The sequence below is a fragment of the Desmodus rotundus genome, chromosome 5 (assembly GCF_022682495.2).
Source record: "Desmodus rotundus isolate HL8 chromosome 5, HLdesRot8A.1, whole genome shotgun sequence".
NCBI classification, from domain to species: Eukaryota; Metazoa; Chordata; class Mammalia; order Chiroptera; family Phyllostomidae; genus Desmodus; species Desmodus rotundus.
The window spans coordinates 113,688,214-113,760,302 of record NC_071391.1 but is presented as its reverse complement, the minus strand read 5'-3'; the positions used below and the strand labels follow the sequence as shown (position 1 = coordinate 113,760,302).

General features: G+C 35.7%; 1 pseudogene; it reads left to right on the top strand.

Annotated features, from left to right (window-relative positions):
• The first annotated feature begins 70,262 nt into the window (after nt 1-70,262).
• LOC112302972 (lysosomal-associated transmembrane protein 4A pseudogene) overlaps nt 70,263-72,089 on the top strand; it is a 21,388-nt pseudogene continuing 19,561 nt past the window's right edge.

Here is a 72,089-nt window from a genome sequence, read left to right as displayed (position 1 = left end):
ATATAAGAAATAATATGACCATCTAATGAAAAAATTTTATATTTGCAAACACCCAAATGCCTAATAACTTGCTTCTAATTGATGTGGATCCCGGCTGGCGGGATCCGTGTGCTGTGGCTGCAATGGACAAATTCACAGGGACTCCCGAGTCCTGTGGAGAAAAAGGGATGGCACCGCCACTCTCTCAAGAGGAGAGCACACAGACCCTTGAGTTGGCAGGCTTTTATTGCTTTTCTGGGCGCATTACATTGAGGATGATCCTCATTTACTGTGCACAGGTTCGCTTTAGCCTTAGGCAGTTACAGAAAACAAAGGAGAGGGTGTTGCTAATTACATAAAAGAAGAGGATATTTGCAAATGTAAAGGGAAAAGTAGTTAAGCTGGTTACACTCATCCTTGGAAGGTTTGGCATAGATTTTAGGAAGTTACTTTAAAGATATGCAGTAAACTTTTGCTGCCTCAATTCAGGGTGAGGGAGTTTTAGCAAAAAGCAAGTCTCAAAGTGGCCTAGGTACAATGAGGGCCTGATTCCCCATGGGAGAACCTATCCAGGGGTGTGGGTCTTGTGTGCTGGACATCACTCCCCACTAGCCTTTCTGAGTGGGAGCTGGGCCCACACCACGCAGAATGGTCTCCTATATCTAATGTTTACTGTGCTATGGTCTAAGGAATAAAATGAAAAGCACCATTTATTATACCATATGCATTACAGGTGAATAATGTGGGATAGCATCTTTGAGAAGTCTTCCCCAACTAATTCTAGTTCACCAAAATTGCCACAATTGGGACAGTGTTTCTGAAATTAAGGATGAAAATTATAATATCAACCTGCACTCCTTCATAATTTATACCAGAAAACAGAGAGTGAATATTGAATGTTTTGCTTTCTGTTTCCAGACTTCCCTGGAGGGTCTCTGAGTATTTCTTACCACTAGAAGTATCAACGTTGAAAAGGTTACCTGCTACACCAAAATGATTCATTCTTACTAATTACCAGTGTTTGATCCCTTGAGTGGACACAGATTTCTATAACAATAAGGCTATCATTGTAGAAAACACATATTTAGACAAAGGATCTCCAAAACAATCATAGATACTATTTGTTTTTCTCAGTGTCAAAGTGCTCAACCAAGAGATGTAAATTTATATATGGGTGTCTACCTATCTATACTGATTTATCTATACCTATACCAATACCTATACCTATATTATACCTATGTCTATATCATCTCTATATACCTATATTTATATCTCTACCTATACCTATATCTCTATCATCTATACCTGTGGGTATACCATCTATACCATCTATATCTAGTCTACCTCACATTCCTGCAAAGAGAAAATGTAGTCTGAAAGAGCAAAGATACAGAGCCCATTCCTTAGAGTTTATATTGGAAGTAAATTGTAAGTGGCCTTCGAATGCCATGATCATGTTTTTTTTTTTTTTTAAATTTAGATCATGAAGTAATTGAAACATTCCATATTTCATTCAGAGCAGTAACAATACCATTGAAAAAATGTCAGAATATTTCATGGATCCTAGACCTCACTGTAGTTTGAGAGCTCCTCGAAAGAATATCAGACTGATTTTGGAGGCTCCTGAAGTTTTCTAGCTTGAGGTTGCAGGAATCTCTACTCTACGAGTCAAACCAAATTTGATTGTTCACTGTATTCCTGGAGATAAAAAGAAGACAGACAATTAAGTGAGTGTGCTGCCCCTCAAACTGGGAAACTCACTAAAATTTATATAAACTTAAGATCAAGAAGATGATGATTTATTGCATTCAACAGCATTAAACCATTATAAAAATTAATTTTCAATGAGTATAACATTAGTTCTGTCTGTCTCTCTCTCACACACGCACCATTTTAAAACTAATAAATGCTCATTATAGGGGCTTAAGAAACAGAGCTAAGGATGAAAATAAGAGAGAAAGTAACTGGCCACACAGAGAAACTGCAATTATTATAATATATTTCCTTCCCAGATTTCTTCTGTGCTATGAGTACTGTATCTGAATGCATAATATTTTAGACAAAATGAGTATCATATTTTATACACTACTTTAGAATCATTTTCCCACTTAATATGTGCATGTTGATATCATTTTCTTAACCTTTCCCCTAAAGCATGGTGTTTATACCAGAAAAAAAACTCTATGTTGTGGCTGTTTTCATTTTTTAATAGCATTCATTTCCATATATATATTTTTTACATCTTCAAATATTTTTCAATGAGATGATTACTGGATATTGAATTACTATGCTAAAGAATATAAAGTTTTAATGTACATTGACAAAATTTATTTCTAATATATATACACAGCAGTGAATGAAACTGCCTATTACTTTATGGATTTGGTAATATTTGTTAATAATTTTGTAATTTTTTGCCCATTTTATTTAAAATGTCTTTTATTACCAGTGAGATGCAAATATTTAAAATATACTTTGGCTAATACATAATCTATTTTTGTGTGAATTACTTCTCTTGAAGTTCAACACTTTCTTGTTGATTAATGAAAGCATCTAATATTGTATTTTATGTAACACATTTTATATTTTATGTAATAAATATATCAAAGTTTTTTCTTTATTATTTTGCATTTGGACCTAGTTATAAATCTTTTACAGCTTAAAATCAGATAGATAGTCACCCTGGGTTCTAATTATTTTATATTCCTGTTTCTCAACTTTAATCTTTTAATCTAAATCAAATTCAATTTTGTTGTCTGTTGGGAGTCAGGGCTCTTCCAGTTTCCCCCCTCCTCTAAATCCAATTAAATTATTTAAATGAGATGTTTGATATAATCAATCATCTCCTACTATCATATAAAATGTCATATATAAAATTCTTGCAAATTTTGGGGTCTCTTTCAGTTTTCCAATCGATTTTTCATTAATACCACATTATGCTAACTATTGCAATAAAAAAAAAATCTTACATTCCTATAATTCCTCTTCTCCATTTACTTATTATTCTGAGAATTTTTTTAATTAGAAAAAATGTTAAGGTTTTTACACAATGTATGCTTAGGTCTTATGAAATATATTGTTATAAATTATGTTATCATTAAGAAGGTTTTTCAATTTCTCTGCAAACTAATAATAATGGAATAGTAGGATGCTGAGATTTGAATTACACATCTCTCATAGACCGAGATTTGAATCCTGGGTGTGCCACTGTACACAATTGCATCGTCATACTTTTTTCAAGGTAAGACAATGCCGTTGAAATATATTATAGCCAATGTGAGTTAGTTAAAGAAGACATTACTGATAGTGAAATATTTTATAAATTCTAACTTAGTTGCTATAATACATGAATTCTTCTAATCCGTATCTTTTAAAAAACAACAGGATATATGTTTACATATTTGAGAAGTGAAAATGTAGTGTTATATAAATAAATAAATGTGCTATAAGTCTTTTCAACTTTATTCTTAAACTCCAATGATTCCATTTACCAATTTATTCACCTGATATGAATTGAGTGCCTACCCAAAATAAATAGTGCTGTAATGTGTGGATAAATAAACTAGCCCAGTGAAGTTAAATAACTTCCTTAACATTCCCTCGCTAAAGAATAGCAGAACAGAACTTGGACTTCAAGTTTAGTCTTTCTGATAGTCCAAGGCATTATGATATGATTGAGTAGAATTGAAAGAAATTCAACAAATAAACTGGGACTGTTAGCTTTTAGTAGTCAGTAGTCATTGCTCCCTTCAGGATACTATTAATCTATTACCTATTTTTTAAAATTGTATTGCAGCTTCCCATACTAATCTTCTTCTAATCCATTAATTGTTTTCCCTTAAAATTTTCTGCAGAATCCATCACACCTGCCACCGTTTCCATCGATATCTCACCGTTAGGTTTAACTTTCTTGTTTAGTTACCCATCCTTTGTCCCAGGCTGGGCTAAGTCCAATCATTTAACTTCCCTGTTTCTAGTCTTGGATCACTGACTGCACACATAAGAAAAATATCACACTCATGTTATAGTCTTACAAAATACCCAATTTCATCCAGATTCTAAGCTCCCTGATTCTCCTCAATATGCTTCTAGCTAGTTCTTTATGAACTCCTTCAGGAGCTCTACTAAATATTGTTTTGTTTTGTTTTTCCCCAAAGCCCGTATATCTCAGCCCCTCCCACCTTTGAGCAAAGGATCTTTCTTCCTTTGTGGAAAAAAAAAAAAAAGGTAATCAGGACAAAACTTTCTGAACTTTCATCTCTTGCCACTAGCAAATTAATGAAATTCTGTGCATTCTTCAATCCTTCCTTCCATTTTAGCTGAAGAGGTTTCTGCTCTAAAGTAAAATGTACCAATTTCTCCAGCCCTCTTTTTCTGTTATTCTGAGATACTGTGCTGTTTCAATCATCTTCATTTCCTCTATTCTTGTTCGTTTTCTTTTCTTGACTTATCATCTTAGACCAGCAATTTTCAACTGGTGTGCTACAAGAATTTTTAAAACATGCAATATCTGACTATTTAGTAAGGCCACTGACCTCTTTTTTCTTATATTGTCAATTTAAAAAACAACAGGATAATGACAACAGCCAATGCAACAATAGAGTCCAGTAAGTGAATCAAAATTATACCTATTTTTGTCAGATTGACCAAAAATATGTATCTCTTGTATGCTTCATAATTTTTGTAATTAGTTTATATGTGCTATGAAATGAAAAAAAGTTGGAAATCACTGCTTTATACAAATTATAGTGCTCAATTTTTTCTCATTTTAAAAGAAAATTGTTTCTTCAAATCTACTTGTGGTAACTATGGTTCAATATTTTCTCTTTACAGCTAAAGTACTTGAAAGAATAAAATACATACCATTTTTCTTTTCAGTGGACTAATAACACCTGATATACCTTTAAACTAGCCATTAAACTAGCCATAAAAAATACAAAACAAACAATCAAAACTGGTAACCCTTTGTAAATTTATTATTGGTGACAGAAATCAAAGTCTGAGCTCCATTTAGAATAATTCTATCCCAATGTCAGTATTTCTTAAACACACCTCCCTTTCTTCATTTCTCTCACCATAGCCATTGATATTTTACAGATAAGAAAACTGAGGCCTAGAAAGACTAAGCTGCTGAAAGTCCTATTTCCTGGGTTCATAGCCTGGCTCTAGGGTCCATAGTGTTAACCATCGTGCCTACCTGTCTGGTACGTATGCTCAGCGTTTCCTAGTCAGAAGAAGGATCTAGTATATTAGATTGGTCTCCTTAAGCAACGTAAGCATAAATAGAACTCAGATTCACACCACTCTGACTGGGAAAACACAAACCATCAGAGATCTAACTAACATTTCTAATATAATAACTTTAAGGAAGAAACTAGTTGGCTCAAAAGACAAGAGCTAAGGATAAACTATTAGAGAAAGTTGTGCTTTGATAACAGACTTGTATCATTATGGTCCAAGTTACCTCAATCTGTTCAGATGCTGCCCTAAAACTAGACCAATTCCTTTCTTCCTTATAAACAGTAATAATATGGGGACTGGTCTAATTTAGCTGTCATCCCAAAAGTGAGGAGGATTAAACAGACTGGTTCTGCCTTGCTGTCAGGATCAGAAGAAAAAAGATTATTACTACTCTTTCCTTTTTTTCTTTGAAACTTTTGTCCATACAACCAAATAAGTGAGTCCTATTTTTTAATATATTTTAAAAGATTTTATTTATTTATTTTTAGACAGAGGGGAAGGGAGGGAGAGAGAGAAGCATCAATGTGTGGTTGCCTCTTGCACGCCCCCTACTGGGAACCTGGCCTGCAAACCAGGCATGTGCCCTGATTGGGGATCAAACTGGCAACCCTTTGGTTCACAGGCTGGAGCTGAAACCACTGAGCTACACCAGCCAGAGCAATGGGTCCTATTTTTGAGTGTCTGATCTACAGGTTTCTTAAGACAAAACAGGCCAGTAGTATTAGGAGAGTTGGAACAGTCACTCTATAAATAACTCAAGCTGGCCCAGAGCTAGTATTAGTATCTTTCTTAATTTAAATGGTTAGAAACTTTACTGTATAATTTATGTATTGAACAAAGGATCTTTGTAAAAACCCACATGGCTTCTCTCATTGCCCACCACTTAACAGATGAGAAAATCGAGGCACTGCAGGTTAGGTTACCTATCAAAGGTCCATAAATAGTAAGAGGCAAGAGGGGATGTGAAGCCAGGCCATTTGTTCTCAGACTCCATGCTCTTAACCGAAATGTTACATTGTCCAGTTAAAATGTGTAGTATGCCCATAATAAAAATCTGCAGTAAACTTTACCATGGTTTATAATAAAAAGTTATTCTATGCCCCCAAATATTACATTATGCATTTGTCATGGGCAATCCACATACTTTTTTGGTCCTTGAAACTCAATATTGATTATTAAAAAAATAGAAGGCAAAGAAGAAAAACATAATAAAACTGAATAGTTTAGGAAATCAAAGGAAAATGAAAAATGTGTTCCTGAGAATATAGCATGTCGTCCTGAAGTGATACAGGCTCCATCCACGATCGTCCCTAATGACAGCAGGGAGACAGTCTAACAAAGCAGGCGTTATTATTGTCATCTCACTGAATAGGAGCAGTGGTGGAAATTTCCTTTATGTCCTTTCAGGAATCAAGGCCACATACAATTTTGTGAATTCCATGCCTTGTCATCTTGATCTGGTTTGCTGAGCTTTGCATCCAACCCGAAATTTCATTCTGATTCAGAATTATGACATAAATAGTAAATGACTAATGAATGTGCTCTTCAAAACACTGTCTCATTAACATTGTCCTCAAAAAAGGGGGTGAATTTCCCATAAATAATTGCATGTCTTATATATGGACCACAGTTCTAACTAACATAGAGTACGTATATAAAATTTGTCTCCTCCTTTTCAAGAAAGTATTGGAGGAATGCTTTAGATACCTATTGAACATATTATATAACACTTTGAATTCTCAAATGAAAAGAATCCCTTTAACATAATTGAACTAGAGTGCTTCTTGGTATAATGGAAAGCTTTAATTATCTCATATATCATTCCACATGATTGATGTATTTACCACAGCTACAAAACTACCTAAAGACAAACAAGTTACACGTGTTCCCTCTAAACAAACCTAAATTTGAATCTCAAAAAGAGAGATTTTAGTTGGTAAAGGATCTCTCATAAGCCATACATTCAGAAGCAGAGACTGCCATGAACAACTAGCCAAAAGAAATCTTTACGTCCGTGTTTTCACAAACACTGCACTCAGCATCAGCCCACCTGCCCCATCGAAGCAGGGTGAGTGGCTCCTGAGCACTGGAATGTTTCCTTTCTGCTCCTCAGCACATGTTTATTTAAAATTCCTCTACAAATTGAGTCTTCAAACTAACTGCTATGTGTAGGAGCTGTATTTGGAGAAAGCTACAAAATTGATTCCATTTTAAAGGACTCAGAGAATTATAGAAAATTGTAGATTTAAGTCCAAACAAGAAAGGAGGAGTTATGAGCAGAGGACTAAATGTCCACTTACAGGCAAAACCTCTACCTAGATATATTTTAAAGGGACAACTCTCTAACAACCTAGCGGCCATAATGAAAATCAGAGACACCTCTATCTGAATTTATAGAGCCATCTAAGTTCCTATTGTGCCTCTGTAATTCCCATCATGCCCTTTCACTCCCTCCTTTTGCTACATCTTCCATCTCCTGGCAGTTTGCCTCACCCTCAGTGAATCAATAGCTTCTGATGCAGCATCTACCCCCAGAAGGAAGGTAGCAATTGAACTAAATCCATTCCAATAAATAGCTGTCTTAACAGTAAGGCAGGCATATAAAATGAGCCTAGAGATCATAGAATCACCAGCATAACCAGAATCACATCTATTATTTTTGTTATTATCATTGTTGTAGTCATTTTTGTGTGGGAAAATCACTGCTTTTAGATTCACCAGGGTAGAACAAATCTCCAATAATCACATAATCTTACCTCTTAGCAGATAAACAAACATTTATTTAAATCATACTTTTAAACCAACACTGATCCTTTCAGTGAGAAGGCTTTCACTTTTATGGGTTCTATCAGCTCTTTCAGGAACCAAAACCCTACCTCTATTTTCAGGGTAGAAATTGAACACAAATGAGATGCAAGAACTAATAAACTAATGAACACAAATGAGATGTAAGAACTAATTTTTTTCTTTAATAAAAGAATAGCATCTCTTTTCACAGATAGAATCTACATCTACATTTTGACTATAACACATTAAAAATATCCTTAAGTGGAATCAAATTTACCACAGTCATGTTTTCTGAATATTAATGTTCACAAGGAAATACTACAGAGTCAATTAAAAAAGTCTTTTTATCACATAGTTCTTTTTAAAATACTACAAAGCTCAGGTCTATCTCTGGAATATGATGCTTAATTACATCCCTATAAGCCTGTGTTTTAGTTCTGTGAAACATTTAGAATTTTGTTTTAATTACATGAAAAATATAACCTAAGGAGCTATTAAATAATCAAACAACTGGAGAAGTTCTCATGATTTTTCTCTTGGCACAGTTATTTTTTTAAATAAAGGTAAGTAATTTAAGTTTTGGGAAGTTCTCTTAAAAAACGTGAAAGACCTCCACCTAAATAGAAGGATGGTAAATAATAAAACTTGTTTGACTTATTTATTAACATAAATATCAATATTAATACATGCATGCAAAATATATTAGAATGTTAGGACTGTAGATGTTTTATTAGCATTTTCTTTACATAATATTTTTAAAATGTAAACAATAAATTCCTACTTGCTGATGAAACAATTATGTATGAAGTATAATGTGCCAGACTGATATATCTCTTTGAATGTGAGGTCAAAAATAAAGATGACTTTCCTCCTCACAGACAATTGTGTTAAAAGCATCATTCATAACTGCTAACTCCATTTCTTTATCTCCCCTCATACAGTCACCTGACCCAATCTGGCTTCTTATACCGTCCTCCACCACAACACGAGATCTGACAGTCACCAGACCTGAGGGTCATGTCACAGTACCCAACTTATTTAAATTTCTATCTGGATTCACCTCAGTTGACCAGTCCTTCTTTGAAACCTACTTTTCCATGGATTCCAAGACATATCCTTGCCCTTCTCTTTCTCTAGTTACTCCTTTTCTGTCATTGCAGCTATAATACCTTCTATCCAGTTGTCAACTATTAAAATTTTTCAAGGCGTATTCTTAAGTGTCTTCCTTTATATTTCCACCCTGGTTTGCCTCATTTTTATTCTAAGATTTGTTTTCTCTTATAAGCAGATACCTCACAAATATATATCTCTAGCCTTGACCACTTCTAAAAGCTCCAAGCAATTACATTAATTTTCTATCTGACATCTCTACTTGGGTCTCTCAAAGGCCAATGCCATCAAAAACTAATCTGTACTTCCTCTTACCTTTCTCATACCCTGTCCACTACCAGTGTCCCTTACCTCAGTGAAGAGTACCACCATCCATTCTGCTGTACGGAACCCAGGAAAGGCATCACTGTTGTTAATCTCACACTCATCTATAATATCCAATACTTTCTCCAGTCTGAAGAATTATACTCCCTCTTATCATTTTTATACATCAGTATCTCTCTCTGTCTATCAACATCCTAGGCCAAATTATTATCTCCTACTGCAGATACTTCACTAGCCATTTATTTTGTTTCCCTCTCATTTGTCTTTCTAAACTGTAATCAAAACATCTTTTTAAAAAATTACAAATTGAGTCACATCACTATCGTTCCCTCTTCCCCATTGTTAATTAATTCTATAGCCTTTATCTGAAGATAAAATTCTTTTGCAGCTCTCAGCTAAAGAGGCACTTCCCTGGAGAAGCTTTCCTGTATTCTCAAATTGGGTCAAACCCCCCCCCCCCCCACTGCTGCCACATATGTTTCCATGACACTCAAACGTGTTGGTGTCAGTCTTTGACTTATATTTTGGGTGTCACATCATAGGCTATAAGCTGCATGAACGTAGTAGCTTGTCTGTTTTTGCTCAGGATCACAACTCCAGCTGCCACCATGAGACGGTGCACGTAAGACAATGATTGTGAATAAACATCTCGTTTTCTACTTGACGCAGTAATTCATTTGGAATTATGTAACTCGTCTAAAGGACTTCTAAACCAGGCACATCTCATGTGAAGTTGTGGAGAAGGCAAAGATTACCAACACATCTGCTCTCCCTTATCCAGTTTTGGCAATTCCCGCACCTCAGGAAACTCAGTGACTTCTAGTGCAGGCTCCAGTATCCTGAGTGAAGGGTACTTCTGTTTCTGGGAATCTGAAGAATGGGGACAATTACAGAAAACATGAAACTGCAGGATTAAATAATATGAGGTGATAGATAAGTGTGCTCTGTCACCTTCCAGGTCTAGATGGGACGAGGTTCGTTTACCTGTACATTAAACAATTACAGATCACCTCATACCAACATGCTCCATTTGCTGACTGCAGGAGTCTGTAGCTGCACTGTCCAGTACAGTAATCACTAGCCACGCATGTCTATTTACATCTAAATTGATTAAAATCAAACATTATTTCTTTGTTTGCAGTAGGTACACTTTAGCTAAGCTTTTCTATTATCCATTGAACAACACTGTTCTATTATCTGTGTTTTAATTCATAAACTCTGTGGTTGGAAACGATTGCATCTCTGCCTCAACCTAGACTTGTCTCCTGATACACAGGCTCCCAACGGTGGCATTAGAAAAACCATTTCTATCATATGATCCTGCTAATATTCACTACCCCTTCACCAACAAATAGGTATGGGAATGTGCCCAAGCTAAGACAACATGTCTTTTCCCAAAGAATTTGGAATTTGGACTAAAGAAGATAAAGACTATTTTCTGTCCAGGTGACTTGTTTATTTCTATAATGTGTTCTGGAAGGAAGAAAAACTAGATTCAAAAAAATGAAGCAGACAGCAGGTGTGCTATTAAGCAGGCATGTAAAGGAAAATGAAAGTCATGGCAGTATTCAGAGTCTTCTTCTGAGATTCTTCTCCTTATCCTTGCCTTTAGGGTACTACAGGCTACCCTTGAGTCCTTAAATATAAGCTACCTTTTAAAAATATAAGGTAGCTGAATAGTCTTTATTAATTCTCATAATAAATCATGTGATATATTTTAGTATTTCTATTTACAGATGAGTAGATGTTGGCTTAGTGATTTTTTTAAAATTTGGTCTTTGTTGTATGTTTCCCATTGTCATTTAGTTCCCTTACACCCACCTCCCCACAGCAATCTCCACACCATTGTCCATGATCATGAGTCCCTTTTCCTTTTTGCTCAGTCCCTCCACTCCCTCACCTCCCCTAACTCACTGTCATCTGCTCTCTATCTATGAGTCTGTCTTTGTTTTATTAGTCAGTTTGTTCATTAGATCCCACATATGAGTGGTGAAATCATACAGCATTTGTCTTTCTCTGAAGAGATTATTTCACTTAGTATAATGTTTTCTAGGTCCATCCATGCTGTTGCAAAGGATAAAATTTTATTTTTTTATGGCCGTGTAGAATTCTATTGTATAATTGTGGCTTAGTGATTCTAATAAAAGGATAGAGCCCAGATTCAAATCTATATGGTTTATGTGAACTGAAGATATGCCATATATCTATTACGCTATATTACTTGCAAGCTGCAAGTCTTTGTGCTAGAAGCTGAGGATAAATACATGAATAAGCCTTTGGCCCTGGTCAATTATATTTCAATCCAGTGTGGCTCAAATCATAGGAAAGGAAAGAGATTAAGGATCGAGACACAGCAATATACATCTTATAGAGACATCCCAGGAAAAGAGTGAAACTGAGGTCAGCCCATACCTTGTTTTTAATTAAAAAAACACTTTTTAGTTATGGCTGGCACACAATACTGTATTAGTTTCACAAATATGACATAGTGATTAGACCCGTAACTTATGAAATGGTACGTCTAGTACCCATCTGACACCATATATAGTTATTATAGTATTGTTGACTGTATTTCCTGTGCCGGACTTTATGTCCTCATGACTATTGGCATAAAAAGCAATCTGTGCTTCTCAAATCCCAAACCTTTCTCATCAATGCAAGCAAGTTACAAGGAGCAACTGAGCTGGTTGGGAGTCAGGAGATCCACAGAGACTGTGGGCCAGATATTAGGTCCAATGATAGGTTAATGTACAAGGCATTTCCAGAAAACAAAAAGTTCCCGACTGCGGCTAATCTAAACACAATCCTAGAAAAAAGCAGGGAAGTTGCTGAGTTTGGCCTGAGAAAGCAAGGGGTAGGGATCAGAAAACAGGAACTCATCCTGATGTAAGACTGTAGATTTATAACCCATCAAGTTGCTGAGTCTAAGGTGAATAACTATTGCCCCCAGAAATGCTACTTCCTGCAACATCAACCTTTGCAAAAGGTTGATTTGACAGTCATCTTTATGCTTCTAATTTGGGGGAAACAGCACTTTCTAACTGTAAATGAGAGATTGTTTCTATGGCTGCTGAACAAAAATGAAAAACAAAAAGGGGTTTGATTTGTTTTTGAAATTTAGAAATATGTCTGTGGATGACTAGCCAAAGATGGCAGAATTTAGATATGATGAGATGGATTGATGTAGCTGTCTGCCAAGCAGCATGATTAAAACCATTCAGACTCTGAAAATGGAGCAGAGAACATTGGCTTTATTTCTGTAAAGTAAACTGTCACCATCAGCCTTAAGTGCTCTTGTCTTGTCAGAGGATTTATTATTATTAAGAATTTCTCTGACATGCATTTGCCAAGTGCTTCATTGAAGTTTTCTATCATTCACAGCTTCTTCGTGACATGGTCTGGATAGACTTCAATAACACAAAGAACTGAGGCATTCATGCAAATTAGCTTTTGTTTTGTGTCCAAGACCCCTCATTAATACCTGATTTCATGACAAGGTGGATTTCACCTATAATGTGATTCGTTGGATGGGGGAAGACTGAATCACGCGGTGAAAAGGTATCAGAACATGTATGTCGCTTTCAACTTTTACTGGAAAAATCAAAGGGCGAGTTCCCTGTGAAAGGGATGTTGTTCATCCATCATCTCAGTGGTCAGCTATATCTGTGGCTGTACAATTAGCTAGGATCTGGGAAAGGCATGCTACTTTAGGGCTCATCCCCAGAATATCGGTAACAGATATTATTCTTTGTCCTTACCAGGAAAGTAAAACTTCTGAAATGAGCCTTCACTATCTCAGAGCAACTTGATTCTACCAGAGCCCATTATGTAATAGTATGATTTAAAAACTCTACAGATTTATATTTTTCTGAATCCAGCTGGGCCCTCAGCTCCACCTGTTAATCCTGTTACCTGTCTTTGGTTAGCTACTTCTCCCATCCTTTTACTGATAACTTCAGAACTAACTCTTTTCCTCAAACTTTCTCTGTACTCAATTCCCACCCACTCCCTCACAGCAGACAGCCCGACTACCTACAAAATTGTGGCAACCATGGTTGATCTCCCTCAGCTTTTCACCTCTTTGCTGTCACAGTCATCCTTTCTTCCTTTTCTGCAACCAGGCAGGATGAAGGGACATTCCTCTTGCTGTAGGCCACACTTGCCCCTTTGAAGTCATCCTCACAATTGTGCTTTAGGTCCTGACTGTATCAGCTGTATCTCCTTGGCATATCTTCAGTTTATCCTTTTCCTCTGGCTCCTCCCACAGAACTTCCTCCTCCAAATACTAAAGCCCTTCCCTTGGTCCCTTGGTTTCCCTACCTACTCACAAAGTCATAATGTACTCCATGCAAAAGGGTTGTGTCAAGAACATTAAAGGAAATGAGATTTTACTCTACTTGAAGGCCAGCAAGTTAGTCTGCCACAGTTCATACGTATTGGCAGGACACATAAAACTCATGGGGAGAAAACAAAGGACTTTATAACTCATGGTGCACCAAGAAGCACGTGCTTTATGTTTGCTTTGACTTCCTGTGCCCCAGTTCCACAGTGGTGATGCATATGGCCAAGGGAATGCTGTGCACACAGTGGGTTGATGCTACAGCTAAGGAAGCACCAACATTTAGAAAAAAACCAGCACTATAACAGGCTGCTGGCAGTGTCATTCAACTTTGTGCACAGAGAAGACCTTATATTTGTTATTCTGACCAGGAGAAAATTCTACCCTCTGTCTTGGAGGGAGAATCTATTTTATTTTCCAAGCTTTTGTGTCATACAAACATACTTGAAAATGAGGCAAAAGCTATTTCAAAACATTAAGAAATGCTATAGAGAATTGCCCCACAACAGGAGCCTTTCATTTATTTATATTCTTATTAATTAAGAAAGGACATTGTACTGAATATTCTCTACATGCTAGCCATTTTGCTAGGTGGGGAGTTTCAGAAATGTAGAGCACAATACCCGATTTGAAGAATCCTATTGAATTCTTAATGGACACAATGAACCTCACTGCACATTTCAGGAATAACGATGGTTTTTAAAAGCCCATAATTATAAATCATAAATCAAACATAGTCATTTCATTATAACTGTTGAAAGTTTACTAGGCTTTGAGATCTGCTAAAAAATTTCCACATATATTAGTATTGATCCGATAAAGAAGAATAAATTGCAAATAATATTTCAGCATTAACAGTGCTTTCTGCACTTCCTAAGACACAAATGGGACCTCATGGAAAATACACTGTTGTAGTTGCTCTCAGTCTCCCTTTCATTTTTAGCCAACAGTCAAAATCACATTAGATTAAATAACTGTATGTGGTTGGTCTTTTGGGGTAAGGATGAGAAAACACATTTTGCCAAGTTTAGCCATTGTAAGTTCAGAGTTCAGAAGCAAATTCAATTCTTTCTGGAAATGAGTGCAATTGAACAGCTGGTCAAACACAATTTACTTGCTCATAGAAATAGACATAATGATTTCTGGAGGAAAAAAAGGCTTACTGAAAAGGGTCAAAAGAAATATCAACCAGATTGGGGGCACTTTTGGTTTAAAATGGCATCTGTTTATTGACCCTTATGCAACTTTGCCCAGTCCTGAAAAAGACAATAATAAAACAAAACAAAATAAAACACAAACCAAATCTGAGACGATAGAGAATAAAAAGTGAAGAGTCACTTAAAACATCTAAAATTTAGACTTATGGACAACTTAAAATGAGGATTTTTAAATATGTTTCATTAACTCTAAGGGTAATAAAGAGTCGGAGAAGAAGTAAACAGATAATATATTGAATGTTTGCATTATAGTCAACCAGTCTTAGCTTTCTAAAATAAACTCATTACAAACAAAAAACAAAAAACAATGTTACAAAAGGATTTGTCTCCAATTTCTGTCTGTCTTCAGACTCAGAAATCCAAGATTTATAGTAAATATGAAATGGAATAGGTGCTGTTCTACCACAGTGGTATGTATTTTGAGGAATGTGGATGCTCACTGCCTTGAATCTTCTCCCTAATCTTTCTCTTTAATTTTGAAAAAAAATTAGATTCCTAAGAGATTATAAAAATAGTATAGACAGTTCCTAGGTACCCCACACCAAACATTCAGTGAACACATCTTATTTAAACACATAGTATCAAACCCAGGAATTGGACATCGGTACCGTATCATGAACTAAACCATAGACCTTATTTGAATTTCATCATTTTGCTTGCTCCCTCCTTTAACTTTAAAGCCATATTCAGCTATGAACTCATAGGAGATAATTGGCCAGGAAGTATAGTGGGAATGGAGTGGGAGTGAAGTGGGGGGGGGGTGCCCTTTTCAAGGGGCATTCCTGTTTACATAGAGCCAGACAAGTCTGGGCAGGAGTTAGAGACAGCCCAGGTCACTGCACAATAAAACATCTACTTCTAAAAATATGCTCACTATCTGACAGCACTACAAAACAATGTACCTGCTCAGAGTCAAAGGAGACAAAGGCTTTCTGGAAGCCAGAAAGTGGACAGGGAGCTTCATTCAGCATGTACTCTTCCACTTGGTAAAATCTGAAGCTGGAAGGCAAATCATGTCCACATTCTGCCTACCCACAGTTTCTACTGCTGAATAAAAATAAACACGTTAGGAAGTTTGGCACACTCAAAACACTGCATGAAGATGTGAGCTGGAGAAAATCACTGCAGAAAAGAAAAGACTAAAATTAAAAGTAAACGAGCTGTGATGAAATGTGAGATCGAAGAGCTAAGAAAAACTTCCAAGCAAATGGAAATAAGTATATTGAAAAACAGAAGAGGGTCTTGATATGCAGGGAATTAGTGAACTTTTATCCATAATTTACAAAGATGTTAAATAAAATTAATTCATAAAACCTAGTACCCCCTTTTCCTATGGCTTCCATATGAGACAGCCCTAATTTTTTCAAACAAACAAACATACAAAAAAAAACCCCCACATACTATTTATTCTCTCAAAAGTATTTGTTTAAATGTGATAGCAATATCTTTACATAGATTTTATCATCTTTCCAATATGTCAGTGAAGCTCACTAGAGGGTGATTCTATAGTTCATGCAGACTTTTATTTTGGATGACAGTCAACTCACTCTTTAGGCTAGTATGTTCTAACAGGGGACTGCTCTCAATGGCTCTTTGCTTCTGTTGATGAAACTTTAATGCCAACTAAGATTGGCATTAAAGACCATTTGGTCCCCAAATTTATCTACGTCTAATTTATAAATGTAGTAGCAAACATTCTGTGGTTGTAGCACTACTTGATCTAGTTGCTATAAATTAAATTCCAAAGTCATTTTGGAGAAAAAAAAAATCTTCCTAGTTTCCTTTAGTAAAATGATAGAACATTATTATTTTTCTCTACTGTGAAGTTCTAATTTCTGGGAGAACCTCTTCCAGAGATTATTGGATGATCCTACTAATTTCCCTGTCAGTTTCCTCAATTTCTTCTAATTTTCTTAATTTCCTAGGTTTCCTCTTTCCTAAGTTTCTTCTGAATCTTAATCCAAACTTTTTTTAAAAAAAACAAACATTAGAAGTTTCCTGTGCATTCACTCTTTTCTTCTTTCCACCTTGTCTTTTCTCTCACTGTGTATCTCAATACTCAGTCAGAATATAAATTATAAGCATTTTAGATCTCCACCTTTTCAAACTCAGGAGGAATCTTTTAATTTGATTTTTAAAATGTGTATATTATTAGGGAACAGAGATTTTATGTTTTGCTACAGTTGCCTTAGCTGTCTCTGGAAGAAAGGACACAAACTAAAGAAGGCAAGAAACAAAGAGCACATTATATTCATAATAGTCTTTCCCTGCAAGCCTTCTTTCCACAATCTGAAATATCACCACTCTCCCAGTTGTTTCTTCCAATCAGTGCTTACAAATGAGTGAACACTAGAGGGAGACAGTTTGAATTAAAGTCTATACACTGTTGACTAGCTTTGGGATCTTGGATAAGTATCTTGATCCTACAGGGTGGTTTGTGTCAGTTAAATGCTCTATGGAGTATTTGGAAGAGGAACAAAAATTTGAAACGAGTAAAGTCCTCAGAAAATATCTGACACTTCTTAAGTGCTCTATACCTGTTAGACACTATTATCATCATTATTATAAATTGTTTTCTAAAAGCACCAACTATTAACTATTTTAAACTTTGTGAGACCAGTTGTATACCTTCTCTTCTTTCTCCCTTCCTCCCTTCCTTTCTTCCTGTTTCTCTGCCCTGTCTCCTTTGTTCCCTTTCTCCGATTCTAAGAGTGCAAACTCAGGCAAACAAAGAAAACATCTCTTAGTTCCTGGTACAGTAAGAAACAGACCATGGGCTGGATTTGGCTTGTGGGTCATAGATTTCTGAACTTTCATAGAGATTAATTTGGGGGGTAGTTGAAGTTTACCATGCTAATTTGTTTTTTCCATTAAAATAATAAATATCTTGACTATTTAGGCCTTGTGTCATTCAAAAAAAATTTTGTACAATAATTCTACCTGTTTTGTTACATATCTCGTAAGTGTTTATTTTGTGAGCAATTTGCCCCCTTAACAAATTACAATAACTTCTTTTATATCAGGGTAGCTTTAGATTTACAGGAAAGTTGCAAAGATAGTTCCAACTTGCAGAGAGTTGCAATAAACCCTTTCCCTTGTTTCTGATATCTTTTCCCTTGTTATTGATATCTTTTTAGGTTACTATGTTACTTCTGTCACAAGAAAACAACATGCTCTGTCATACTAAGTAAACTCCACAGCTTGTTTGGGTTTCGCGAGTTTTCCCTAATTTCCTTTCTGTGTTCCATAATCCCATCGCCAGGATGCCAGGCTGCATTTAGTCTTATGCTTCTTTCCTCTCCCTGGCCTGTGATAGTTTCTCAGACTTAACTTTGATTTTGATGACCATGGGAAATTTCAGAAGAATCGGTCATTTTTTAATATTCCTAAATTAAATTCTACCTTATGATGTCCTTATAATTAGATTGAGGTTAATGGTTTTGTACAAGAAAACCAGAGAAGTGAAATGTCATTCTCACGATTACCAAACTGGCATTTTTTATCATGCTGTCAGCACCGATGATGTTAACCGTAGTCTCCTGGCAAAGGGGAGTTGTGAAGTCTCTCCTCTGACGAGTTACTTCTTCTCCCCTTCTCACGCTCACTAAGCACATGTCATACTTCGTGAGGGGGAATCAAGCTTCCTTTCCTTGGGTTGAGGGGACATCTACAAGCAATACTTGGGATTCTTTGGAGGAGATTTGTATCTCTTCTCCCGTTCATTTACATTTATTTATGGTATCAATTCTTTATATCATTATGGATTCATTTATTTTGTACTTTGGGTAATGATTAAATATGTTAGTTGGTTATTTAAATTATTCCAGCTTTGTCCATTGAGCTGAGAGTCCTTTTAGACTGACTCCTGTGTCCCGTTGCGATGCTTCTGTTGCTTTACATTTTGAGCGCGTTCTTACCTTCTGACACCAAAAGATGTCCCAGGCTTATTTTGTGTTTTTCCTTCCCCATTTTCCCAATAACCTGTGGTTCCTTTTCTTGGACAATGGTATCACAAACCAAGATCTGGGCACTGGGTAGGCAATTTTGCTTAAAATTACAACTTCTAATTATTTATTTATGGAACACAAGATCACTATTAATTTTGTATATTATCATACAATTATCAATATTAAATGAAACATTAGGTATAATATTATTCTGCTGGTACTAGTTGGATGTTTCATATGAATAATTATACTGTACTTGCCAGTTTCATTTTTTTTCCAATTCTTACATTGTTTACCATTTTTACTTATTTTGGAGAGCATTGCTAGGACACTGCTAAGATGCAGCATGTTTTCATGTATCTGGCTTTAAATGAATGTTCAACCATTCCCTGTAAAGTGTAATATGTTTGGTAAGCTTCTGTTGCAGTACTTGTCAGTTTAAAGAAATAATCTTCTATCTACAAACCGTTAAGAAAAATAGGTAAATCTTATAGGGCTACTGAATATTATTATATTTTTTGAATCACTGGAGATCACATGATTTTCAATCTTTTTAATCAGTTTGCATGAAGAATTACATTAATAAATATTTTTAATATTAAGACATCCTTGCATGTCTGACATAAACTCTCTTTAGTCAAGATATATATTTTTATTTCCAATGCTTTATATGACATTCTAACACTTCATTTTATACCTCTGCATCTAATTTCTTAAATTCAACTTATTAATCTTTTAAAAACTAATTTGATTTCCTAAATGTCTGTGGTTCTATGAAAATTTTATATCTTTTAAAAATATTTCAGCAAATGAAAACCACAATGAGATAGCACTTCACACCGGTCAGAATGGCCATCACAAACAAATGAACAAACAGCAAGTGCTGATGAGGTTGTAGAGAAAAGGGAACCCTAGTGCACTGTTGGTGGGAATGCAGACTGGTGCAGCCACTGTGGAAAACAGTACATAATTTCCTCAGAAAACTAAAAATGGGCCTGCCTTTTGACCTAGCAATTCCACTGCTGGGATTATACCCTAAGAATCCTGAAACAACAATTCAAAAGAACCTATGCACCCCAACGTTCACAGCAGCACGATTTACAATAGCCAAGTGCTGGAAGCAACCTAAGTGCCCATCAGTAAGTGAGCAGATCAAAAAAGTATGGTACATTTATACAATGGAATTCTACACAGCAGAGAGAAAGAAGGAGCTCCTACCCTTTGAGACAGCATGGATGGAACTGGACAGCATTATGCTAAGTGAAGTAAGCTGGGTGGTGAAAGACAAATACCATATGTTAAGATTCACATATAAATGGAACCTAATCAACAAAACAAACAAGCAAGCAAAACAGAACCAGAGATATTGAAATAAAGAACAAACTGACAGTAAACAGAGGGGAAGGGAAAAGGGAATAATGGGGAATATAAGGAGAAGGGTCATTAAGGAACATGTGTAAAGGACCCATGGACAGAGCCAAAGTGGGGAAGGATTGAGGTGGGGGATGGAGCAGGGAAAGTGGTAGCAGGAAAATGGAGACAATTCTACTTGAACAATTAAAAAAATATACTTTGGAATAACAATAAAAATTAAAAAAATATTTTGGTAATTTAGATTATTTTATACAATTTCATTTTAGCCCTCACTGGTGTGGCTCAGTGGATTGAGCACCAACCTTTCAAACCAAAGGATCACTGGTTTGATTCCCAGTCAGGGCACATGCCTGGGTTGCAGGCCAGGTCCCCAGTAGGGGCATGCAAGAAGCAACCACACATTGATGTTTCTCTATTTCTATCCTTCCCTTCTCCTCTTTGAAAGTAAATAAAATCTTTAAAAAAAAGTCAGTTTTGCTCAAGTTCTAGTTTTACTGGTTTATAATTATTTACAGTATCTATTTATAATTTTTAAAATTGTGTCTGCATCTGTTATCTACTTCATTTAATGTTATTTTGTTGAAATTTTCTTCTTTTCCTTCCCTTTGTAATCTTGTCATATATTTGCCTATTTTACTTTTTATATGACAACTTTAAGGCTTTGTTCTCTATATTTCAGTTCACTTTCCAGAGTATTAAATCTGCTTTTATTATTTTCCTCCTACTTTTGGGGATATCTCCCCTTGTCCCCTTGTGATAAATAAAATTAACTGATTATTTATCTTTATTCTAATGTATTTGATGTTATAATTGTTAATTTAAAGGCTGCTTTAAATTTATTCTACATGTTTATATATATGGTGTTTCACTTATTTTTATTATGATTTTGCTTTAGAGTAATTACTTATCTTAAGTGTGTGTGTCTTTTTAAAAAATCTCTATATATTATGTTTTGGAAGCAGTATTTTTTTTCTGGATAGTTAACAATGCATTGGGAATATCCTCTGTGTATTTTCAACTATTAGGTATTTTTGAGATGTTCTTTCTACCCTGGGACCTGATCAGGTGTTGTTAAAAGTTCCACATATGATGGATTCAATCTACATTTTTTTTCAGATATGAGCTAAAATCTCTTGCTGTGATCATGGTAGCTTTCCCCACAGTCTGCAGCAACCCAAGTTTTGCAAACAAGCTCACTGGAGGCATATCTGGCTTCATCTACGGCTAGATGTGTTAGCTCACACTAGGCACTTCAATGTTCACTGATCTCTGTCCTCGTGTGTATTGTGGAACCTCCTGTCTGGCTGTGACAAGTACTAAGCAAATTCATGTGTGTGAAGCACCTGGAGGCTTGTCTGGAATGTGTTCGGTGACATAGTGTGCGACATAGTATTTGACATTATACATTACAAGGCTCGGAATTAAATGTCTTTAGTGAAATCCTCCTTTTGTCAGTATGCACCATGTGCTCTTTTTCACTATGAAATAATTTTCTTCTCAATTTGTGTAATGTTATGCTTGTTTGTAAGTAAATTGCTTAATATATTTTCCTATCTTTTGGTCTCATATTTTAATTTCATATTTTATCTCATATGAGTATACTTCAAAGGAGTCTATTTTAAATATTTTACATATATTTCAACAAATAAGTATTTTTGTTCTGTAAGAGTAGATTTTTTTAATTAGAATTTTATTTTATTTTTTTTACCTTTTTGCCTAATATTTAAGATGAACCTTTATTTTTTCTCCATTTTCCCTCCTCCACTCTCCCCTACCTCACCCATTCCCTCTTCCCACCCTCAATCCTTCCCCTCTTTGTCTTTGTCCATAGGTCCTCTACACATAGGTTCCTTGATGACCTTTCCCCTTCTTTCCGTCATTATCCCCCTTCTTCATCCCCTCTGGTTGCTGTCAGTTTGTTTTTTAATTTGATGTCTGGTTATATTTTGCTTGCTTGTTTGTTTTGTTGATTAGGTTCCACTTATAGGTGAGATCATGTAGTATTTCTCTTTCACTCCCTGGCTTACTTCACTTAGCATAACGCTTTCCAGTTCCATCCATGCTGTCTCAAAGGGTAGGAGCTCCTTTTTTCTTTCTGCTGCGTAGTATTCCATTGTGTAAATGTACCACAGTTTTTTGATCCATCCATTTACTGATGGGCACTTAGGTTGCTTCCAGCACTTGGCTATTGTGAATTGTGCTAATAAGAACATTGGGGTGCATAGGTTCTTTTGAATTGTTGTTTCAGGATTCTTAGGGTATAAACCAGCAGTAGAGTTGCTAGCTCAAAAGGCAGTTCCATTTTTAGTTTCTTGAGGAAATTCAAAATATAAAGCTTCTGCACAGCTGAAGAAAGCATGAGCAAAATGAAAAGGGAAGCAACCGTATGGGAAAACAGATTTGCCAATGATACCTTAGGCAAGCTTTTAATTTCCAAAATATACAAAGGACTCACAGGACTCCACACTGGGAAGACAAACAATCCAATTAAAAAATGGGCAAAGAACCTGAACAGACACTTCTCCAAGGAGGACATACAGATGGCCCAGAGGCATATGAAAGGATGCTCAACATCACTAGCCATCAGAGAGATGCAAATTAAAACTGTAATAAGATACCACTTCACAATGATCATAATGGCCATCATAAATCAATCAACAAACAATAAGTGCTGGTGAGGTTGTGGAGAAAAGGGAACTTAGTACACTGTTGGTGGGAATGCAGACTGGGGCAGCCACTATAAGGCTACATTTTATTTGCCCTATTTTATTATTAATATTTTGGGGGTTATTTTTTCTATATTTGGTGCTTTTATTATCATTGTTTATTCTTCCTGCCCCCTCCTTTCTTGATATCTATTCATTGATGGAAATCTCTTTATTAAATTTTTCCTCTCTTTCTCCTCACTACTATGGAAGTAATACTTTATATTTATGTGATTTAATATTTATGTGTGTATGTTTAACACTAATACTTGCCCTGGCAATATCTAAAGAAAACACTCTGTTCTCCTTTCAAATAACATCTGACATTTAGATTAACTCCATGGTTGTTCTCACACATGCCATGTTATTGTCCTTTAGTTTGCGTCTACCTTCAACTTAATATCCTCCAATAGTCCCTGCTATCAATATTAATGTTTACAGTTAATTTTATAGATATATATATATATTTCCCTACATAATTATCCATTTTTTACTCCTAATTGTTATTTTCCTGTGTTTTCTAACAGGTTAATTTTTAATTTTTCTTCATTAATTATAGTTCTGTGGTGGCTCCTTAGAAAAATGCTCAAGAAAGAACTCTATCGTGTTTTATCTTGAGTTTTGCTATCTTTTTTCAGTAGTAGTTAATCTACCCAGAAGCTCTTTTTCTCAAATTAAAAATACGTCATTGTTTTCTGACCTTTATGTCGAAGTTGGGAAGTCGGCTCTCAACCTTATTGTTATTAATCTGAGTTTGATCTATCTTTTATTTCTGGTTGCTTTAAAATGTTTCACTTACAGCTTGGTAATCTACAGTTTGAAAATGGTATGTTTATTTGCCATTGACAAGCAACAAAAGGGCGTATGTGGCTCATGTTTCATTGGGTAATATTTGTAGCCAGTAGGTTCTGAACTTATAATTATTAGCAATAATCTCAAATAGTATAGACCTCTAAAATTATAGCTAACTAGGTAATATTCTGAAGACAAAACAAGGGCAAATATTCTATTGAAACATGTACTTATGTAAAAACATGTACCCTGTATATTCAATATATGAATATTTATATTCTCATAGATTGACTTTACAAAACACTATCAAGTGTTGGCTAACTTTCACTTAAATGAAAAACCTCATGCACAACCCAGGAGACAATGATCAATAATATATCTCTTCAGGGCAATTTGCTAACATGAAAGAAAGCTATAAATATATTTATACAAAATGATCCAGGAATTTACCTTATCACAATTTTTATAATAATAATTTTATTCAAAAGACAATGCAAAAAGATATTCAATATAATTTTTGATAAATTAAATTTAAACTGGAATAAGCATGCTTAAACATTTATGGCTGGTCTATATTATGAAGTGCTTATATGGCTATTAATATTTCCAAGGAGCTCAGGTGAAATGATATATAAAAAAATTAGTTTATTGAACAAAATATATATGCTGAGGTAAAAATGTAGTCAGATCAAATGATTGACACATCAATAGATAGATGAATATCACATAAGGAAAAGTGAGTAATGTATACCAACTGGAGGCAGTTTTAGTATATGGGTAATATCATAAAAAATAATTTTATTTTTTTTTAATTTCTGAAATTTCCAAGGTTATTACATAAATTACTCTTATAATCAGATAAAGCAAAATTTTTGAATGAACAAAATATAAGAAAATTAGTAAAAGCAGATTAAACTAGAGTTTGTAATATAGAGTATAAATAATAATAATTATTAATTTATTGCTTCATAAGTTAAATATTTGAGTCTCAGAAAAGTATAAAAAGACTTAGTAAACAGGTAATTTACACCAAAGGCATAAAAAACATATTTCTAATTTTATTACATAAAATTTTATATCTCTTGCACAGATAATGTGATAAAAAGAACTAAAGGGTGAATAACAAATTTAAAAAGTGGGGAAAAGGAGGGAAGGTTTTCAGGAACAACTATAAGGGACACATGGACAAAACTAAGGGGGGTGGAAGCAAGGGAGGGAGGTGGGGATGGCTGGTGTGGGGGAGAACTGGTGGCGGGTAAATGCAGACAACTGTACTTGAACAACAATAAAATAATTTTTTAAAAACGACTACTGTATGACAGCTAGAGGGCAAATTGTTTTAACATAAAATGTCTCTTAGAAATCAGTAAGGGAAAGTCAAACAGACCAGTAGCAGAATTGGCCAATAAGTGTGTAAGCAGCCAATAAGCCTGCAAGCCTGCAATCTGAGTCATAATGAAATAAATGCAAATTATAATAAACAAAACCATTTCTCTCCATATGCCAGGTAAAGATGAAAAAGTTTATTAATAGCTAATGTGGATAGGAATTTGGAAAAAATGAGTTGATTCATTTAATGTTTTCATGAAGATGCAAATTGTCATGCCTTTTAGGTAAACAATTTATTGGTATTTTGAAAAATAAATATCAATAATCCCACTTCTAGATATTTACTCTATAGCCATAAATACATTTTTGCACAGAAAAACAAATTTTGAGACCATTCTTATTTCTTATGACAGGATGATGGACTTTGAGAAAAGAATAAACATTTGCATAGTTCATAATCTAATATTTAATATATAACAAAAATAAGAATCATTTCAGTTTCTCAATTGGAATACTAATAAACACACTATAGGTTATACTTTTTCTATATTGTATGTGATACATGTTATCTGTTTAGCTATTTTCAGGGTGGCAATATTTATATGAGAAACCTTTTTCTAGAAACTTTTTACAATCTTTTAAGTCATGGTCAAGACTGAAGTCTGCAGATTTAACATATACTCTGAAGATTTTTCTGTGTTGAATCGGTGCCCTACATGAAAATCTGCCAGCATTTTTCAAGCTAAATATAACATAAAATATGTATTAATATGTGCTTTATTATCTCAGGGATATTTTATCACTGATTGGCACACTCTTAATTTGCACGCTTCCTAGCATAAGGGAAGGAAATGTAATTTATTTTCAACCACATAATTTTTCCCAGGAAGCCTTTCAACATCTGATAGCTAAGTGCTCAGGAGAAAGTGCCCATGGAATCCCTCTAAAACAATTGTTTCAGGAGCCAGTGCCTAGAGATTGTGAGTCAGTGGTCCTGAGAGATGCCCAGAGACCTCAATTTTTCAAAACAACCTTTGTGATTCTGGGGCAAGCACCCACAGACGGTACTCTGAAAAACACTGGCAGAAGTATTTGTCCTTTACGTAAGTCCTAGCAATGTTAATCCACTTCTATTACCCTGCCGATGCCTCATGAGGTATGCAGATATAATCAGGAACATATTCTCCAAACAGTGGCCACAGAATGACCTTTTGCCTAACACTGTTCAAATTAGAAATCATGCCACTGCTGTATTTTTCCCCCACATCAGTTTAGATTAGAATAATGTGATCTAGCTAAAAACAGAAAGGCATATTTTATTTAAATTGAAACATAATGTACATGGGCTTTAATCTAAAAACAGTCCAATTGGTGGAGTACCAGCCATACCACAAAGCAGATCTTTCATATCTTTAGATAGTATCCTGTTATGTGACGTCCATGGCTGCTTAAAAACCTGATTTGAATGGAACCCTAATACAATACATCCTGCTGCTTACAGAAAATACCCATTCTCTATTTAGAGCAATACATTTTGAAATATTCTCAGTTCCTGTTTTTATTGCTGACACATTCACAAGAAATAGAGAGAATACTTGATCTATTTTTGTACCTCAAGTTGTTTTAGAAATTATACTAATTTCCTGTTTCGTAAACTACAGTAACATGACTGAAAAAAAACATGGATCATGGTAACTATCCAGAAAGTGGTGATAATTTTACACTTAAAATTTCATCTTGAGTTTTGCACATTTCAGATTGAATCCCATGTTTATTAAAAATTACCTGACTTTCTGACTTCTACACTGTCCCTTGTGTTTTCTCTCTTCCCACAGACACTCGTCTCCTATGGGCAGCTCTGTGTGCTCTGTGAGAGTGTTTTGAGTCATGGTACAACTGGATTTTCCAAGAAGGCTGTTTTCACACCGCATGCCTTTCTTCTCCAGTATCCTGAGAATCACAGCTCTGCGTCTGTTACTCGGAGCTTTCCTCTTCATGCGACCACACAGAAGGCATTCTAAGGCACTCTCTCTCTAAGAGAGAGGTGGTGATAAAGACTTTTACAACAATAATTATATCGATATGAGGATAAGTATGGTTAATAACTAATGAGAATTTGTTATGTTTGTGCCAGGCCCTATTATAAGCAATTTATATATACTAACTCACTAGATCCACACAAAAATTCTAATATCTGCTTTGTATAGATGAAAAAACTGATGTGTAAATATATGAAATATACATTGCTGAAGTTCACACAGCTTGTGTGTTAGAATTGGGCTTCTAGCTCCACCCTACTCTTTCTAGAATCACTCACCAGCGGTTCTCAAAGATGGATTCTTTGAATGGCCTCACCAGCATCACGTGGGGATTTGTTAGAAATGCAAATCATTATTTAGAAATGCTGAAGTAGTAAGGCGATAATACAATCAGGACTGGCTTTTACTTGGTTTTACACTGGTATTAAAAATTCCCTGTAAAAAAATGCAAAGGATTGGATCTACCCCAGATTCGTTGAGTCAGAACTTCTCAGAGCAGAGGACAGCAACCTGCACTTAGATAAGCCAGCCATGGATTCCAAAGCAAGTTCAAATATGAGAATCGGTACGCCAAGCCTTCTGTTTCAGTGCTTCGATTAACATAGAGCTGGATGTAAATGAATGCCAGAGATATGCTGGACGAGATAACTCTGATATTGGTTATTCTATCATTACTCTTAATATTTGTATTTTGCTAAACAACATATTTACAATTCACTATGTCAGTTGTTCAGTTAGTGACAAGATTGATCAAGGTGCTTGAGTTTCTAAGAAATTAGCCTCTATGAGGAAACAAGAAATGTATAAGACTTTGTGACTTTCCTCAAAGAGCTTACACTATAATTAGGAAAATAAGAAAGATTAAAAACAAAGATCCCTAAAAATGTTGTGTAAAACTTAATGGCTTAGTATAGAATGTGACGTCTTGCAATGGAAAACCCAGGCTTGAATCCCTATTCTAACGCTGATTAGCTGTGTGACTTCATCCAAGTTATTTGACTTTCAAATACTCAGTATCTCAATCTTCCTTAAAAGAACTTAACATATTAGGTTATCATGAGAATTAAGTGAGCAAGTGTGTGTTTTATATAATGTGTACAATATATAAAGCCTCATAAGTGTTAATTATATATCATTACTTCCCTTACTGCTTATTAGGAGGTGATGAAAGATCAATGAGTACTGGTGTGTTCAAGGAAAAGTTTTAAAGAAAAGATGAGACCTAAGTTGAGCAGAATTGGTCTTTGCCTCATTCTGGTCAAAAGGGAAAAGAGTTGGCAAAAAGAAGAATTTGAAAGGATATTTCTGGAAAAGTGAATAAACCAGTTTGATGATGCAACAGATTTGTGAAAGAGAGTGGGTGGACATGGATCAAGCTCAGAGTTAAAGTTAATATGTGGGCTTTATCTTGCTACAAAGTAAAAGTCATCTCTAGTAAAGACACATTTCACATTATACAAATCAGATATGCTCTAGCAAAACTATGAAAGCAATAACACCCAAATGATAGGCATATATGAAAAACCTAATCATCTCCAGGTTATACTGGACTTCTTTTAATCCTTGAAATGCAATGCCAAGTAAAAAAATGTGTAGAAATAAAACATGAAATGAAGAATGAAAACACTGTTAGGTAAAAAAAAATAGCATTGTTGGGCAATACATTTTAAGAGGTAATGATGAGAGCAGAAGCTCTGTTGGCTAGAATTTGAGCCTCAGAAACAGATCAAGGGATAATGGAAAATAGAATTCTTCAAAAGGGAGCAGAGTAGATTGCACTTTAATAGCCCATTTGATTTTACAAACTCCATTAATAATTCTAGCTGTACATTTCTCAACCTTTTATCCTTAGGGCTTAGTCAAAATTAAGTCAACTAACAACAACATTAACAATAGGCAAGAGAGTAGAATTGTGTTTACTGTGGTTCCAAAGAGATTTCCAAAGTAGATACACTGGTAAAGAACAAATCCTCTTAGCTATTTCTGGCTTTGAAAATGTTTGTGTTAGTGGAATGCTCTGCTCCTAGATTAACCCACTCACTCCCTACTTGGGCACTTGTCCTATGGCAATTGTGAGTTTTAAAAATAGGAGCATTTTTCTAAGGACAACTTCAGATTGATAAGTACAATGTATGATTATTTTAAAAGGATTACTTTGAAACATGCTTTGTAAATATATAAATCTCAGAATTTCCCACACCATTAATAATACCAGATGTACTAATCTAATTGTAGACTTTCTTCTTTTCTTTCTCCTTTTTATTTTTTAAAGTAAAGATCTAGAATATACTTAACATGTTATATGGTATAATTTCAGAAGTTCTAGCGTAGGGGATAATCATTGGTTCTAAAAGTATTTTGAGATATGTTAAGAGACAATAGTGAGTTATTGAGGTGGGAAGGAGGTGGGTGGAGGTAGAAGAGGGTATAAGGGGGTTACATGATGATGGAAAAATAAAATAAATTTGTAAAAATTATTTTAAAAAGAATAAAAGAGAAGAAAAATCAGTGCTGGAGATGTTAAATCAAAACACTTTCTAAAATGAATAAGTGTGCCTGAATCTTAAATCTATAAATCTATTTGATATCATATTAGCACATTTATATACCAGCATTACTTTCTGTTAACAAGATGATTACGTAAATCTAGTACATCTACTAAGAAAACAAAAGAAGGAATTTTCTGAATAAAAGTTGGTTATTTCTTTCAGCCCATTTTCGGGCCTCACACAAATCATTTCTCAATGCGCTGTGCCAGACTGAAACCCCAGTGCTGCTGTGGAATAGCTCTGTGACCGTGAGATGTGTTCTCTGTATGAACGCTAATTTCCTTACTTACGGAACTGAGGATAATAACCCTCACGGAGGTGCTTTAGGAATCAGAGGGAAGGGCTCTATAGAAATCCCTGGAATATGATAGGCATTTAATGGATGTTGGTCATGACTAGATTGTTTTGTTTATGGCATCTCTTTGCTTCTTCCTGAGGACAGAGGGCCTGCCAGTTTTTATAAGCATGCTAATTTCTATATGAGGATGAATTTTGAGTTTTTTTTTTAATTTTTGCTTGTTATGGGGAATGTTGGGAGGAAATTCTCCACTGATCTCATGGGTTTCTACAGGACTTCTAAGAAAAGGGTAGGTTTCTTTGCTTTCTAGGATGTCTCCATTGGGGGCAAAGTTCGGCGGGTTTGCTAGTAGTCTTTTTAAACAGATTGGGGTTTCTGTTGTCACAGAAACAGATCAAATGTGCACTTGGATATCAAGCTGGATGAATGTATCACCCCATGGGGCTGGGGAATCAAGAGGAGCCCTGTGAACAGGAAGCTTATGCTGTCTGCTGTGCCTTAAATTCTCAGGCACTTTCTGCCAGCTTCTATGAAGGTGTGGCAGGCTTAGCTTGCAAGCAGGGTCACGTCTGAGGTCCTTCGCAGTTCTTGACAAGGACTAGTTTACCTAAAGGCATTAGTCATTCCTCCTGATGAGAAAAATTATGTAAAAACTTGGAACATGGTATTGAGTTGAAAAGCATAAGGCTGTTAATAAAATGACTTCAATGTATTATGTGTTTTGAATAGAGATCTTAACATTAAAATGTCCTCAAATGTATTACATACCATTTTAGTGGCAGTAAAACAAAAATAAGATAAAGTATATGTAAATCGTTTCTCTACTTCACATTTTCACAGGACCTGGGATTAGATCACATCCTTGTTCTTTTTCTGCTCAAATGACTTCCGTCGCAGACGTTTTGTTCCTGACTGGATGAAGGTCTCTGTTGTAATTGCACGGTAAATTGATTTATAGGAAAGTGTAATGAAGACTAAGAGACATGACCATCTTCAGAAAAGGAAAAGTCTGATTAGTAACTTCAGTCTTCAAAAACAAAAAAAGGAAGAGTTTCTGAAACTGAACAGTCCTTAGGCCCTGTGGGTAGAGAGGTGAACGAAATGAATCTCCACAGAAAAGATCTGATTAGCTGTAGAAAGCTAAAGCTGGATCAGATCATATACATCATCTAGCCCAGGTCTGTGGAGATTCGGTCACTTGTACAAGGTCACACCGTGTATTTGGTGGCACGCAGATCTCATAACTACAAGGCCAGCATATTATTTCTCTGTATCAGACATTCAAAACTGTGACAGCAATACAGAAGGAGTCTGTGCACCCTGATTTGGAGAAAATAAATCTGAAAGAGTTTCTCTTTTTCATTCATTGTATTTTTCCTTCAATTTAGTGGAGCCATTCAATTCTTTTTCTTTCATGCAATGTGTTATAGTTACATCTGTAATGTAAGCATTTTTAAAATGTATAAATATTCTTTCTTAGCTAAGTCAACCTATAAGGTTTCTATTTCTATTATAATCATTTATATATCAAATAATTTATAGCAAACACAAAAGAGTATTATTTATGAAATAGTGAATCAGTTTAGTATCATTTGTGTTTCAAATTTTGAACTTAGATGTTTTCTGTAAGTCTTTTTGTCACATTTTCAGAGGCAGGCACGGTGGTGAATATATTTTATGTCATTAATGTACTATGTTATTTATTAATTTCATTGAATTAAAGAAATATGTACGTCATTGTGTTTATTTTTAGCTTAAATTTCTATGTATCAATGAAAGAGTTCTGTAAATATTAATTTGTATGACACAAAACCCACCTAATGCAATAACTAGGAGTTAAAATATATTGAAAAATTCCAATTTTACATTTGGAAGGATATACTACATTTACACACACACATTCACACACATGTGTGTGTAATTGAGCATAAAATATACCAGGTAAAATTTCTACAATCTTACTTTAAAATATATCTGTTTATGTAGATGACCATAGTACTGCCATTGAAGTCAGATTAAGTATATTTTTATTATAATTATATCTCAATATACCTACGAACAGAGTTAAGAATTAAAAGGGTTGAAAATGCTTGGTTTTACTCCAAAAATTTTTTGGAAAATCTGAGAGACTGAATTAGATATCAAATTCTACCTGCAGTAAAGGTGCTATAGCCTTTCCTAAAGCCAGTGCCAAAGATAATGCCAAATTAGAGCTGTGATCAGGTAAAATCACTTAGATAAGTTAAAAAGACAAAAGTAACAAGCAAATGGGTAATTTTAAACAGGTGATTTTCAGGTAAGTATTTATTCATTGGCTCTTTGATTAGATGAAAAATCAAAAGACAGGAATTTTAAAAGGCCTTGATATTCCTGAATCCTTAAATGGTATCCAGTTAGCAAAATGAATTTGTAATTTAAATCTACTTCCTGGTTAATCATCTTAAGAAGACTTATACCTTCTTATAAGTATCTACCACCAAAAGAAACTTAAAACTTCTATTTAAAGATGGTACTGCCAAATAAGCTAATAAATCCTGACTGATCCCATCACCCCCATAAGCAGTTATAATTCTCTGCTTGAACAATATTTAAGGACCTTCCTTTTCTTCCTCCCTCCTTCCCTCCCTTTCTTCCTTCCTTCTTTTATCCCTACTTACTCCCTTCCTTCCTCTTTTCCTTCCTCCCTCCCTCTCTCCTTCCGTTTCATTTTTTAAACATTTCCTGGTATATTTCAGACACTGTGATAGGTTTTGTGAATGAAATGTGGAGCCTTTACGGAAATCATTAGGAAAGGTAGACAACCCATTGCCTGTATTGGTGCCACCACTACAGCTGGGCCACAGACCTGAGTCCTGAGCTTTAGAGGACTTGGCATATCACAAACACATGTGCCACACACACTGAAGAACGCGGCTTCTATATCACTCAGAATCCAGCATTCAAGTCCAGCAGGGGATAACAGTCTTAAACATCCACCTTCCACGTTTGTGATAAGACTTTTCAGACACCAAAGAAGCACCTCTCCACATGTTTACCATATTCCTTTTAAACCAAAGGCAACTAACTGTATCTGAGTACTGTAAAAATTTGTGGGTTGTACAGCTTTGGGAGATGAAAAATGCCTTGGACACTGTGCAGAGAATTGAGCAGCAGATGGGCTTAGGTAAGAAAAAACATACCTGTACTTGCTTTCACAGTCAGCACGACGGCAATGCCTTCTTGCATAGTAAAAGACCATTTTCCAGAATTGTGATGCGTCTATTTTTCCCACATTATTCCATTTTGTACTTTCAGAAGGACTCGTACTTTAGTGTAATTTTCATATAAGTTGCACATAGCAGTTGAGAAGCATTTTGCAGTATGAAATAAGCCATGTCCATGGTAAATTAGTATATAGGAAGGTTTAGACACAATATGTGTGAAACACGATCCTCCTTCCTAACACTGTCAACCAGAATGTTCTTGATATTCTAGAAACCTACAATTGTGAATAGTTTTATTACTATAAAAATGAAAGTTTGACTTCAGTTTTAAAAAAGATTCATAAAAGTATCTTGATATAAATATAACTTAATATTTTAATTGATACTAATTAAATTAAGAAGAAAACATTATAAATTTGAATAATTAAGAAAATATGTTGTTTTAAGAAGTTAATATTCAGATTTATTTTAATTTATATTCTATTAAAATATATTTAATTATATATACATGGTAATCAAATCATTTTAATTTTTAATTCTTTTGAGCTTTGAGAAAGAATACAAAGATTGTTACAGAAATCAGAAATTTAAAAATGCAAGAAGTTGGAAACTGAGAACAATATAATCTTCATAGAGACTGTTTAAAATTTTAAGAACTTGAGACAGTGAAATGGAGCATATTTTTGTGGGACATGACCCACTTAAAATTTGCAATCAGGACATTACAAATGCTTTATTAATGAATATTTAATTGCTTCATTACTGATTGAAACAGTGAAATCAAGCAAAACAAAATTATTCTCATGAAATTCATTGTTTCAATAGGTCAGATGAAAGTTTTATACCTTTATATTCTTTACTAGTTGAAAATTTAATTAGCCTTGGAAAGAATGGAAATCTATGTGGGCTTCGATTTGCATATATTTGCTTGTATATGCATAAAATGTCTCTGGAAGGTCACATCATGGAACTGTGGCCGTTGGTATCTCCTGGAGTTAAGTGACTGGTGGGTAGAGCAGGGTTTTGAATATTATGTGTATGTTATTTATTTTAAAATTGTTTTTAAATCAAACATTTTTTAAAAGATCTTGGTTAGAAGTAAGGAAATTCCTTCCCAGTCAGGTTAGTCTGTTCACTTCTGTGTTCAATGCATATTAAAACAAGATACTATTGCCGTTGTTTTGTACAGAATGAAAATAAATAATTGGATTATCATTTAGTTAGCATGTCAAGAACTGTGTTGCTAATGAATAAACAAAGGGGAGCAAAACATAAGAGTAGAGAGCCTTGCTTTAGTTTTGCTACTACAGCCTTTCAAAAATACTCTCATTTCATCGTACTTGCTGATACATTACTCAAAGATCGCTTTCTTCATTCAACACACTTTAAAAATGTGTCAAACAATGTGTATTATAGTTTAAAAAGATACAGTCCCTTCCTTCCCAGGGCACAAAGTCTACCTGGGGCCTAAAGAGTGAAAAAGGCAATTGAAGAATTGTTTCACAATCATTCGAAAGTGCTTGTAAGGTAACTGTGGACATGGCCCCTCCACCTCAGAGAACAGGTGGCTGCCCGGCCAGCAGCCATCGGGAGTGAGGAAAACAGTGTTTCAGGAGACCCAGCCTTCTCAAGGCCCCTGTGTTTATCACAACCCCGTAGCATTTTCACAAGCTACTGCAGCACCCTCCCCACTGCCCCTGCTACTTCCCTAACCCAATAACTAGTGCCAAGGCTGGAGGCGGGGTGCGGTCTCTCTTGCCCAATATGACGCCATTGGTGCCCTCCCCGGGAATGTGAGTAATAACCAGCATGTCCACAGCATGTCTACATGTGCTGGCCCTTGGGGATTTTTTTTTTCAAAATATCACAAACACAAGTACAGCTCCCTGGTTTGGAGCTTCTGCAGTACCATTAGTGTAGTTGGCAGGATATTCCAGAAAATAATTGCTGAGTCAACCTCATGGGACAACGTCATGGTGGGGGGGGGGGGGTCGGGAAGAATCTGGGGTGGCGCAGCAGTTCAATATGGTATGAGGTGGCAAGCTTTGGGGGGGATGTCCCCAGGAGTCCCACAGACCTTGGAGGACTCTTAAAGGTGGCAGAGTACCTGCGTGGGGAAGAGGAAGAAGCAGTCAAAGCAGAAGTAAAGCAGTTAGAGGGTGCGCCCCTGTTAGAGAGAAAAATGAGGAGATACGATTCTAAGGCTTGTCCCAGTCCCTCCTTTTAGAGCATTTAATTTGAGAGAACTCAGCTACTTAAACTTTGTCTTTGCTTTAAGTATTGTTCTTGTTACTGTTTTTTAAAGGAACAGCTTGGTCTCAATCTCAAATTTGTTTGTAAAGGTCTAGTAAATGGGATGAGATCTCTAGTGTGCAAGCTTCCATGTTTTTGCATCATAAGGATTCTGCTCAGAAAGGATTTAAATCGATGGTTTAAAGAGGGAAAAATGTCTCATTCCCCTCTCAGTTAGTTGAACTCAGTAAGAAAAGAGAAAAAAATGAGTCTTTTAAGCACTCTGAAGTCTTCTTCTGGAGGCACAGGAGCTGTGGTCTTGGGAGCAAGCCCAGCACTGGTATCTCCCCCGCCTCTTCTTCAGCCTCTATAAAAGTTGCCAAGGACACTAGATGATGAAACAGCTCAATTTTGAATACACTAAAGGAATGCAGTAATCACCAAGAATTAAAAAAAAATATGTGAGGGTATTTGCCAATGAGGGGGGAAAAACTGCTTCTGAAAATTATGAAATGTATTCATAAATTTGTCAATCTGAAGAATGAGTGTTAATTAGTTGCTTTTAATTGTCACTAAAAATTGAAGATTCTAATTAAGTTGGGGAAATATATGGTTTTGGTAATAAAAGGTGTGAATTATGCCAATAGATTTTGAAGGAAATAGAATTAAAAGTAAATTGTTCTCATTTCTGGATGAGTGAAAAGGGCAAACTAAAAGGGACTAGGAAAATTACAGAGGACCTGTATGAGTTGAAGGATTGTGTAAAGGGAAGGAACAAAAAAGCAAATGAGAAAATCTTGTGCTTTCTCTACAAAAATGAGTAATTCAAATTATGGGTATCGTCTTTATACCTTCAGTCTTCATGGGTACGGTCTTTATGTGTTAAGTGTTCATGTGTGTGTTACATGTGGTGTGTTCTCTGCGTCTGGGTGGCATAACTAGGGTATAATATTTTATTGGCCTAAAGAAAGTGAACATATAAATTAAGCAGGATCCTGTAGCCTGGACAAATTATTTTATGTGAAAACTGGTGTTAAGTTTAATTAATATTTTTTAATGTTATTACCACAAAAAATGTGTTGTTTTATAAAAAAAATGTTATACTCTTTTGGTTGTTTGTTTGAAACCTTCCCCAAAGTTCATATTTTAAGAGACTTTTTAACTGAGAAATGACTTTGAGCCATCCCAGTGCGCCCTGGAATACCTCAAGGACTTGTTCTCCCTCTTTTATAAAAGAGACGTGTTTGAACTCATTAGGCCTATTTAGTATGCTCAAAAGTACATGGGAAACTTTGTCAAATAAAGAAATAATAAGTATGTTATATTTATATACACATATCTTTATTATTAAAGTAGATGTTCTAGAGACTATATAAAACTCTCCAAGATTCCACAAAGTTCTAACATACTTTCATTTGTAATTTATTTGTTGACTTAAAATGCCATTACAGAAAAGCAAATTCCTTTGTCCATTGCATTATAATCAAATCTGTAACCATGTAACTTTAAGTTTTGTCATTTATGAACTCTGATACATTTGTGATAATATATTATGTCTTTGGAGGGTTTCATGGAGAGGACTCTGATTTGTTTTGGATTACATATTTCTGAGAATGGATTTTCAGAGCATACCTTTAACCTGAATAAAGACTACTAGAAATAATTTTATGAAATACCTGGATTTATAGAGGTGCTTTCATATGACCAGGATAAATAGAAACTGATTACAGGACATAATAAACTGAAGATAATTGTGGTACTTTATAACTTTTTTGGAAAATATTGCTAGTTTTTAATCTTTTGTTTTTCAGACATAAGAAAACTTCCTTTTTTTAAAGCAATTTGGTAAGTTATAGTTTCATAAGCAATATTGAAGCATTTATATTTTTTGTCCCTACCTGATCACTTTGGAACTTGGAAACTCTTACTGATTGAGTATTATTCTTTCCATGACAATATCCTCGTTTGCATAAATCCAATAGAAATCTGACTTCTTCATCACAGGACACATAAAGCCAGCTTCCAATTGTGGGTCCCTCACCAAGTCTTCACCTGGAACGCCATGAGCAGAAGAGCCGTGCCTCAACTCGGGTTGTCACCAGGTCCTGAAGAAACTGAGATGGACTTTCAAAGGTAATAAAAGCCCACTGCATAGATGACCTGGTCGTAGATGACCTGGAACCTTGCTTGGTCACATGGTGCCTGGCAGTCTTTCCAGGTAAGGAGCCAAGGCTGCCTTCCTGAAAGATGGCAAGGAAAGAACCTCAAGACATTTTGGGGACCTTGAGAACTTGAGAAACTCACCCAAACCTGCAGGTACTATAGGAAAAGCTTGAAGGCAATTATGTGGCTTAGTTTTCCAGCCCTGAGAAGCTAATTAAAGCGCAATCTAAAAATTCCTTGTAACATTCCATCAAAGTAGATTTAAGAAAGCCAATATGATAAATTGCTATTCCTGTTATGTTTATGCAAATAATCAGACCTAATTAAAACCGGACTTAGTACAGTAAATGAATTGGTTTTGATTTGGCTCTTTGATAAAAATGAGGGTGATTTTAGGAGAAAAATTATGTTTCAATGAAATCTGTTATATATGGTTATGGAAATTAGACTGTAATTCAGTGAGTTGTCTGTAAAATTTTATTTCTTACCTATAAATTAGACTGGATCCTGAATTTTCCTAGTTTTCTTTCAAACTAATGTTTCATTTTTCTTTCATCTATTCATTTTGAATTGTTGAGAACCACTGATGCAGTGTTAACCGTGCAAAATTTACTGTATTTACTGCTTTGTATAATGCGCACCTTTTGGCCTGAATTTTCTAGGTAAAAGCAAGGATGTGCATTATACATGGGAATTGGCACTAGAACATAGGTGCACATTATACACGGCAACATGCAGTACCTCGCACCTGATAATAACACCATAGACATTTAAACTACAGGTAAAGAGAATCTATCAAATTGTCACTGCTTAATTTCACTCCAGCAAAAGCCTTGCATTTGGAAGTCTTCTCAACAGATACTCTTAAGACTCAGAAACCAGTTTATGATGTGCCGCATTCATTAACCTTTGTGTTCTTTCTGTTTTCATACCTGGTTGCTTGTTTATACAGTATAAGCCTCACTTAGAAGCCCTCTGCACTGCCACCTCCTGAAATCGGAGTGAATAATTTGGCTTAATGGACTCGTTGTCAGCACTGATGGTTGAATTGGATACAACCTTTCCATATCAAGGTGATGATGTTTTTGGGATCCCAGCCTTCCCTTCTTTGGGAGAATCAGCTCACAGCCTCTCTGTCCCAGTCTCAGATCCCTTTTCCATGTCTCCCTTAGATCAGGCAAGAAGAGGCTTTCATACCCTATTCAGGCAGGGACCTGTTTTCTCTGTCAAAATCTTGTGGGCTGTCTGGTCAGATGAAACAAAAGTCATGTTCTCCTCAGCCTTCTCGGCCTCTGCCTTATCCTGCTCCTCTTAGCGTACTGCTTATACTGTGTGTGTTTGCGGCACACAAATGTAATTGGCCAACGCCCTCACCTGCAGGGACTCCCCTCAGGAAGAATTACTGCGAAGATGGCGGGGTGGAGGAGCAATATCGGGGTAGAGTGCGGGGTAACTATTTTCACACACGCCGCAGCACCCTCCCCAGCTACCCCAGCTACCTCCCTAACTCAGTAAGTTGCACAAAGGCCGGAGGTGCGGTGCAGTCGCTCTCACCCGATCTGCCGCCGTCTTACTGTAATATGAGAAATAAATGGCGTGCCCCATCTGCTGGTCCTCTGCGTGGGTCTTTCTTCTTTTCTTTTCAGACTATCATGAGCACAAGTGCAGCTCCCTGTTTCGGAGCTCCTGAATTACAGTGCGAAGCCTGGAACACTGTGAGATACCTCAAGACAAAGGGCACATAACTCAGCCCGGTGAACAGAGTTAGATGGGGGAGGAAGTGAGGAATGTTTGAGAAGATCTTTACAGGCAGAGGGATTAAGACATAATGAGGCTCACTGTAAGCTGGAGTATAATTTACAACAGATAAACTAGAGAGGAAAGCAAATCTTAGATCACTGAAGACTTTACCTTACGTTATTTACTAAGGGGTTTAAATTTTATCCAGAGGGTTCTAGTTAACCACTGACAAGTTTTTAACAGATAAGTCACTGTGATCAGATTTGTGTTTTAGAACAATCACTTTGCTCTGAGAAGGAGAGTAGATTGGAAGGTGGAGAGAAAAAAGCCAGAGATAATTAGGAGGCAGTTGGAATTATTAGGATCAGAATGACAGTGGTCTAAGACAGGAGGTGACAAGAAAGACTGAGATAAATGCACAGAATTACTTGTGATTGATTTGGTTTTGGCTTGACACTGAGGATTAGTGAGTTTCCAACTGTCCCAGGGTTCCCAAATCTATCAAAAAATATATACAGAATGCCCAATAAATGTGACTTTAGATAAACAGAAAATAAATTAGCAATACAAACATTAGCTATGTAATTTGGAGAATTATGCTAAAAAATTATACCTTGTTTATTTGAAATTCACGTTTAACCAAATGTGTTGAATTTAACCTGGCAACCATACAGGTCTTCCATTGTGTTAACGCAGTGAATGTAGCACCTGCATTTTTCAACATTCAGAAATCCCTCTATCTTCTAACGCAGATACAGGTTTATGTTTCATTTACTATAACGTATAATTTTAAATCGAGAATACCAGAAAAAACAAATCTAGGGCTGGAAAAGACTGGAGAAATGGAAAGCTAATTGTGTGAAAATAAAATTGATTTGCATTTTAAAAATAAAGAAACTTATTATCATACCTCTGGCTTCAATGCATATTTTCAGGCAGGAATGTAAAGGCTCATATTTGTGACAATTTCCCCCTGTCAGTGTTTTCTCCCTCTCTTCCTTGACGTCAATTTTCTATTTTGCTTTGCGGCGAAGACTTAAGTTGTTGAAAGTATTTGAGAAAATACTGGTCTCATACTTTATATCTATAAACCCGTTTAATCTTTAAAACAAATAATAAGGTAGTTATTAATGTTATCCTAGCTTTAAGATATCTACTTTCTAGCCCTGAGCAGTGTGGCTCAATTGATTGCAGCATTGTCCCGTAAACCCAAAGGTTACAGGTTCAACTTCAAGGCACGTGCTTGGGTTGTGGGTTCAGTACCCTGTCCATTGATCGATGTTTCTCTCACATCAGTGTTTCTCTCTCTCTCTCTCATCTCCCTTCCTCTCTCCTTGGCTGTGTCCTTGGGTAAGCATTCAAATATATACGCATGTACGTATGTTCTAAAGAAGGCTCCGAAAGGTTCAAAATTTGCCTGAATCACATAGCTAAACCCTTAAATAGCCGTGCGTGAATTTAGATAGCTCTGACTGTGCCACAGTACCAGTGCCCTTGAAGAGATCACCTCATCTACAACTTCCTCCAAGCCTCTTTGGTTAACATATAGAATTTTATAAGGTGACCATACTTAATAGTTGCTCTCATTATTCCTCCAAATTTAGGTTGCCTACTCTGAAAATTCATGACATATAACAAGTTTATCTTGAAATAACTAAAATACAGAGTACAGCAGAAATAAAGCCTGCTGGAGTGTGATTGGTAAGGTAATAATACAGGTGTAATAATTTATAGCTTTAATCCGAACATTTCACCTAAAATATCATATGGCATGGTTGAGTGTGAGATTGTTATGTTACAGAATTACGTGTTTATGATTTAGTAATAAAATATTTTGTAATAAAAAGGGGAGTTATTTGTGCCAGACCCTGTACATTCTTGGTCTATGCACAGAGACGAATGACACTAGCCAACAAGTGCTGTTTTAAAATCTTAATTTCTATATTTACGTTCATTGTGCCGAGACCCTGTTTCAAATTATGTGAAGCGCGTACGGAGTGTGTCGATGCTTTCACTTGCGCTCATATCCATTTCAGTGTCACGTCGGCTGTGCTCCTCAGATTTTATTTCTCCTTACATGATCCAGCTTTCCTTCTACTTATTGCCACTTTTTGAACATTTAGATACTTTGGGTTGTGTTTCTATAACATTTGCCAAGACACATGCATTTAATTTTGCTCATTATTACGTCATAAGTTTTATATCTTGTAACTGATATTTGCATTGAATTGAAACATTACTTTGAACATTATTAAAACTCGGACCAGGTTTTGAATCATTTAGATTCTGTCATTAGGACGTGCTTAAATTTGCTGGTTTATTGATTAAGACCACCATGATTTATCCGTTTTAAAAACCGGTGATCATTTTAAAGACTGACTAAAACATAAGAGAGCCCTACAAACACGCGTGATCTGTGTGTGCACATACATACATGTGTCTCTGCATATGTATTCCGCATTTAACTTCCGCAGGGAAGCAGTTCACAGCTGCTAAGCTCAACAGACTGTGTTTATGCTCCCCTTATGGAAGGCGTCATTTCTGAGCTTGTATTAAAGCTATTTATGTACATTGCAAGTCTCCCCTAAGATTTTTACAGATAGATACTGCGTCCAAGTCACCTTTGTATCTCCCACAGTGCAACTCACAGCTTTGGTACTATGAGTGCTTGTTACAATGTTTGTTAAATGAATGACAGAAAAAAAAGTAAATTTAGTTATTTGACCCCCTCGGTCTACATTTTTTATTAAAATGTAGTTAATGCAGTCTCTACAAAGGCTTTTCCCTGGACCTCTTTTTTATTCCTTATTGATGTATTTTATTTCCCAACCCTTAAATTACATTTTTATCAATAAAGTAGCATCTTCTAGTGCAGATGTGAGGTTAAAAAGGGATTTAAGATGAAAACAGAAAATACTTGAGATTTATTATCCTGCTCTCCGATTATCCAATCCTTCTATACTGTCCAGTGAAGCGTAACAAGATCAGTTCCTGATACAGTAACTGAACCGAATAGGCTGAGAATGTCTAAGATCAAAAGCTTATTTCACAGAGGGTCTTCAGAGAATAATGATGGCTTCAGTGTAGGCAACTAAAACTCTCCTCCTATAATGTAAGAAGTTGACTGAAATGATCAAAGGTATATGAAAGGAGAGAAAATTTGCATCAGCACTTTGAATAAGAAAGGGAAATATTCACATTTTGAAATCCACAAAGGATCTCTTCTTCATTCAACTGAAATAGAACCTAATTGAAGGGTTGGCATTTACTTCCTGAAAAAAAAGAAGGCAAGCTGGTGTTAAGTGGGGAAAAAAAGCCAGAAGAGCCCCACAAATATGGGTTAATTTAGAAAGGTGAGAAACTGAGGGACAGAATGGAATTATTCTGCTTAGAAGTCCCTTCCATCATCTCAGATGAAAAAAAAATATTTCCAAGTCAGCTGATTTGAAAGAAGGTTCAAGAAGAGGATTAACTATGGCCACAGTCAACTGAAATCAGTTAAGTTTCAGTTTGGTGAGGGTTTCCCTTGATGTTAGAGACCTTCTTGTCACCAGTAGTGACAGAAAATGGGGCAGGGCCCACCACTCCTGACCTGGGAAATGCAGAGAGTAGAAGAGAAAAGCTGGTCTCTAGAGAGACAGATTTAAACAACACAGAGACGAAAGCTGAATTTCAAAGGACCCCTACTGGAGTGGCCCATGACAAGCCTTATTCTCCGGTTTCTAGATCAGTGATGCAAACAAATAAATTTATATTAGTTACCTCTCCACGACTGAAACTCTGAAAAGAGTATTTCAGCAATATACATGTACAGAGTGGAGAGATTTAAATAGTTCACTTATATTCTTTTAAAAGGAAAACAAAATCATAAAGACCATTTTTCTTCTGCAATAATAAATAGAAACAAATGAAACATGCACTCCCTTTAATAAGGAAAATCAAGATGGCATTCATGAGATTAAAAAGCAGCACACAATAGAAAAGTATACTACAGAAACACATAATTATTTGGAAAAACTTGACTTTCATTAACATTATTAAAAATGTGGTCTGTATGCAGAGAGCCAAGAAGTTTTGTAAAACACACTGGCACACACAAAGGTAGAAACACACTTTCTCCAACCTGTGCTGAAGGTGGAAGGAAAAGCCCAGGGGGCTTATTTTTCCGATATTCTTATTTTTTAATAACAATCTTAGGTTATACTTGCATCAAGATTGTTATTAAACACAGAAACCAAACTACTGAACTTTCTCCTTACCAGACAGAGTATAGCACCATTACTGTCAAAAATCATAGAGATTATGGTCACTGGATTACAGGTTGGGATCAGCCTGGTCCAAAATGTCCTTTTAATTCCCGGGAACTCAAAATTGTAAGGCACAGTTTGTCCTGACTCTAAGGAAGAAGCCACTTTGGTTTCCTAGGCAAAAATGCTCTCGATAGTGATTTAAAACATTGCCACATAAAGGGAAAGCATGAAACAGAATGGCTTTTCTCTTGCCACTGAGAATGTGAAAGCCTTATGTCCTTTGATTATTACTAAATTATTATCAAACAAGGAATTTCTGTCAATTGAATTATCCATAAGATAAACTAAATTTTTGGAACCATTCATAAGCAACCAAAGTAGTTATTTATTTAAATTACATATTTATTTTTCTTATTTCTCTAAAAAATATGATAAGCAGCAAATAACTACTGATATATGACTCCTACAAATAACTCCTCTCATTTCCAGAAACCAAGGCATTTCAAGCTCAATTTCAGTGTGTAGGTAGATGGGAAAAAGAGAGGAAAAAAAAAAAAAAGTATGGATTTTCCTCTATTCAGTGGCACTTGCCATCCTTCCTTAAACCTGCCCTGGAGACACAGTCTCTCGCGGTAGCTAAATTCTATTCTTTTTAGCCACTTAATCAGACGAAAATATAATACTTTGAATTCAAACCTATATAGATAATTTAACTTCCTACATTTCTCAAAATACAACTGTTCCCTAGCAAGGATGTCTTTAGTGCAGATAAAATTGATCACTACTGATTTAAAATGAGTTCAATGTTTTGAACCTACCAATGACAGTTTGTCCACAACACATGTTTTAAGAGGCAAGAAAATTACTTTGAAGTTGCACATGTGTAAGTTTCTGGGCTAGTTAGCAGCATCATTTTTCTTCTGGATCTTAATCTGGATCTTCATTGACCAGCGTTTGCATCCTGACCCTCAATGATGGGCTGTGTAATCTTGAGCTAGTTACTGAAACTGTCTGTGTCTCAGCTTTCTCTTCTGTAATACGGGCTTATTTATAACACCTACAGGACAGGGTCATTTTGAATATTAAGCAAAATAATGTAAATCATAATTTGTGTTGATTTTTCCATCATCTTGTGTTGAATGCATCTATTTCTTTTACAGTCATTCTATTATTATATAAAATTTACCTATTGACAGAAATAAAACATCAGCAAAATGGAAAGGGAACCAACCATATGGGAAAATATATTTGCTAGTGATACTTCAGACAAAAGTTTGATCTCTAAAATATACAAAGAACTCACACAACTCCTCTCCAGGAAGACAAACAATCCAATTAAAAAATGGGCAAGGGACCTGAACAGACATTTTCCAACGAGGATATACAGAGGGCTCGGAGACATATGAAAGGATGCTCAGCTTCACTAGACATCAGAGAGATGTAAATTAAGACCGCAAAGAGATGCCACTTCCCAACTGTCAGAATGGCCATCACAAACAAATCAATAAACAACAAGTGCTGGTGAGATTGTGCACTGTTGGTGGGAACGCAGATGATGCAGCCACTGTGGAAAACAGTATGGGATTTCCTCAGAAAACTAAAACTGGAACTGCCTTTTGACCTGCCAATTCCATTGCTGGGATTGCACCCTAAGAATCCTAAAATGGGTATTCAAAAGAACCTACACACCCCAATGTTCATAGCAGTACAATTCACAATAGCCAAGTGCTAGAAGCAACCTAAATGCTCCTCAGTAAATGAGTAGATCAAAAACTGGGGTATGTTTATACTACACAGTAGGAAGAAAGAAGGAGCTCTTACCTTCGTGACAGCATGGTTGAATCTAGAGATCATTATGCTAAGTGAAATATGCCAGGTGGTGAAAGACAAATAGCATATGATCTAACATATAAGTGGACCCTAATCAACAAAACAAGCAAGCAAGCAAAATATAACCAGAGACATTGAAATAAAGAACAAACTAACAGTACCCAGAGAGGAGGGAGGAGGGAGATAACAAGCAAAAGAAGGGAAGGGTCATCAAGGAACATCTATAAAGGACCCATGGACAGAGCCAAAGGGGGGAAGGATTGAGGGTGGGAGGGGCATGAGAATGTGGTGGCAGGAAAATGGAAATAACTGTACTGAACAACAATAAAAAAATTCAAAAAATTAAAACAAAATTAAAATATTTTGGGAGATAATATAAACAAGGAATAAAATAGCATTTATTGAGCAACTAGTATATACTGATGTCTTTACATGTGTCATCTGGTTTTAACTGGTAGTTTTATATTTGGTTTTCTTAAATATTAATTTTCTCTTTTCTTTAACCCTCTAGTCTTCAATATTCATTCAATCAATTGCACAACATTGAATTGCATAACATTCAATTTTATTTCAGAGATGCTCACTTATTTAATATTCATCAGCTGACTAGATGTAGAGATTTTTTCAAAGCATCCACAGTGAGTTGATCTCTTGGAATATTTTAGATGAGAAGGTATACCGAGTCCACATTCAACCCTGTTTTTCTCTTCAGTCTCCTGGTCTCCAGGGTCATATTCTATAGGATCCAGATCACCACAGTCACTGCCATTCACACTCATTCTCAGTTAGGCATAGAAGAAGCACTCAAGGAAGCACACAAAGGTAACATTCTTTATTTAGGAGATGACTCTCCCTATTTCTCAAAACCCACACTGTTCATCTTCTCTTTGCCTTCTGTCTAAATTTTAGTCTAATTTTCCAGGCCTTACAAAGTGCAATTTATTAAAAACAGAAAATGTAAAGAAAAATAAAGAAAGGAGGAAAATAAGAAGGGGAGAGATTATAGAAGAGATGGCGGGAGGGAGGAAAGAAGCACGTGAGAGTGACCACAAAAGAAAAAACAAGGAGCGGACAGTTGTCTTCAGGGTCTGCACTTGTGAAAGTTTTTCTAAATAAACCATGAGGCCAGTACACATGGCATGGTCTTTCCCTAGGAAATAAAGAACAACCTCAAGTCTCCTTAAGTCCCCTTAAAATCCAAGAGAGATTACAGATTTTTTTTCATTATAGACTAAAACAACACATACTATTATGAGAGTTTAAGGTAAAAACAGTGTCAGATTTTTATGTTCAGCAACATGGCTGACAGCGAGTTATTTACCAGTGAGACCAAGCACCCTGCACACCGGTTATTTTCTGAGCCTTAATTACATAGAACAGTAAAGTGATTAAGTGACACTGTTGCTGTTAGAGTTTTGAGCAACAAGGTCAATTGAAATCAATCTCTAAACATATGTTTCTAAAGAGAAGGCTATTTATAGATAGAAGACAGTACATTGCTACTGTCTTCTCTTATTGCTATTCTTCATTTTATCCATGGGTAGATTATGCATTGCAGGAACCTCTGATCTGTGACTTCCAATACAGCAAGACACAATGAGTAACTGCCTTTTTCATTCATTCCAAAAAAACGTTAAATGAGTGTAGAAAGTGTGCAATATATGCTGAGAGCTAAATAAATGTAACTTAACAGACTTTTGTATGTTTCAAGGTTCTTTTTACATGCTGTCTAGTTCATTATCAAAATGAATATGTGCAGCCACGATAAAATGTTTTTATTTGCACAGTTAATGTGTACCAGGGGTATTAAGAACTCCCATCTTAGAATAAGTTATACAGTAGAGACTGGACCCTAGAGTCTCTGATTCTGTATTTTATGACCATGGCTTATATTTTTGACCCTCAGTATCTAAGAAACTGGAGGTGGGGGGAAGACCTCTAAGACTGATTCTGCTAATTAAATGCAGACATCAGAAGATAATGAATCCGAGAAAAGATAAGGTTGGCATTTTACAGAGACTTGATGGCTCACAGGCAAGCAGGACGTGATTATAATTTGATCAAATTATTTATCATCTCTAAAAAAATACGGCCTCTCTCTAAGGGGCTGTAATCTTTTGAAGGGAGTAGAATACATGGGAGACGTGCACAGAAGAACCTCTGCAATATGCCTATTCCAGAGCTGTGCTGAGCTGTGAGGTGTCCTCGCCCAGGGACTTGATTTGTCTCCTCTGCCTCTGCAAAGATTCTTTGTATGAAACTGTCCTTAGTTTATCTTATGTATATACCACTAACCATTTCACCCAGTCGTTTATTCCTGATTCCATGCTAAATAAACAGAGTTATGCATATCATTGTCTTGCCAAGTGCTGGACAGGACATGCTACTCTCTTGTCAGTAAATAAACTGACATCTTGAGTATACTCTTGCTTCCTACACCTCCCTACCACCCTTGCCTATTGGGAGATTCTGCACCAAGTATATCTGATTTCATTGGCAGTGATGGTTCCCACTGGAAATTACTAGGCTGACTTTATAGCTTTCACCCCAGTCTCGTGAGCTTCCTTTACATGAATCAAACCCCAGGTGACATATCCATTCTTGAGAAGGTGTTGACAAATTTCTAAGGTTACAAGGCTTCAGGCCAGGCTCAGGAATGTACCAAATCCCTGTACGTCATGCTACCCGTCAGGCTTCCAGAGAAGCAGCTGGCTGGCCTGACCCAGAAGCAGCTTCCACTTCACTGCGCCCTACCTTGAACTTCCAAATCTTATATTTCCACATAAACTGCCAAATATTTTACCAATGTAAGACATGTACTTCTAATTGCATTATGACTCAAATGTTTTTCTTACAAAGGAACTAGCTCTTTTACATAATCACCTCAATCCACAACATATTCTCTTAAGGGATAGAGAATAATGACAATAAAACAGGTCTAGAACACCTTCACAGAAATCTATGGAGCCAGATATATTGAGGATTTTAGAATATTTTAGATTTTAGAAAAATAATGAAGCAAAAATTCTGTATATTTCATATTATATGTCAGATTCCAAGATAATAATTGAATGCATTAATCAAGTGCATTACATTCTTTCAGATGTCTATAATAAATTGAAGAATTAAAAGTTAAAATGAGACCCATGTAGGTTTAAGTCAAAATTTTGATATTAAATGAATTATAAAACTGCTTTCAGTTTTTAGAATGTATGGATTTCAGAATTATGGATAAAAGCTTGTGAATCATTAATAATAATCAACAAGCATTTATTGAGTTCTCATTATATAGTCATAGTAATATTATGAATTAAGTGGTTCCTGACTGTCTTCATATAAATAATAGGAATCAAACATTTAAACACATTTCAGAGATTTGCCCAAAGTCACACAGTTAGTAAGTTGCTGAGAACATAATAAAAAAAATTAGCATCTTGTACTAAAACATGACATTATATGAACTCCAAAAGGAAAATTGAAAAAGATGCACAAGTTAAATCTTTCAGCTCCCTCCTCACTTTATCTATTTAGAAGTAGCCAAAAGTATAGATCATGAAGTCAGACAACTGGATTAAAAACTAACCCAAAACCTTGGGAAAAGGCACTTCAAACTCTCTAATGCTGGTTTACGAAATGGCAGGCTAATGGTCCTGTAATACAGTGTTGTTAAGATGACTAAATACAACAATGTCAGGTGGCATGGCTGAGAGTGCATTCAGAAGTGACCCTGAGTGGCCTAGTCCCTGCCTTTGCAGGAATTAAGAAGCCCACAGGACTCATACTGCTCCTCATCCCCAACCAAGGTCTCATCGTTTATCTCAAAAGACTGGACGACGAGATCCACAAAACTCTTATATCTTCTGGTCAAACATTCTTTCCCAATCTTCCCATATTATCATCTATGACACCACCCAATCTCAAGAAAACGCAATAGTTTCAACTTGGATACAAACTCCCATTTTGTGCTATCCACAGCTGAATTTGGGACTCTCTCCCAGACCCATCTTCTGGCTCTCAAAATATGTGCTCGTCAACAGACTCCCTCAATTTCTTCTCTGAATATCTCCTTGGTGAAATCAAACTGACCTCGAAAAAAATGGATTTCTCAGAATCCTTTCAAGAAGAAGCCATATTTAATTTGTTTGTTTCTCATTTCAATTCACATGGGACCTGGAGGTACGTATAGCTTTTCCTTGTTATTTCCAGACCACTAAGATAAAATAAATAAAATAAGACAATACAATTAAAAGAAAACAATAAAATAAAATAAAATTTATCAGGAAAACACACATACCACCTTTCCCCACATTCACAATCTCTGCAGCTGCATCTGTTACTCTTACTTCTCTCCCGTTGTGACGATGACCCTCCAGGTGTGAACAAGAGCCATCCCTTCCAGCCAACTCAAAAATCTAAATCAGAATTTTGTCTCAATCACTTCCACGTCATCAGGTTTTTCCTTTTAGTTAGATAATTCGTATCAGCATATACACTTGCTGTAATATTTCCAACCAAGAGAGGGGGTGGGGGTTGGTTGCTTGCTTCTATAACTTTCTAGCCACTTCCCCAGTCTCCGTTCCCTGTGTCAACAAAACTCCCCTGGAACAATCTCTAAACACCGCCCTACATTTTTCTCCCATGCTCTTGAACCTCACCCACGATTTCACAATTTGGCATCACAACTCCATGGAAACTGACAAGGTTATGCGTGTGGCCCATTGTCTGTCCTCATTTTTACCTTGCCTCCCAGTGTCTGACCATATTGATTCCATTCTTGAAACACATTCTTGTCATAAGGCCATATTCTTCATTTTTTTCTCCATCATGAATATTTACCTTTTTACAATTTCTTTTTTGCTCTATTGCCTACAGTCAAGCTTTTGACCAATTTGCTCTAATGTTTACAGTTAAGTAATTGGCCCTACAATTTGCTGTAATGCCTACAGATGATGATTTTGCCCTACAATTGACTTAACTTCCAAGATTAAAATGCTTAGAACTATCACTGACTTAATTTCCCTTTCATCCCACAGTTTATCCATTAGCATATGTAGGAGGTTTATAGCTCAAAAATAACAGTTTCTACTACCTGTAAAACATGGCCTGAATGCAAGCCCAAAGTATTCACCTGGATAATTGAGGGAGGTTTCTGATAAGCCTGTTGCTTTTCATGCTCCATTTCCTCACAGTTTTGTTTCATGTTTATATAGAGCAGAGAGAGAGAGATACTTTGAAAATGTATCAGATTGACCATTGAAAGAAGGTGAAGGGATTAGTCAAAAAACATATGAATGACCCATGGACATGGGCAACTGTGTGGGGATTGACTGTGGGAGTGGGGGTGGGCTCGGTGGAGGGGAGCAAAGGGGGAAAATTAGAACAACAGAAATAGTATAAACAATAAAATATTTAAATTAAAAAAGAAAGAAAATGTATCAGATTATGCACTTTCAATGCGGAAAAGCCCCATAAATTATTAACCAGTTAGCATACAGCGTGTGAAGGGCCTATATGGCCTATTAAAGATGCCTACACATATTCATTGAATATCTACCACTCCAAGGCTCTCTATTATGATGGTAGCTAAGAAAAATCCAATCCTTTTGCTCATAAATAGCTTACACACTTTTCTACATTCTATAGGTCACTATCCTAATTGAGGTCAGTGTTATTAATTCTTAGATTTCTGTAAGAGCATTTTTATGTTTCACTCCCTTTAAGCCAGTCCCCACAATAAACCATAAAAATCCTTCTCAAGCACAAATTGATCATACCGTTTTTATGCTGACAATCTTCTACCAATGACTCCCTGCTAACCTCAGGAAGGTTTTAAAGTCCCTAAACTGATTTAAAAAAAACACTTAATAGTCAGTTTGCCTTTTTACCCTAAACTTTTTAATACCATTCTTTCATGATCCACCCCCATCCCCCAAGAAACGTAAAGACAAAACAAAATAACAGCAACAACAACAACAACAACAAAACCCTGGAAAGTCATCTTGGTTTTAGGGCTCTAATCCTACTTAACTAATTTTAAGTAGGATTATTATCTCATACTCTACAGATTTATATTGATAATAGTAATTCTATCTAAAATACCTTTTATATCTTGTAAATGAACAAAGGAGTCACCAATAAAATGGAGTCGGGAAGCCTCGAAGGAAGGGCGTTTGAGCGTGTACTACTCACCGAGCTAGTAGACCCCAGCAGAAAGAAGAAGGATTTCCTTCTAACCCAGCAACAACAAGCTGCCCACTGCTTGCAGCCAATTTAAAAAAACAAAAAAAATGCCACAGCTTTCCCCAATTTCCTCCTTAAAAACCTAATCGAAGCTGACTTCTTTATCTCCTTTACTTGCCTATGGTTCACTATAGTTTGCATGTCCCCATTTGCAATTCCTTCGCTACTTGAATAAACTCCTTTTGGCTAAAAACCTTATTATTTCATTTTTAAGGTTGTCACTCTTTTTCCACTTTTGTTTTTTTAATCCTGATTAACTCGTGTTTTAAGATCTCCTCTCAGAATTCCATAGCAGCAGAAAGCCTGTTACATTCCCGGTAAGTTGAATGTGTTACTCTCCTATGTGTACCCACAGTACCCTGAGCATGGGCTCACGAATCACTTACTGCCACTTACTGGCTTGTCATTGCCACGATCGCAGCTTCCTCGAGGCCAGGAGCTATGTGTTGCTTCAGCTGGATTCCTAGTACTTAGTATATAGTATAGTACTTGGAGTTACATGGGCATTTAATATATACATAAAGAAGGATAAATAAATGAATGAATGATGAATAGGATAATGGAAATTTGGAAAGCTTTATATATATATACATATAATATAATATACATATATTAATGTTTAAATATAATGTTTTAAAAGTTCACCATTGAATGTATTGACTTTTTATTTCTTCTTTATCCTTTCTTCTCTACTTAGTAAGTACTTAGTCGTTGATTCCTACCTGCTCAGTAGTGGGGTTGGGACTTGGTAGGCCCTAACTACTTGTAAGAGAATTGGTAGGTCTTCGATAATGGGTGGGCCTTGGATAATCCCTCCTTTCAAATCCCACTCTGCCTGCTCTCAGATTTGTGTCATAGCTTGCCATCATCATCTTGAAACTTAATCCTACCCTAAGCCTGACTCTATCATGTAATGGCCAACACTAAACACAACTAATTGTTTGTATAGGTCAGCGTGAATTTTTTCACCATGTATGAGAAACTGATACATATTTTAGGGACGGGAACCGTGTTGAGGGGTTTTCTATTTCACTTACTAAGAGGAAGAAAATAATGTATTACACTTTTTAATCATTTCATAAAATGGGTTATAGATAAATTGCAATTTATTGTTATAGTTTCAAAGGATTCATCTTGGCATTCAACATGTTCGTTGGAATCATAAGCAGCCTTGAATACATGAACAAAACAGTACCATTTCTATTTTAATGTATTGCTTCATATAGGAGAATAGTCCTTAGATCAGCTCTTATTACAAGAATATTGCATTATAGTGTTCTAATTTAGCAAGTCACTCTACTTTAAAATATGGTCACGTAACTAATTTACAGAAATGAAAAGCAAATGTGAAAATGTTGTAATTGTGTTCTGGGGGAAAGCACATTCTTCAGTTGTCAGTATCTCTAATTTCCCCATCATCTTTTTTTTTTCAGATGATTGCTACTTAATATAGTCAACGGGTTTTTTTTTTTTTCAATTTGATGAGTCATCATCTTACAATAGTAATATTGCAAATAATTTGTTAAAAATATTAGGACTTTCTCTGTTGGGTACTACATTTCAAAAAACAACACATTTATATCATTTAAGGGCAAGGAAAATGTTTGCATTTAAGCTTACTTAGAAAGACAAAAATAAGCCTCTTACAAGGAGAGGAAATACTGAGAGTATACAGTAGCTGAATACACTGCTTAGCGTAGTTATTACTATCGTTTGACCTCTGATGCCTCAGCTTAGTGAATTATCAAATGGACTGAAGAGATCTGGTGTTTTCTTTGAACACCACCATAAACTCCAGATTTTATTAAATATAGTTAAGCCATAGCTGGATTCAGCTAACCCAACACATCACGCTATCCGTCTATCTCACAGGAGTGGAGGGAAAGCTAATTAAAATGGCCACAGGGAACTTCTAAATAGGTAGCTACATGAAATAAAAGTAAAAAAATAGCATTTTTAGTTAAGCAATGGGAATTACTAGGTATCTTGATGTTTCTAATGTTTTCCCTGAACTCTTCCTACCTCCTCCTTTTTAAAATCATTGAACTTTAACATTATTGGTAAATGTGATGCCACTTTTTAAGCTAAATTTATAAACTTATTAAATACTCTACAAGCAGTGTTACTAAATAGCAGGTGTAAGCCATGATTTAAATTACTCTAATAGTGTAATTCTAAAAGTCTAATATGAAAACTCAGCTTCCACAGATGTTTGAGTTGAAAGCTTCCACTTATCAGTATCACTCCAATTGCAATGGAATTAATACAATTTACTTTGATTTATGGGCAAAATGCTCATTTTGATTTGACTGCCCTTGTGGGGATTATATAAAGGCAAGCTTTACTTTTAATTCTTTACCATTCAAATATGTGGTGGGGGTGAAGGAGATCCAAAGCATCCCAGAGACAATTGATATCCATGAAGTTGGCCACTTCATATCACCCTCACCCTTTAAAACCTTTTTTCTGAAAACACACATTCACCTGAATGAGATGTATCTCTTAGATTTTGAACATAGTTTGATTTGAGCTGTGAACATTACCCCATAACATCATTACACTGCTCTTTGCCAGTGTCCCTTCCTTCACCCCCCTTTCAAACATAGCATGGCTAACACCTATTTGTGTCCAATATTTGATCCAAAGATATACCATCTTAGGAGTTCTCTTGTAATTACCTGAAATTAATTGAGCAACAGGGCTTCTCCTGAAACAAATGAGGTGTTGGCAGCTGTAATTGATAACTGGCCTTGAATGTGAAGAGAAATTCGAAGGCCAAGAATTTGGACTTCCAGCCATTTCACATCTGCCCAGAGTCTTCTCGCACTGCACCCCGTGGATTATCACTTCCACTGTTCTGAGAAAGGAGGCAGTTTCCCTACACTCTCCCCAGTCTAATAAGTCTCCTCCTTTGGTGTCCACAGCTTTCATTTTTCTCTATCATTTTTAATATTCATATGTCTCACCCTCACACTAACCAACAAGCTTCTTAAGAAAGCTTTCTTGTCTTTATCCCTGTAATAAAGCCAAACACTCAGTACCTAACCAGTAGATATTGAATAAATAAATGAAAGAACAGCCTCAGACAGGTGGCTTAGTTGGTCGGAACATAGTCCCACACACCAAAACACTGCGGGTTCATTTACGTGTCAGAGCACATACCTAAGTTTTAGGTTCAGTCTGCGGTCAATATTTCTCTCTCACATTGATGTCTCTCTCTCCCTCTCCCTCTCTCCCTACTTCCTCTCTCTCTAAAAAAATCAATAAATATATCTTTGGGTGAGTATTAAAAATAAGTGAAAGAATAAATTAATAACAAATTGTGGCAAACCAATAGAATAGCATCATGCATGTTTTCATAGACTGTTTGCCGTAGGAATTTTCTTTCCTCAGTAGTTAGAGGAATATAGTTGTCACTATGAAAATTGATAATCATCACATCACTGTGTACAATGCATGGACTGAGCTCCAGTAACTTTTGTCAATGTGATAAGAGACTGTATCCATTTCATATAAATACATACAGAAGAAAACAAAAATATTTTTGTCTAAATCCCAAATGACAAGGGATGACTGGAATACAAGGATCTTGCATCTTAAAAATTATGACCACCAAAAAATAGGTCTTTCCATTCTGATGGGAAATAACTGGAAGAATATATAAGCCAATTCCCAAGGAGAAATAAATTATCCTGCAGGCTGCTGGTGCCTACCCTGCAAAGTTAACTGCTGTAAAGTTGTTCAATAAAACCAATCTTTTAAAATAGATAATATCTACTTGTAAAGGAAGAATTTATTCCTTAGGCCTGGATTATTGAGTTCATTTGCAATTAAAAGTAAATCGTACCAAGAAAATCTCACAAAGATTTGGTCTCTGCTTGCCTGCTTTGTGGTGCGCTTTAGGAGAGAGGACTGTGTACACGCATGTAATCTTCCATGTCCCTACATGAGAACAATCTCAGACAGGGTAAGGAAACTAATGTTGGGTTAGGAGAAAATAGAATTTGCATAAACTAAGTAAATTTACTTTACATTATATTGAGAATGCACCCTGAAATGCTGTTTTATATGTGTAAAATGTAACCCCTGCGTGAATATCTCGAGAGCTGACTTTCTGATTACTGCGTGTCGGTTCCAGACCAACAAATGCTCAGCAGAGTGAAGGTTTAGATTTGGACCAAAGCTCATCTACATTTCAGTAAGTGTTTTGTTTTAAGCTTTAGTTCATCATTAGTTTATGTTTGTTTTGGCAGCTACGATCATTGGTAAATCTTGACAAGAGCCTGGTAAAAATCATATGTATGCATTTAAAGGACTGTAAGTAGCTTCACCTACCACTCTCAGCACTATTTTGATGCCCCCAAAATTGTTTCTGAGCACTAGCTTGGGCTCTTTTCCAGATCATGGCGAAATGATTTCTCTTCAATCTGGGAGGAGATTTTTGAAGACATAATGATAATTAAATAACCTGGAAATGTGTTGTTTTGGTCCAAACCCATAATTTGCCCTTTTATCACTTGTTAAGATCCAGATAGAAATTTATTAATCAAAGTCTATAGACACGCACATGCAAGAATCCGTGTATTTTGACAAACATTCAAAAAGTACATCAGTCCTTGTTAGAAAATGTATTTTCCTATAAATATTTCCCTTTTTAAAATCAGTTTTCTGCATGGATGTTTTCTATTCCTATCCTTTGACTTTGTCTCCTAATAAGAAGGATTTTTTCTTGTTACATGTTTTTTTTTTTTTTTAAACTGTGGCCTCTGCCTTGCACATAATATTCCTTTCATGATACTTTCTAATCTCAAGCAATTAGTGTATTTGCCCTCATATTTACTACTGAAAATTATCTTCTGACTCAGTGATTCTTTGTTAATATTTATCATAGATTGAAATATGTGTCCCATAATTTTTGTAGACTATATTGTATTGGATCATAAATCAAAACTTGAAATAACTCATTAAAATATGCAGCCACTAATTAGGACTTTCATCTATCTGTTACATTTAGAAGTTAAATCCCTAAGAAATATAATATAAAATCAGTACTTAATTTGCTAAAATTCTATTCACAAATAATCATCATCATGTGTTTTCTCATAAAGATAAGTAATTGCAGCAACTGGGCCCTGACTGCTCATCCAAATTACCAGTGAGCCTGCATGTCTCCAGCAGCCTCCCAATCCTCTTGGCAGGGTCAGGGGCTCCTCCTCGGTCAGACTCCCATTCCCTGTTGTGGTCCTTGTCACTCTGCATTATAATTGCTTTTTTAATTCTCTCTATCCCCTAGTAGACTGAAGTTCTTAATAAGAAGAAATTATGCTCATGTTAAATCCCTAGTGTCTAATATAGGTGTTATAGTTTCTGTTTAATAAGTATGTTTGCATGAAAATATTAATATCAGTTGAACAGTCAATTAAGAAAATATGTAATGAATCACATGTGCATGCTCTGCAGTCTACTAGTACTAATTATTTGTGCTTTTGAAAAGTGTTATAATTGAGTCAGCTTCTATCAGGAAAAATATAGCTGTTTTCATCTAATTGAATAAGCAACATTCTTCCTTCAGTGCAAGTGTTTTTCTTTAATTGAACATCGAGTCCTGCTATGTGTGATTGTCATCAAGAGAGTTAATGTCAGAAAAAAATGAAGACCATAAATAATATTTCGTCTCCACAGGTTTGGTATATTAATTAAATATAATAAATATGCAAGAGTGTTTGATGCACAGTATCATTTAACCAAGTGGAGGTCCTTTGTTTATCATTAGGGTGTATAGTTTGTATGTTTGTGTGTATGTGTGAGCACGTGCACGTATGTTTTCACTTCAGAAAAAGTTAAAGAAAAAGCAAATAAAAGGCAAATAACTGGCAATTTTTCTTTAATAAGAAATACCATTTCTTTGGTCTTTGCTCTTAAAAAAATAAACAAGCGATTTTACGGTAAAAGACTCCTATCTTCAGTTTTATATTATGTACTCTAAGTTGATATTGAAGTTAGCAGAAAAACTTTAAGGAACAATGTTAATCAAACCCAAAGTAGAAAAGAGAGGCATTTCCAAAATCCTGGGGCAGTAATTCTGTTTTGGCGGCAATTCTGTCCCTTCTGGTCCCACTTAACCTCATGATAAGGAAAATATTAGGTTGACCATAAAATCCATATGGTTCTTTTCTGTAAAATAAAATACATATTTTTCACTTTCACCAATAACTTCATTGATTTGGAATATTTTGTGTATGTCAGCTCTCTCTCATGTGGTATAATATTGATTGTTCTCAATTAATGTCTCTATTTGATCACTATTAATTTCATCTGGTCTATCCAATCAGGGAGCATTGTCCAGGGAGATATTGCGAGCACAAAACTTCATAAACCACTTTTGACATGTTCAATCAGTCACAGCACCTTCTCTATGCACTCTATAAATATATATATTTTGCATTTTAGTTGCATTTTTACCTTTCTTGACATAATAAAGCATAATATGCAGAAAACATTGCTTATTTTCATCCATATTCAATATTAAAATGACTACACAAAAATGCACCAGTTTTGATGAGTTTTTTTAAATGCATGCTGATATGGCTGATATGACAGCTGTCACAATACAATCTAACAAAATTTTTTTCGAATGAAGTTAAAGACAACTAAGCTCTACTAGAGCCGTCTTATGGGGGGAAAAAAAAACATTTTGGCCAATCCAATAGAAAATGTTTCCCAACAATAAAACTTTGATTTGGCTCCTGAAAGTCAACTATTTGGATTAATCAAGCTGGCATTGCTAAATATTTTTCACAAGTCATGATTTCTTGAAGGTTCTGGAAGAGTAACTATATATATTTATTATAATATATATCATATATAATATGTCTTAGAAAATATTATGCAAAAAGGCAATCTACAAATAAATTTAAAATGTTTCCTAACAGTAAGACTTTATAATTCAGTAGAAAAGTAGATATCAGAAATGTTTTCATCTCAGGTATAACTGGGGTCTGATATTTGGGGAAATGAGGCCAACCACATAAGTAGGGAGTCAGTATTATTGTGATTTTTAGGTCTATTTTAAATACTTCCCTGCCCTGAAATAGCTCCCACACTGGCACTTGAAAATGCTATTAGATATCTTGAGCCCTAAAGTTTTAGTTCCTCACATTTCCCTATTACAATGAAATTGTCTTATAGAGTATAACACCATAGGAAGCATCAGCTAACACCTGATCAGGGATTGCTTCCCAATCTGGCAGACAGCTAATTAAGTGAAACAGTTCCTATGGGAAAGTACTCTGAAGATGGGGTGTCCATAAGGGGGAGAGGAATACTAACTGAGAAGAGGAATGCTAAAGAAATTTGGTCAAATTGAAATTTATCCTAGGGATCCACATATTGGAAATCAACTCCACTTTCTTTTCCACTCAACGATGTAGTGATTTCTAACCAGGAATATGTGCAGAATTGTTTGGGGTAGGGATTTACTAAAACTATGTCCTAAGCCCCCAAATTAACTGAATGCATCAGAATTTCTGGTGGATAAATGAGGTCTGCATGTTTAAAATCTCTCCAGATAATTATGTTCCATATACCACTGCCATAAATGGCTAGCAAGTGAACTACGTTGGGATCAATTCTGTTGAACCAACATTCATTGGAAACTAACTACATAGAAAGGGCAGTGTTTAGGTAATGTGCATGCAACAGATGCACTAGACAAGAATCTTATTTTCAAGATTATAATTTACAAAGAATAATACATCATGAGCATTGGAAATGCAAGACATAATCCATTCTTCTAAAATACTGCAAATAAAATGTCGAGGAGTAGATTACTTTTGAAGGGAATATTAAGGAAAGGCTTTCTGGAGCACATGTTCAGGTCCCTTTCCCATTCCTCCTCCCTTCCCCTGGTCTCTCACAAAGGTCTTTATTGGCAGTCTGTCCCAGCCTTAGTCTCCTTTGTGTCCCTAAGCCATGGTAGGCTTAAAACCATAAGTAGCCTCAGCTAAAATGGGCGGGGGGATTTGGTAACATTGGTGGCACAGTAGATTCTAGTAATTATCCCTTGTACTTTGCTCCACAATGGAGTACCCATGCATTCGACCCCGGGACATTGGGTGTCTAATACAGTGCTCACCACACCACCACACCATCACATTTATTTTGAGAATTCATGGAAGGTTCACTACCGTATAAAGTAGAATAATTGACTGTGAAAGATAGGAACAAATAAAACCTCATCCTTATCTTCAAGGAACATATAAACTATTCATAATGGGATCTTGGTTTTAGGGTTCTGAGACCATGCTGTACCTTTGCTTCTCCCATTTTACCTTAGGAATGAGCTTCTGTGGTAGCAGCCCAGACACCTGTCTCAATCCTCATCCTCCCATAGTATGTCTGTGGTTGTTACATGTGTTCTCCAAGGACTGACCACCTGTTTCTGAATTCCGTGGGCTTAAGTTCTGCCTCACTTTGGAATTATTCAGAGACCTCCATGTACTCCCCACAAACATATACCTCCTCAATGCAAGGAGTGAGAGAGGGCCAGTGGAGGGGACAAAGGCACGAGGCATAAGTGGTGAATCGTAAGTCAACATTTTAGTTTACAATACAGCTAAAATTCTAGCAGGATATCTTTTGAGAAAATTAATTTATCTCTGAACAAAGACTAGTAGACAGTGAAAGAAAAGTATCCTTTTTTATGTACCACTCCTAAGTTCCCCCAAATCTCTACAGCATACTACAGTTGCATCTGTTCTGCCACCTAGCATGTATTCCATATTTGCAAGCATTTTGCAAGCCACTACTGGTGTTTAATCTTGGGATAATGCCTTCTTAATATGCTAACCCCAAGAGTATTTTGAAGAGCCTAAATGTGAATTATTGTTTGTAAAAAGGAGATTTGGCTGCTTCAAATCATGTCTGTCTGTAACTGAAGACACGACAGCTTTGGAATAGAAGGTCATGTCTGTGCAATCAAACCCGGAAGGGTAATTATGACACAGCAGCATCAAGGGAGAAGTGTATCATAATTAATGAGAAATGGCCATCATTAGTAAAATATAATTTTGAAAATTATTTTACATTTTACCAGTGGCACAGGGTGGCAGAGAGAAACTTGAAAAGTTGAAATATCTTTCTATAGTTCTTATACCAAACTTTCATTAACAGTAAGAAGGAAATAAAATGATGCTCATCCTATAAGGTATTAACAATATTCCCTTATATTTAGTTGTTTATTAACATACTACTTAAGACAGTATTTTTATACACATTGTCTATATTAAGAATCACAGTAGTATTTTGAAGCAGGCAGGAAAGATTATTACTTTATATATATGTATATATAAAATGCATATATATAAGGCATATATATGTATGTGTATATATTCCTTCAGATATTATATATATGTAATTCATTGGTCCATAGACCTGAAAGGTTTAGGAGTAAGTCTTGTTACACTCGCGGTTAAGCCTTAATCCAAGTCAGGAATATCTGTATCTCAAGACACTTTGTTCTGCTCTTTCATTAAGCAGGCTCCCTTCAGGATAACCAGTTGACTTCAGCAGTCCCAGTCTCCAAAACCCACACTTCACACTCCACAGACAGTGAAAGGTTTTTCTTTTCACAGAAGTCCCAGCAAATGCTTCTTTTGATTAATTTTCTTCTGAATATGCTATTTGCCCTACTCTGAATCAAATATTGTGGCAACACCAGATGGATAGTCCAATTGTTTTAAGTCAGTGTGGCTGGCGTTGGAGAAAATTCTACCGAAACATGAGAAGTAGAGGGGTGGTTTCTCACAGGAAATTTGGAAGATTATTCCTAGCAGGAGGGAGAATTGGTACTGAGAAAGAAAGCACAAATGCCTACTACTAGGACATTTAAGCCTCCACCCACAAAAAATGTACGCTATTGCCTCTGAAGTGAAATCATGTGTTTGTATATAAATCCTTGTTGTTTTAAGTATAAAGCACAAGACACATACCAGTCATACGTCTTTTTAGTTATGTGCAGGTTTCTGTTAATTCCCTCAGATAGATTCTCAACTGTGTAAATGGCTAGGGTCTTTGACACTAGTTTGTCAGGCAACTTATTCACTAAAAGTCAATGAGACTTTTCTCCAAGCAAAGTTTTTCACGAATCTGTTTCATTATACCAGAAAAATAAGAAAATGTTTGCAATACCCCTAACTGACAAGGTACTTGAGTGTTAAGAATAGACTGCTTCTGGAAAAAGAAAAAATCCTCCTAATCCCACTTGATGTGAGGTTTCTTTCTAGATTCTATTTGCTAGCTTTCTATCTGTGAGCTTCACTTGTGCCCTAAGGAAGACTTCCTTTGTCATTCCCCACACCTTGTATGATTAGCGACCTCCTTCTGTGTTCCCAAAGAGCCCCATTCATACTTCTGCTCATCTTGGTGTGTTTTAAGTGTCTCTATTCCTTTGCAACCATAACCACTATCACCATTAAAACCAATTAGAGACCATGTTCTTAAGTATAATTGCCATCAATATTTCTTTTTCTGTAATTTCTCATAGTAACTAGGGATTGCTCTGACCCAATCCCGCTTTCTTAGAAAGACAAAGACTAGTAGGGGAAGAGCAAGAATTAAGTCGGCAGTCTCCTGTTCATGCCAGGAATTATGTTTGTTGATCTATGTGGTCTATCAACAAACCCCTGTGTCCTCCCTGCACACACTTTATACTCTTTTTCCTCTTCACACATGCAGAGCACCAATAAATAGTTCATTCCCAATACGTGAACTATCTGGCTAGGAAATCAAACATCAAAACTGAAATCAAACATCAAATCTAAAATCAAAGGTGGATAATTTGCTGAGAGGTCTCAAGTGTCCTTACAACAAAACAAGTCAAAACAAAAAGGTAACTGTTTATCTCGATCATGGTAATCATTTCACAATATACACATATATTAAAACATCACATTGCACACCTTCTATATCTATACTTTTTTTTTTGTCAATTTTACCTCAGTAAAGGTGAGAGAAAAATATAGAGTTTGAGTATTTCCAACTACTTTATTTTTCACATACAATATGAAGAAGTTAGACAAGATAATATCTAAAGTCCTATTGAAATTCAGTCATTCTATAACAGGGTTAGAAAGATTTAATGGTAATGATTTAGGAAGGAGTGAACATTGATTATAATCTAAATTATACTAAGTGTTTGCATTCCAGGGTATTGTAAATCAAAGTCACTGTAAAATCACAAAAGGAGACATAAATAGACTTGCCTATTTTACCTAAGTATTTCATATTCATTTCCTTTCTGAGGGTATAATTTTAGAAAAATCACACCCCAGTATACAATACTTATAATGGATGAATGACTATATTTAAACTATATGTAACAGATTTTGCTTAGAAAAATGTATTTCTTCATTTTAATACCCTCTATAATATACCTGCAAGTTAAAACTTATTTTCCTTTTTTTTTTTTTCATGGTGGAAGACTACATTAATTCCCAGAATAAATTCTTTTTAAGTTTTATAACCATCAAAATTTCTTGGTGGATTTTAGATTTATCCACATGGCCTTCTTAAGTTCCATGTGTCATTCATTTTGAACCACTTTTACTTCTTAAAAATACCTTGTCCTTTTGACTCCCTATGAAAACCTTTGTGTATATTGTTCTGTCTGTGAAAATATTCTGCCTCTCCATCCTTTTGTCTATTTCATTCCTTTTCATTCCTAAGGTTTACCATAGTACCTTTTTTTTCTAGGATTCTTCTGTAGAATCCCTTTTATGGATATCTCTCAGAAATTTGTATAGAACCTTATTCTTCTCTCAACATTTTGCATCAGATTGCTTATTTATCCACGTGTACCCTACTGGCCTTAATCCCATGAGCTATAACACAGTTTCTGTATCACAGACTTTAGCACAGTCTCCCTTGGTGCATCATTGGCATGTCCTAGGTATTTGTCACATGTGTAAATAAATAAAAAATGCCATTGATTAAATACTAATTAACTAACCAAATTAAATGATTGATTTATTCTTGATTATTAGATTGTGACTGAAATGCACTATAAAAATCTATACAACTGGCTAATATTTCATTGTTTATAGTTTAGAATCATGGTATAGTGTGAGAATATAAGATAGCTCTTCTTCATGTAACATCTTTTTTTCTTTAAAATAAAATATGGTTTCTACTTTCCATTTGTGTGGTTAAGTCCAGTTTGGCAAGCTACTTTAGCATAGTATGAAATAATGTTTTCTTTATTATGACTGCTAATTTTATAGACTTTCCAACCTTGACTGCAAAATTCAGCTTCATGAGGTAAATTTTGTCCCATTTGGACCTAGAAATATCAAGCCTGTTGTTATTACACTTTCTGGCCTTTAGTAACAAATAATATTCTATATTCAACTCATCTAGAATATTTTAATAAAATAAATACTGCTGACCCTTCAAATATGTGGGGTTAGGAGCACCAATCCACACACAGTTGAAAATCCATATGAAAGTTTTTTTCAAAGTGTATTAAATTTATTAGGGTGGCATTGGTTAATAAAATTATGTAGGTTGCAAGTATACAATTTGATAATTTATCATCTTTATATTGCATTGTGTGTTCACCACCCAAAGTCAAATCTCCTTCTATCACCATATGTTTGACTACACTTACCCTTTACTGCCTTTCCCACAAACCCTTTTCTTCCAGTAACTACCCTATGGTTGTCTGCATCAACGAGTGTTTGCATGTTTGTCCTGTTTATTCCAAAGCCCTCTGCCTCCACGGAGTCCCACTGAGGGATGGAAAACACTGTTTTTGATCTGTGATTGGGTAAATCCATGGATTTAAAACCCAGATATAATGGAGGACCGAATGTATATTTACAGAAAACAATCCAGGAATAAGTAAACCTGAACAGTTCAAAATTGTGTTTTTCAAGAGTCAAATGTACATAACTCATAGTATAAACTAAGACATTTACCTGTAAGTTATTAGTTAATGCCTTGGGTTTATTCACAAATATACCCCTTCTTTTACAAAGGGTTACAGTTGCCATACATTAAAATGACTACAACTTCATTCTCAAAAAAAAAGAAAATCTGATTTTTCTGACCCTGAATTAAAATTAACATGAAAATTGCTACTGTCAAAAGGTTTAAGATAGACATGTAATATTTTAAACTTTTTATTGTTGCTCAATTACAGTTGTGCCCATTTCCCCCCATTACTCTCCCTTGCCCTGCCCACTCCCACATTCAATCTTCCCCTCATTGACCTTGGCCATAGGTCCTTTATACATGTTCTTTGACTTGACCCTCCCCCTTCTTTTCCCTGTTATTTTCCGTCCCTCTCCTCTCTGGTCACTGTCAGTTTTTTCTTTATTTAATGGAGAATTAGTGAAAGCATAGAACCTCAGACAAAACTGTAGCTTAGAATTAGAATTCCCATGTTTAATAATGAAGGCTCCTTGCAGGAAGAAAACTGAGGAAACTAAGTAAAAAAAAAAAATGGAGAGAGATGAAAATGTTTGTATGGTAACTGAATAAATGGATATCTAAATTAATGAAATTTCATTAAAATACTATAATATTTCATCTTTCATTACACCTAGTTTTTAAAATACTTTAAAAGCCTTCAAAACTATGAACTGATTAGCTTTTATACGCAGTTTGTTAATAATGAAATAATAAACATACTTAATTATGGTATTCTCAGTCATTTGTTCATTCAATGAATATATTTTGAGTACTTTCTCTGTGCCAAACATGGTTTTAAGTGCTAGAGGTAGAATAGGGAGCAAAATTGACAAACCTGCCACATCTGCTTATTCTTTTAAGTACTGACTTTATCAATCAAAGAACATTTTTAGTGTATGGATTTTCTTACAATTTTTACATTAAAAATAGCTTTAAAAATTAAAAAAATCTGTCTATTTTTAGAAAAGCTAATAATATATATAGTATATATTATAATAATATGTCAATGTAGTATATATTATATCACATATTATAATATTATTTATACAATATATAAATACTGTATATGTGTAATGAAAGTGGATTCTTGCTTATTTTAATGCTATGGTAATATTTTATGATAACAAATGGGGCAGCCAACACTAAATTATATTTTTATTGCCCTCACCATAGTATGCAGAGATTTCAAAGAAGCAGGGTAGTAATTAATATCAGATATATTTTCTCTCTCCTTAATAAATTATATTAAATGTATAAAAATAAAAGCTCTCCCCCAAACCTGGATGGTTTGTAATTTTTAAAAGGTAGAATCAAAAATATTTTTAAATAAGTGCCAATTTTTAATTTTTTATTATTTCATTCAAAAGTTTTTCTTTTGGTTAGAAAATTATTTACATTAAATTTTATTTTGAAAATAGCCTGCTAATATGTTTTAACTCTCTAACATGTCTCTATGAAAAAATTTCTCTAGAACAGTAGGCAGGGAATTTAAAAATATGGAAAGAAGTAAATAAGTGTATAGCAATAACTCAGTCTTCTAAGAAGCATTTTAATTTAATATTTTTTCACTTTAGACACTTTAGTGCATAAACCATTATCCTGTTGTTTGTTTGTTTTACTAGAAATGAAGCATTGCAAAATAATTTCTTAAATTGCCATTTTGGAGTAAAACACTCAATCTGATGCAAGGGTTTCTGAGTCACTAGCAAGAAGAATCATGAAAAAGCAATTTTTTTTTCATTTGGTTCTTCCCTCATCACAATTTGTTGGAGAAATAGCTCACATATATAAGACCAAACTAATTTCCATCAGATGTCCACTAAAAACCTCTTTCAAACTATGTCATTTGCATAACTTCTGTGTTTTAGAAAATTTCCTATGAAGATTCAATGGTCCATCACTAGAGAAATCCTCCCTTCCCAAAACTCATTCAGATCTTATAACATCTGAGTTTGGGTCAGAGGAAGAGGAATAATTTCTTAGTCTCATACAATTTCTATGCTGACAACTGGTTGACTCATAGAATAAGACATGAGTTACACTATTTTCATGTAATATAATCACAATTTGAGAACCCAACAATTAGTATTGACATAGATTGTTTAGTATTTATGAAATAAGCTTGAAATTCAATGAGTTATAAAAATTGTGTTTAATAAATAGAAACAATTGTGTGCTAAAGTATATTTAACAATATTTAAGAGCATACCAACTAAGCTATATCTGAACTAGGCTTACTTGAAAATCTAATCATCCTTGCTACTTCATTTTTTCTCACATTTGCTTATTCCTGACACAGACTAGGTAACAATTTCCAACCACTCACGTCCCTGGCTTCCTTTAAAACTGCTTCGAGACATAGTCTCCAGTAAATCTGGTGAACTCTAAATTCGTTCCGATCACAGTTGTTTTGTGTTTCCACAGGACTCTCTGTGACAGTCAGCAAGAGGTTATCCCAGGCTTATTTTAATGATCTCTGTTTATTTAATCATGTCTGAAGTTCTAACTATATAATAAATTCATGAATGTCAGGAAATGTCTTTCAATTTCATTATTTATCTTGTGATGCCCAGTACAGAACTGTATAAACACCAAGAAGATAGTGAATGATTGCTAAATAAATATTTATTAAATTGTTAAAGATTCCCTTTATAAAAGAATATAATGAGAACACAAGATGCATAAAACTTTCTCTTTAATTGAGATGATCTCTGACCCTGAGAACAGAATTAGGGAAGATAAAACAAAATCCAAGAAGTGTCGGGAGACTCTGACTTCTGCAGAGCACACCATACCCAGGAGGATGTTGTCTCTATTTTGCTATATCTTGCTAGGCTGACTCAACTAAAGTCAGGAGCAGGCAGTAATAGGAGGGATGGAGGAGGGAGTGGAGTGGAGTCTTCTGAAATGCCACACATGTAAATTCTTGGAACTGAAGAATCCTTGCATCAGTGGAGCATAACCATTGGCTACCAAATGGACCAAGACGTCCTTCCAACTTTAGCAGACAAATTGCTTCTGCCCACATCTTATATGTTAGGGGAAACATTGTTTATTTACCTTGCTCTCCCAACTGTCTTCTAGGGGCTCTAATCAAAAAGTAGAATTATTTCTCTACCATGCAACTGAAAGAGACCTACCCCTTCTTTTATCCCAGACAAGAACCAAGAACCTACCCTTGCTTCTCAGGAAGACACTCAGCTCTGAAATTCATTCACTGTCAGCCCACAGGGAAAGAACCCCTTGTATTTAGTGCTTGATGAATGATAACTTCCTAATCCCTGCACAAAGAAGCCCATGAAACATCTAATCATGTGAGGGTAGGTCAAGTATGAATGGACTAGTCTAAGTAGAAAATAAAAATTTACTGTGTGCTTAAGGGCCTCAGTGACTTGAACAATAGTGATCAAATTAAAAAATTGTCATAGGCGTTTCCTCTAAGATTTAATAGGAGAGAATTTTAGGAGCAAACATGTTATTTATTTGAAATTCTTAAAACAAATTAATAATCTATTGCAAAGAGATTATCTGGGAAGTGTATATATTACATACATATATGTATTTACAATGTATATGTGTATACATATCAGTGATTTTCAACCTTTTTCTTTTTATTTATTACTAAAATTTTGTACCATTTATTGCTTAAGGATAAATTCAGAGAGATTTAATTGCTACTTCAAAGGGTAAACTCATTTTTTAAGATTTTTTTATTTTAAATTATATTTTCTTTATTAAAATGTTACAGTTGTCCCAATTTTTACCCCTTTGCCCTGCCACCCAGCACCCCCCACTCCCTCAGGCAATCCCCCCCACCATTGTTCATGTCCATGGATCATGTGTATAAGTTTTTTGGCTACTCCATGTCCTGTACTGTAGTTTACATCCCCATTGCTATTCTGTGACTACCAATTTATACTTCTTAATCCCTTCACCTCTTCACCTATTCCTCCAAACCCCTCTGTCATCTAGCAACCATCAAAATACTCTCAATATCCATGATTCTGTCTCTGTTCTTCTTGTTTGCTTAGTTTGTTTTTTAGATAAAATTGTTGATAGGTACGTGTTTATTGGCATTTTATTCCTCATAGTTTAGATCTTCTTTTTCTTAAAGAAATCCCTTTAACATGTTATATAATAATGGTTTGGTGATGATGAACTCTCTTAGTTTTTTTTCTAGTCTGGGAAGCTCTTTATCTGCCCTTTGATCGTAAATGATAGCTTTACGGGGTAGAGCAATCTTGGCTGTCAGTCCCTGCTTTTCATGACTTTGAATATTTCTTGCCAATCCCTTCTAGCATGCAAAGTTTCTTTTCAGAAGTCAGCTGACAGTCTTATGGGAACTTCCTTGTAGGTAACTAACTTCTTTTTTCTTGCTGCTTTTAAGATTTTCTCTTTATCTTCAACTTTTGGCACTTTAATTATGATGTGTCTTGGAGTGGGCCTCTTTGCATCCATCTTGTTTGGGACTCTCTGTGCTTCTTGGACCTGCATGTCTATTTCCTTTACCAAATTAGGGAAGTTTTCTTTCATTATTTTTTCAAATAGATTTCCAATTTCTTGCTCTTTCTCTTCTCTTGTGACCCCTATGATACAAATGTCAGACCTCTTAGTTGTCCCAGAGGCTGCTTATACTGTCCTCATTTTTGTTGTAATCTTTTTGCTTCTTGTTGTTCTGATTGGTTGTTTTTTGCTTCCTTATATTCCAAATCATTAATTTGATTCTTGGCTTCATCCATTCTACCATTAATTCCCTGTAAATTGTTCTTTATTTCCATTAGTATATCCTTCATTTCTTTTTTAAATCATTTTTATTGCTGTTTTATTGCAGTTGTCCCAAGTTGTGCCCCTTTGCCCTCCTCCACCCATCCCAACCCCCACTTACACAGTTAATTCCCACAGTGTTGTCCATGTCTGTGGGTCATTCATACATGTTCATTGTCTAGTCCCTTCTTTCCACCATTATAACCCTCTTCCTCCCTCCCCTCTGCCTGGCTCTTTTTATGCTGTTGAGGTCCTCACTACATTTCTTGAGCATGCTTATAAATAGTCTTTTGAATTGTGCATCTGATAAATTGCTTACCTCCATTTGTTTAGTTCTTTTTCTGGAGTTTTGATCTGTTATTTAACTTGAGCCATGTTTCTTTGTCTCCTCATTTTGGCAGCCTTCCTGTGCTTGTTTTTATGTATTAGGGAGAGCTGCTATGACTCCCTGTCTTGATAACATGTCCTAATATAATGGGTGTCTTGTAGTGTCCAATGGCACAGCCTCCCTTATCACCCAAACTGGGTACTAGAGGTACTCCCTGCATGTGGGCTAAGTACACCCTCTTCTTGTAATTGAGCCTTGGTTGCTATTAGAAGTTCAATGGGAGGGATTTAGCCAGGCCAGTCAGCTATTAGGACTGGCTATGACCACTGCCCACAAACCCCCACCCTCCATGGAGATTCAGCTGTGAGGGGCAGGGTGGTGGTGCTCCAATGTTGTCTATAGCTGTCCACTGAGTGTGAAGGTTCTGGGGTTTCCTGGGTGGTGTAGGCCAGGGTCAGCCACCACCGTGATCCATACAGGGCCACTCAGTATGATCTATAAAGCAATCTGCAGATGGCTGCTACTTGTGCTACACTTGGAATTTTCCAGGTGAAGCCAAACTGTGATCCAAAGCCGGCTGCTGCTAATGCTGGACCTGGGGCCATGCAGCTAGTGGTACAGGGGTAGGGGGACACTCAGGCTGGTTGTGCTTGTTTGTGAGGATTTAGGAAGATGTGAACCCTGAGCTGAGACCAGTAATTCATATGGAAAAGCCACTGTTAACAGGTTGTGTGGGCTGTAAATTGGGTGGGGCAGAGCCTCAAGGATTCCCCAGATTCCCCAGGGCAGAGCAAACCACGTGATCCAGTTTGACAGAGTATCAGATATGGCCCCCACCTGCCAGCTCTGTGGCTCTCTGGGGGAGGGCTCAGAAAAGGAATAGCCTCTGCCTACCTTTTTGTTGTCTTGCATGTTTTAAAATTTCTTGTGGCACATTGATTGAAAGTCACTGGTATATATGTATGTAAACAAGTACAAATATAACAGATATACACACATGTATACACAGACTTTAAACAGAGAGAGTAATAACAGAATAGATAAGTGTTGCAATAAAATTAAGCATCTAGAATACCAATAAGGATAATTATTTAACAATACTGCTATTAACAAAATTGTGTCACCCCCCCACCCCACAATGTTGATGCTCTAACCTCTAACTTCCAATCTGAATGTATTTGATGGCTGGGCTTATTGAAAATAAAAAGCAGTGAATGTCAAATGAGGTCACAGAGTGGCGTTCTAACTCAATAGCATTGGTGGTCTTACAAGAAGAAGAAAACAGTGAAGTCTCCTTCTTTCTCCACTGTATAAGCACATAACAGGGTGGCAGCCACCTACAAGCAGGAAGAGTTCTCACCAGAAACTGAACCCTGATGGAACTCAACTATGCTGACCCCTTGATCTTGGACTTCTAGCACCCAACACTGTGAGAATATAAATTTCTGTTTGTTAAGGCATCCAAACTATGGTGTTTTGTTATGGCAATCTAAGCTAAGACAAATATTGAGCAAAATTTTTTAAATGGAGTGTGAGAATGAAAGCTTAAGAAACAAGCATTTGAATTTAGAAGTTCTAAATGGAGGAAAGGACCAAGTGACTATTAATTAGATGACTAGCTCTAAAATTAGTTTAATGACATAAGGTGACGTCTGAAGGTAAGAAATGTGGACCTGCAACAGAAAGCCCCTGAGCATTAAGAAGAGGAACACAACACCCAATTCCAATTGCTCCCGTATTGAGTTGTTCTCAGTTTAGGCTCCATCTAAATTTTCACTGTTTCTTCAAATACAAAAATACATGAGTTTGTGGAATTCTTCAAACTAATTCTGTGAGGTAGAGACCACAGCATTTTGCATATAGTATTCTTGATTATTTATAAAACAACAATGTGTGATGGCCTGATTGATTGATATAGTTTTGTTTATTTCAGACTTTTCATGATTTTGTAAAACACTAAACCAAGAAAAACATTATGTTTTATATCAAGAACACACAGAAGTTTGGCATTATGATAGAAAATTATTAGATGGTACTCCATCCCCTGAAAAATTATTTTCGACTGCTACAGTATATGAAAAGCAGGCAAGGCTATAAAGAGATTTTCAAAAATCAAAAGCAAAGATGAATCACACCTAACCAGGCCTCCTCCTCCCATGTATTTCAGGAATATAAGTGAAAGGAATGAGTCGTCAATCATAGAAGGAATATGGTCAGTAAACTCTGATGCTGTAGTTTGTACTTTTGCCCCGCCTTTTCCACAGGGATGCTTGGTAATGTCTGAAGATATTTTTAGTTGTCACAACTGAGGGGACAGTGTCACTGTCATCTGGTGGGTAG